Source organism: Phaseolus vulgaris, chromosome 9 (assembly GCF_000499845.2).
Source record: "Phaseolus vulgaris cultivar G19833 chromosome 9, P. vulgaris v2.0, whole genome shotgun sequence".
NCBI lineage: Eukaryota > Viridiplantae > Streptophyta > Magnoliopsida > Fabales > Fabaceae > Phaseolus > Phaseolus vulgaris.
Genome location: NC_023751.2, coordinates 30,302,417 through 30,366,826, shown reverse-complemented (window position 1 = coordinate 30,366,826; position 64,410 = coordinate 30,302,417). Strand labels below are relative to the sequence as shown.

Below are 64,410 nucleotides of genomic sequence, written 5' to 3'. Positions count from 1 at the left end.
CAAATAATACATTTGGGCGAGATTTAAACCACGAAACAAAACCTTGCTAAATCCATGTTTTTTTAGTGCCATTTCCTAGTTTCCACACTTTTCCATACCAGTTAGACTCTTCTAATCCCCACATCCAAGACACAAATCCCTCCAACACAAGCATTTCTATTTTTTTTCGCACTTTTTACATGGTTTAAAAATACTTTAAAGTTAAAGCTTAAGATAAGAGCTTTAAAATATAGAGAAAATATTTAAAATTGTTGTTATAAAGAAAAGAAAACTTAATCTCTAATTTAGTTCTTATAGAAAATATGGTTTAGCATGGTTTCATAGAAAAGGTTGTGTTGGGCATGTGTAGGGCAAGGTTGTACTTGCGGGTGTCCTTACCAATGTATACAAATTGCTGTTATTAATGATTCTGCCATGATTATTTAATAGCCACCACTTTGAGATGGGAGAGCATATACCATCATCAACATAATTTTCACCACCACATTGAATAAAGAGAAAGGGAAAAAGAGGGAGAGAGAGAAAGCACATATTCAAAGTAAGTTTTAGTATCAATCCACCTTGCAACTTTCTCCGAGTCCAAAAAAGTTGCATAATTGTCCTGAATTTGATTGCATTAAAAGAGAAAAAGATTCTAAAAAATGAGACATTCATCACATAGAATATAATATTTCCATGGAAGCAAGGAATATCTTAGCTTCAATTCTATGACTGTAAATTAAGGGAACACAACTCACGAGGGCAAAAAACAAAACATCTCCCTAAAAGAGTGGTAAAGGAGGGGGAACAATGGAGAATCCTCTTCTACTTCTACCTATTTTTAGTGAAGTGGGTATGAAGCCAAGGATTCCCCTTTACAATGTAAAAAAGAATTTATGCTTCTTTAGGTCAGGTTAGATTTTTGAAAAAATATATTATATATGTACAAATATAAAATAAATTATTCGGTTACCTTTGTCTAGTAAGTAAATTAAACTTTTGGAACGTGGATTTTCATATATTATATCCGGTTCCACTATAAAAAAAAGTCTAAAGTTTAATCCTTATGTAAGATACACTATGATATATACACACACAAATAACTATGTTAAGCTATTGACAAAATTATAGTAATTACCAATAACTATGATAATTAGATAATGATTATAATTAGACTAATTGCTATAATTGAAGATTCTATCCTACGATTATGTGGAGAGATCGATTCTCATGCCAACCATTTTTAAAGATCCATTTTACATAACTGCTGCTTTATTAGAAAAAAATTGGTTCAAAAGTAAAAATTATTGAACACATAGTTCTTACGTAAATTAGGATCCCTAAGTTCATCCTAGCCAAATTGGCTAAAAAATGGGAGAGGTTTTCAACCAATTTCATTGCCAACCTAGATTAGCATGAAACATACTAGTGTCCTCATATAAATTGTTGGAACTTAGAAAATGGTGAGTAAATTAGATTTTGGAGAGAGAAGTTGAAAGGACAAAAAAAGTAATGACATAAGAATTTTCAAGGATGTTAAAAAATTTCATTGATTCCGATTTACTTTTAATACAAGCTGGAAGATGGGAAAATAATAGTTGGGTGTGGGATCTTAAATGGAGGAGGGATTGGTTTGAGTGGGAAAGGTCAATGGTAGAAACTTTCAAGTTAGAGGTAACAAAAATTCTTCCAATAAAAAATAGGTTAGATAGGTGGGTGTGGAAAGGGGGAAACTCAGAAAATTATTCGTTTAGGTTTGTATATGACTTACTGCATAGTATTAATGTTGTTTATCAGGAGAAGTTCTCCAATGATATTTGGAAAGTACACATTGTCTCTAAAGCTAAAACTCTTATTTGGAAGATAGGTTTGATCAGAATCCAAACTAAGCTAAATTTGCAGAATAGGGGCATGGTAATGGGTACAAATCTTTGTACCCTTTGCCAACAACATGTAGAATTTATCCAACATTTGTTTTTTTAATGTAAAATTTCCTGACAAGTTTGGAATTTATGATTCAGGTGGATTGGACTCTCGAATATGTTACATAATACTGTTGTAGGGAATTTTTATCAATTTGTTGGTCCAGGTTTAAGTAAAAGGCAGAACTTAGTATGAAAGTCTATATGGACAATAATAATAATGTTAGAAATATAGTCACGCAAAAATAGAGTTGAGTTTAAGAACGGTATTTGTAACAGGGAGGAAATATTTAGCATAGCACAACTGAAATGGTGGGTATGGATCACCAATACGAATAAAAAAAAATCTGATTTTACTTATCCTTTGTGGTGCTTGAGTCCTTTAACATGTTTTCACATGTCTTAATTCTTTCGGTTTATTTTTCTATAAATAGGGAGTGATATGATGTATGAAATGTGGTTAGAGGTTTGTTCTCACCTAGGGCATCGACATGTAGTCTGCTAGCCATTTCTCTATCAAGTTAGCAGCTTCACCTAGTTTGGCACATTAGAGGATCATGACAAACTTTTGGCTCTATACAGTGCATAAAGGTGGAAGATTTATTTGTTGAAAATTCTATGTTTAATATGATAGTTACAACATAGGGATGTGTTCAAGTTATTGTTAATTGTTCATTCCATCTTGAGTTTTGCACAAATGTTGTAATTTTATGGATTGTAAATTTTCTTGTTCTTTTATAAGTGTATTTTTTGTACAGAACCTTGTATACAAATTGGGATAGCCCATGTACTCTTTTATTTATATATTCTTTTTTGTTGATTAAAAAAAATACTAGTGTCTTGATTAACATTAATTATACAACGATAATTATTCATGATCATAAGGAAACATAGTCAATATCGAGTTTAAGTATTAATCTCATCATTTCTGCCTATTGTTAAACTAATAATCACAACTTGACAAGAACTTAAACGAGTTAGTTAAGAGTGATTTTCTATCAAACAATAGTCATTTTAGTCAGGGGTAGTTGCATATTTGTTTTAGCTAGAAGTAGTTACATTCTAAAGAATACTCAATGGGGTTAGACAAGAGTGGTTATAAGCACAAAGAAGGGGTTAGTTAGGAATGACTACAATTCAAAAGAATACTCAAGGGGTTAATTAGCAGTGACTACGTTTGTACTTCAAAACAATAATTTGCTCAGTGAAACTCCATTTGTTGATTGAGAATTGGATGTTGTTTGTTTTGTAAGACAAACCAATACAAAAATATCTTGTGTATTTACCTTTCTTCTTATCTCTTTTATATTGAATGTTTGAAGAAATGTTCTTAAACAATTGAATATTTTAAACGTATAGTTGTGTTTTGACTTATTTTTATTGATGTATTCCTTATTAAAAAAACTGATGATGATATTTATCAAAAGTCATAAAAAGTTATTAAAGCATAATTCAACTTTTTCTTATTGTATTTTTTGTTTTTGTTTTCTACAATAACTATCAATTGGGTTTAGGATACAAAAATCAATTGGTATAATCTTGTAAACAAGATTAAGAACTAAATTAACCAATTATTTCGAAGCCTCTTTTGGGATTAATCCTTGGAAATCAAGAATAAGTGATTTAATCGTGTAGATAACACTACAATAAAATCATGAAATAGAAATCAATTTGTAGAAACCAAAATAATTAGTTGCAATAGTAACTAAATTAGAGACCATTTTAGAAACTAAAAAGAAATTTGGTTTCTAAATTAGTTTCTATTATTGTTAAATAGTTTCTAAATTGGTATCTAATTAGCAACCAAGGATTTTTCTACCAAATTTAGAAACTAAATAATTGGTAATTAAAACATTAGTTGCTAATTAGATACCAATTTAGAAATTATTTAACAATAATAAAAAATAATAGAAACTAATTTAGAAACCAATTTTTTTTTTTAGTTTCTAAAATGGTCTCTATTTTAATTTTTATTGTAATTAATTATTTTGGTCTCTAAAATTTGATTTCTATTTCAAGATTTTCTTGTAGTGTAACTTGTATCACCTTGGATGGTCTTATTAGAATTGAAGGTGGAGTCAAGTCAAACTTACTAGAAGAGCAAGCAAAGCTAGTTTTGACGAAGATGGTATTGAAAGATGTATTGATTGTCAAAAGCTTTCATTGCAGGAGTGTGAGTCTTTCACAAGATAATTCACAGTGTATATAACTTAATATATAGACTCTTTTCTAAAAAATTAAAATATTTTTCCCGAAAGGTCTTAATTCTAATTTAATTGATTAAACATTTAGATTAAGTGTTTATATAAACAATTAATTTTTTATTAATGTGTTTCCATATCAAGAATAGAATAATTAATTAACAGTTCTTCGTAATTGATTAAAATGTTGGATAAACTAAACATATGTTTATTTTAACTTTCTTTTAGATTAGTAAAAATAATAATCGACTATTTTAGTTCAGCTAATAAACTTGCTTGAGAATGATTAAGATAATTAATTAAATCCTTAAGCTAGTTGATTATTTCTTAATAATTTAATTAAGTAAGATATTGATTAATAGACTAATATATTCTTAAAAGTTTTCTAAAAAAATAAAAACAAAATACCTAATTAAATAATAATATAATTAATTAAAACAATATTTATACTTTACTGAAACATATTCTCTTTAATCCAATCAAAAGCCTAAAAAGTAAAAAAACCACCTCAGAAACCGAATTTCAAATAAAATTCTGATGGATTTTTGTGTGTAGACTGATCGAAATTCGTGTCCTAATAACTGAATTCTGTCTTTAGCACAGTGATCGTGTTATCTATATAATATTACTGCATAAAGTGTTTGTAAAATCAAAACATAAATATTGCTGTAAAAAATTCAACGGTTGCAGTGAGGAATCCAATTATAATTGTTTATTTTCATTTTGGTATCTTAAATTTAAGTGGATATTTACAAGTTCCAACTATTATTAAAAAAAGTACAAATATAGTATTTATAGATTTACAAACTACCCGTAATTTTCATTAATCTTCATCATTCTTAATTTTGTATTTGATTTCAACCATCGAAGATATTTTGATGTTTATTCTTTAAAAAATTCTAGCATTTCAGAATCGTGATATTAAGAGGTATTATTTTGATAAATTAAAATAATGTTAGTTTTAATAGAGATCTCTGATATTTATCTTTTGACTGAAATAAATAAATAAAATATATTTTTTTACTTAAGTTAATCAAACTTCAATATTAACTTTTTATTTAACCTCATAACATTATTATTATTTATTTTTTTATCGGAAATAAAAAATAAATAAATGGGAACCACCTCAGGGTGGTTCAACCCTTATACATGAAGAGCAAAACACCTTACCATACTCCTACACCTACCTGAATATCTAAGGAACAACCAAACTAACTATAGAAAAACATTAAATTATCATAACATAAAAATAGAATATTCATAATTTTTCAAGAAAATTATTTTGGTTTTGCACAATTATTCTTTTCAGTAAAAAAAAGCAATATTATTCTTTTATGAACATTTATTCAATTTTTTTTATTTTTAATGGCAAAATCATTTCTTCCTTATATGCCAGCAAAATTTCGCATTAACAATTGAAAATTTTCTTCCTGTTCAATTATAATTTTGATAGCAACATTTTTTCTCTCTATTACCTTATAAATCTTCAATATAGTTAAAGCCACAATAAAAAATATCAATAGATTTTGATCAATTTGAAAACTGTGATTGGTGAAAATTTCTAGATTTCGACTACAGCACACTTCTTATTTCATTTCCATGTTAAAACTCCTATATAATGTACACTTTACATATAAATTTGAATTTATATGTAATAATCGGTATCTAAATAGTAAATTTTTTGTAGTAACCTTTCAAAAAGATCAGAATCTTCCCCCTGCACCTCACTTTTTAAAATTCTATAAGCATACTGAATTGTAAACCTTGTATCATCACTTTATTTCCAAACCCACTTATCCTCCTTTTCATCATTTAAAGTCTTCCTCCCCAAAAGCATATCCAACTCTTGTTCCGGATGTTTTTCCCAATCAAACAAGCTTCTCATCCACCATATCTTCCAAGTCCACTCTAGATTGTTATTCCACTCCCCTCCTTGCCACAACTTGGTTGCCATGCATGAACATACTTGATATAGCCTCGAAATTTATATTTAAGAGCTTCGTTCCCCACCCATGTATCCTCCCACAAACTAATCTCTCTCCCATTTCCGACCTCCCTGGCAAAGTTGTCCTCAAAATTCCCTTTCCAACCCTCAACTTCCATACTTCCTTCAAATCCCTCCACCACAGGAAATCCGACATACATCTCCCTTGAGCACTTATATTTCTCCAGCCTCCGTATTTAGAATTCGCACTTCTTTCCACAAGCTAAATTCTCCAGTGCCCAAGCGTCAGATCCACTTCCCTAGAAGAGCCACATTGAACTTTCTAATCTCTATCAGACCAAGCCCTCCCGCTCCCTTTGGTTCACAAACTTTTTGCCACGAAGCCCAAGCTATCTTTCTACCTTTCGAGCCCCATCCTCGGAGAAAATCTCTTTAAAGCCTCTCTAACTCCTTTGCCATCATGGTTGTCATTTTGTAAAGCGACAAATAAAACAAAGGGAGAGAAGACAAATTTAATCAGATATAGGTGACCCACCATCGAAATATACTTGCCCTTCCATCTTCCTAGCCTATTTCTCACTCTCTCCAACACCCATTCCCAAAAACTTTATCTTTTATGACACCCCCTTACCACCATGCCCAAGTACTTAAAAGGTGTTTTCATTTTCTCACAATTCAAGATAGAAGCACAATGTTGTATCAGATTCTAACTGCACCCTACCCCATCTATGTAACTCTTCATGAAGTTTACCTTGAGACCTGAAATCAACTCGAAACCGTTAATCCTAGTCTTAATCACCAACACAACACGATATTCTATATTAAATCAACTATACATAAAAATTATCTCCTACATGTTCTTTACGTGGAAATTTACTTAATTGATTGACCACTTTCTTATCAGAAACCTATAATGCGAACATATATCATAACCAGAATGTGAAAATTATATAGTATAAAATAAAAAATAAGTTATTAATCATTTTAAAACATTATCAGTGAAGGACGAAACATAAATAAATAAACATGTAGTTGACTTTGATAATTTTGAGTTAAAAAGTTCATAATTGCCTTAATTATTTTATTTTGTTCTTTAATTAAATTAGTGATTATTTTAGAATTTAAAGTAGTTAGTAGCTAAACTTAATAACTAATGTTAGATATTAATATAGAAACTACTTTATAAATTTGTATTAATAATATAAACTATTTTAGATACCAATTACTTTTTAATTTATAAAATAAGATATCTAATTATACAATATAATGACTAATTATTTTTTATCTTTAAATTAATTAACATTTAATGATTTTCTTATAGTATTATGTAAAAATTAAGTTAGACAATATTAAGGAGATGAAAACTTATGCGCACTCGGCTACTTCACTAAGACTAGACCAAAAGTTAATAAAATAAGAAATAATTATATATCATTAAATGATTGGTTACTCCTTTATTGTACAACTTCCATACCTAACATCATGTTCATTGTTTGTTTATCTATTTGTTTCCAAGTTTCCAATTTGATCCTAGAGAAGTTTGCTTAATAGCAATTGAGAAAATCTTTTGTTGTCTCTTTGAACAACTAAGTGTGGTCTATATATGTTGATCATGTTGAGGAAAGATCTTAAAGATTGAAGAAAATATTTCATATTATGTTTAGAGGATGAAACACGTTTGCATTAATTGTTCCAAACTTTCATGTTAGAACGTGTAGGAATCATGCTATAGAGAGGATTCATCCCGAAGCTTGATACATGCTAAAAAAGTTTTAAAAAAGTTTTAAGAACATATTAATTAATTATCAGTTTACAAAATTGATTATCTAAAAATTGATTTTGATAACCTTCTTGTACATTTAATAAATTACTTTCAACATACATGTTTTAACTTGCACTTTTAATTGATTAAGTGAAGAAATAATTGAATAGATTGTTCTAATTATATTTTAAGAAAAAACATAACAATATAATTGATTATCCTTAATCATAATTGGATAAGTTATTTCTATAAATTGATTAGAATGTTCTATTGAAACATATAATTTGAATTTGATATTACTAAATATACTCTTTCAAGAAAATTTCAATTAAAAAAACTCTTTGATTACACATTTTAAAAGAAAAATTCCTATCAAGGAAAGGTGTGGTGAATATATTTTCTTATATTTTTTATTTAAATATTTGGCTATTCATTAAAGTAGGTGATATTCTTCCAAATTTTGTGCATTTTAAGCTATATAATGTGAAGTATATTTTGTGGAGTAGGTTTTTGCCTATAGGTGGTATGTCCTAAATTTTTTTCAAGATATTTTAATCCATATATTTTTGTGATTACATGTGAAGTGTCATTGTAGTCTAAATTAGCAAGATAGTGAATATAATTTGTCTAGGCTGGAGTAGATTGATAGATGTAGAATATGATTCAAATCATTCTAAAATTATTTGGGCAATCTCTCTTTCCCTTATTATTGATAATGACTTATGTTATCTGAGTTGTCCTCAGTGGTGGATCTTTTAATGACACAGGTTCTTTTTTGTTTAAAATTGTGCTATCTATAAAGTTTTGTTTTTTTTTATCAGTAATAACAAGTATATAAATGCGAACCACTTCAGGGGTGGATCAACCCTTATACAAGAGATACATAATCCAACATAATAGGAACCACCAAACCAACAAGTAAAGCACTGTCCATACTAATCAACCTAAAATACCTCAAACTACCAATCGCATACATTCTAGAGGTTCCAAACACCAACTAGAAAAAGGAACCGAAGCAGAGCAAGATTTTACCGACATCCAAGACCAAACCTTTGCTTGCATCAAAGAACAAACTTCAGACGCGTCAGCCACACCCCTATTGAAAATGATAGAATTTCTCCAGATTTCCCCTACAACCCTAACCCAAATTGTACTTCACACGTCATTAATCGAATCAGAGGACGTGTTCATCCTTAATTGAGCAAAGTTTGACATGGGATCATTGTGAGACACGAACGACACTCCCAACCATTTAAAGCATAATCCCTAGACTCGCCAAGCAAAACAGCAGTCGAAAAACAAGTGACGGTAAAACTCTTCCTCCTTCCCACACAAACAGCACAAGGAACTTTCAACCAACACCCCTCGTCTTTCCAAATTGACCATAGTAGCAATCTTATTCTCCATCACCCTCCAAGCAGTGAATAAGGCTGAAGGTACAACTTTACAACTCCATAACTTACTGAAAACCAGAGAGACATCCACCTCACAATCCCTCCTAACCAAAGAATAAACAGAGTTAACTGAAAACATCTGATGACCCCCTCCCTTCCACACCCACCTATCCGCCTCTCCCAAACCCAACCTCACCTATTTATAAAGTTTTTGTAATAATTTCATTTTGTTCTTCTATGGGTTCATCAAGAACTCATGTATAAATATATCATTTCTTCTCATCAAATTATGCCTTTGGTATTTCTTACAAGTTTTTCTGCAACTTTCTTGATCGAACACCCAACACTTATCTTTTTACTATTTCTTGACTATATTTTTCTTTGCAAGAAACTCATCTTTTGGTTTGATTATTTGAAGAAATACTTTTTATGGTTGTGAATACAAAAAGACAATTTTAAAGCACCAACTCAACCCGTCCCTCTTGGTAGTGTACAAGATACTTTTTACTACAAACTTCACATAAGTAAATAATTAACAAAGATAGTTAACTATATGTATTATGTCTGGTAGATGATCCAATTAACAAAGATAGTTAACTATATGTATTATCTCGATAATTTTGATAACATAATCCATGTTTTTATCATTAGTTTCACATAACTTTTATAACATAATCTATGTTTTTATCATGACAAATAACATTGAGTTTTGATATGTGAAAAAAAAAGTGGTGTGACTATTTGAATTTTTGGTTATGTATATGTTTAAAAATTCTTATAAAATCAAGATGTAAATTCACTTTTGAATTTGTAAGACTATATAAATAATATTCAAAAGGTGAAGAACAAACTCACATTTCCTATAATTGTATGTTAAATTTGATGTTGTCACTATAATAAGAATTATCACAGTAAAAGTTTATTTTATTTATACGTAACAAGTTGAGTTCAAGAGCAAACAATGTTAACAAAAAGACTACCAGCTTTTAAACTCTTGCACATGAATAGAAGATCAACATGAGACCATCAACCATCAATGATCTTATTCATGAAGTCTATAAATATAAACACAATCCATAACAATTAATGCATAACAATTAACACTCTTATGTAAAATTATATGTTATCAAAATTATGTTAAACTCTAACAGTGACTATAAAGAGTAGACTAATAAAATTAAATTATCGAGATCTACCATTAATGTTTTGTTTGGATTAGGGAGTGAGAATGAGGGAGTGAATTTGAAATGATTTGAAGAGAAAGTGTAAAAAAAGTTAAGATGTTTTGGATTAAGGTAAATAGAGTGAAAAGTGTAAGGAAAATTTATAAATTTTTGTGAATTATATGATGGGTCTGATTGAAATTGTATTTTTTTAATTGATAAAAATGTAATTTTACACATTTGTTCACTGTTATGGCATATGAGGATGATAGGTGACAAAGGGTAAGATGGTAAAAGGTAAATTTTCTTGTAGATCTTCACAAATCTACAAAAATTACTCCCTCACTTTCTTTGTCTTTCCATTCTCCCCTTATCACTACAAATCCCTTGATCCAAACATAAACTTTATTCGCCTTTCAATCCAAGTGAACAGAAATCAGATGCAAACAATGCATAAATTGATGCTTACATGTTCAAATCTTATTAAAAAATACAAATATTTATAGAGCATATTATTTATAATTTTTTATTAATCTTTATTGATAAATTTGATCTACATCTCCATCGATAAAAAGTTTGACATTTAATCATGTTAATATTAAGGACTATCATTTCAGTAAATCAAAATAATGTTAATGTTAGGATAACCATAAACAGATTGAAATCATGTTATCTGCTAATGGGATTTGAATATGGGGTTTTAAATATTCCTTATTTTTATCTTTATATTTAAAATATGTAACCATGCTAAAGTTATATGAATGAGTTTAAACTGATAACATAATACTAAAATGTTCAAACAATAATTAGTAGGTCGATTTGGATGAGTTTTAATTGTTAGTTACGTGAGCTGAGAACATCCCTTCCCGAAGAACACAATCCACTTAAGGTGGGAATATAATAAAAAAACTTGTTTAGAATTAAATGTTTATACATTAATTTTTTCATTATCAATTTGGAAAAAATATTAAATAAAAATTAATTAGAAAGATAATAAATAATTACTTATTATATTAACTAAATTAGATAATATTTTAAATTTTGAATAATTAAAAATTATTAGTATTAAGTTAATTTTTATTATTAATAAATACTTTCTAAAAGTATCTAATTAGTTAACAATTTTAAAATTTAAATAATTGGTAAAACCTTATAGTTAATTATATACCGATTTAAAAATTATTTATCAATAATAAAAAACTAATTTAGATGTCAATAATATTTTTAATTTCTATTTTAATATTTAATAGTAATTATGAACCCTGTAGACCATCTGCATGCGGGTGGTGAAGGGAGGACCCAATTGGTAGAAAAAAATCCGCAACTCCTTGGAATTTTCCTGCACTTGGAAGAAGAAGTAAAAAAAATGAAGAAATATAGTAATAATTTGATTATTCGCTGTGGTATTGTCTTTAAAATTAATTTTTATTTAATGATTTCTTTTATAGTATAATTTTTATAAGAGAAAAATAGAAAGAAAAAAAATAGCTTTTAAATAAATTCAATTTTTTTTTTATATTAGTGCGTGTTTAAACTATTTTTTTAATTTATACATAAATTTATTTAGTTTTCCACATTGTGTTTTCATTTAAAATTAGAAATCTTTACGAAGAAGGTATACACATACCTATAGCTTGTCTACAGAGTAATAGAAAGTGTGAAAATAAACATTAATAGAAAGCTAAAATTAGGGAGGTAGAAGATGATAGAAAGAGAGAATGGAGTATAAAGGGGAACAAAAACAGTAACATGAAGAAGAATCATCTTTCTGTTGTTAATGTTGAATTAATACAATAACACTCAAAGTTTTGCTAAAACCAGGCTCTAAGCACAAGACTCTCTGTTGTCAGATTCTCTGATTCCTTCTCTCATTCTTTCTTATTATTTTTAAGGAAGTTACATCCTTCTTCTTTATCTCTTACTTTTTCTTCTTTTCTTTCTCTCTCCTAACCCTGCTTTCTTCCATTGAACTCACTCCTAAAAAGAAGACGATCCCCCCTCGATCCTTCTTGTGTTCACAAACAACATACAATCCCTTTTCTCTCTCTCTCTCTCTCTCTCTCTCTCTCAGTCTCCCCCACTTGCCCTAGAAAGGAAGAGGCCAAACACCCTCTTTTCCTCTTGTTTGTTCCTACTTTCCTCCAGTTTTGTCATGAACATTTCCTCCTGAACAGTTTTTGTCATTCAATACACGTGAAAAGATGGCATCTCAAGCAGAATCTAGCATGGATTACAAGCCCTACAGCTACTCCACACTGCTGAAATCCTTTGCAGACCAAACTGATCAGACCTACAAGCTCGAAGACTTTCTTTCTCGCTTAGAGGAAGAACGTCTCAAGATTGATGCCTTCAAGCGTGAGCTTCCTCTCTGCATGCAACTCCTCACCAACGGTACACCTCTCTATCAATCACCATCTTTTACCACAGAAATATATCAAATCAAACACCATTGACACTTTCAAAATTCCCATGAACCAATAACATCACAGAATGTATTAAACCCTAAAGTTTCATCAGCACCCCATCATGAAAATATTATACATTCATTTGTTTTCTTCTCATCTTACAAATGATGCCTTTAATATTAAGGTCTTCTATTTTTTTCAACCGCCTCCTCTCTTTCTAGCACTTTTCCTCTTTTGCTTTTGCTTTCTCGAATAAAAGTGTGTGTGAAAGAAAGAGAGAGATTTTCTTCGTTATTCTTGTTACGGTACCCAAAGAAATTAACGATTTTAATACGGTTATTTTTTGGTCCAGTAATTAAAAGAATTGAAGCACACCATGAGAAAGAAATAGATAACTTCTCAATAGTAGTACTACCCTTAAATTTCCATGGTATTCATTGTTCTGTATTTATTAGCTGGTTGCATATACACAACCATTAGTTTATAATTTTATCCTCTGAATGCAAAAAAAAAAGTCTTAATTTCGTTCTTTCTTTTATTTCTTGTAGCTGTGGAGGCTTCAAGGCAGCAACTACAGGCCTTCCGATCAAACCAAGGCACAAGGCCAGTTCTGGAAGAATTCATACCCATAAAGCATCCAAACTCTCAAGAAAGCACTGAGAAGGCATCAAACCTATCAGACAAGGCGAATTGGATGACATCAGCCCAATTATGGAGCCAAGCAAGCGAAGGAACCAAACCAAAATCCACAATTACATCACCAAAAGAAAGTGCTGATACAGGGTTTAGCGTGAGCCCTAAGCTAGCCTTAGACAACAAACATAGGAATGGAGGAGCCTTTTTACCATTCTCAAGAGAGCGAAACTCATGCCAAGGAGTAGGGGGACTTCCTGAGTTAGCCCTTGCCTCTTCTGAGAATGAAATGGAGGTGAAGAACTGTGAAGATGCAGAGAAATGTTCCAAAAGGGACAATTCAGGCAAAGGAGGGAATTGTGAAGGAATTGTTGATCAGGGAAAAAGTGCTGCAACTGAGTCACAAACAACTCATACTACAACCACCACAACTAACACTACTGGCCAAACTCATAGGAAAGCAAGAAGGTGTTGGTCACCGGACTTGCACCGTCGATTTGTTAATGCTCTTCAAATGCTTGGTGGATCTCAAGGTATAATCAATTAATTAATTTTGAAATACTAAAAAATATTAAAAAGAACTATCAATATATATAACTTTATAATCATATACATAATATTAACCTCATTTATAAACTACGTATTCCTGGCTTGAATTATAATTTTAATCATTACTGCAATCGAATAATAATCATTGCAGCAATCACTAATAAGTGTTTTTTCTTTCTTTTTGTTTTGTGTTACTTTACAGTGGCCACTCCAAAACAGATCAGGGAGTTGATGAAGGTTGACGGTTTGACCAATGATGAAGTTAAAAGCCATCTCCAGGTACTTCTATCTCTGGATTGTACATACAGACAGAAATGAAATATCCACTTTGTTTGTGTGCTGTACTAATTATCACTGCTTCACTGACACTTGGTATATATCACTCTGCACAATACAATATTGTGCTCTTGGAAACCATGTTTTCTTTTGTTTTCTTCTTTTCATGGTTCCTTTGTCTGTTTTATTGCACTTTCTCATTTTCATCATGTTTTCATGATAAACTTTGTCCACAGAAATATAGGCTTCACACTAGAAGACCCAGCCCAAGCCTACATGCAGGAGCACCAACACCACAACTTGTAGTGCTGGGAGGAATTTGGGTGCCACCGGAATATGCCACTGCTACGGCACACTCTGGTGGCCCCAGCCTCTATGGCCCACATCCTACCTCACATATGCCACCGCCACACTACTGTGCAGGCACCCCTGTGTCACAAGAGTTCTACAACTTAGCTCCATCACTATCGTTGCCACCACCACAAGACCACACTCTCCATCACCATTTTCACATGTACAAGACTGCACCACAGACCCAAAGTTCTTCAGAATCAGATGTTCGGAGCGGTGGCGGACGATCTGAGAGCATTGAGGATGGGAAGTCGGAGAGTGGTAGCTGGAAAGGAGAGAATGGAGAGAGGAAAGGGTTGGCAGCACTAAGAGATCAAGAAGGGGAAGACAGCACTGGGAGTGAGATCACTCTTAGATTCTAGGGCTTATGTGGTCACTGTGTATTATTATTTTTTGAACTAGGGTTTTTTTATTTTGATCTTTTTAGTCTTAACAAGAGTGAAGCGAAGTAAGATGAAGGAAAATATATCCTCATTATTTGAACTTTTCAGAGATATTTATTTCTGTTTGTAAACAATGGATTGGGGAAAGTAAGTGCATGTTATGCGTATGTTTTATTTCGCTTTTGTGAATAGGCAATGTTAATGAGAAGATGAATTCTTCCATGGTTCTTGGCATTTTTTTCTTCTCTTTGTTACATTTTTGCCCTTCGTTTTTGTTGATAATTATGGTAATGGCCATAACACTCACTAACCGTTGGTCCCAGCTCTGTGGTCAATATTTGAATTAGAATAATTTTCCCAAATGATTTACAGGAATATTTCTCTATACTTTTTCTGGTAGGGTGGCATTGGGTTCCATTTGCGTTTCTGCAAAAACTCACTAAAAGTTTATGTAAAATGAAAAAAAAAAAAATATTCACGAAAATAATTAATAGAGAGGGTAACATTAGTTAGGCTTATACTCAAGACTTCATCAATCATATGTCATCATATTAAACATTGCATAAAAGAGAGAAAAAAAAAACTCATACAAAGAAATACAGAAAAAAATTAGAACTGTCTAATAAAAAACGACACATAAGTTTATATGGAAAAAAAACTATAAAAATACTAGATAACATACTATTACACTAAACATATTTAAGCTGGTTACTCAACCCTAAAAAAACAAGTTTATTAGCATAGTGGTTGTTATCTCTAAAAATATAAAAAAAAATTAAACTTGATATATTTACAAAAAGACTAACATTTATTCCAAGAAATGAGATAATTAGAAGAGCAAGTAAACCAAGTAGAATCACTCTCCAACCATAAACGTCTATAATCAGCCTTTCTAGCATGCTTAATGGCAATGATAACTCTCATAAACTCAATATAGAGGGAAGACTAGATCCCAAGGAAAGAAGAAAAACCACCAACAAACTCTCTCATACTCCCTTTACAGATCCAACACAAGCAACAAGGACGGAAGAACCTATAGCAGCACCATCCGTGTTGACTTTAATCCATCTAGCAAAAAGAAAACTCCATAAAACATGGGTAGGCTTCGAGACTTTTCCAAACCTAGAACTGATGCCAAAAAACTTCAAGATAACAAAGTCAAATATATCATTATACACAAATTTATTAGAAGAGTTACCTGACATTTTAATGTAGCTCCTAATAGAATTAATGGCAAAATGGGTGTAGTGACAATTTTATTATGACATTTATTAAAAATTGTCATAATTGTCCGTATGGTCCGACATCTTAATAATTGTCACAATTATCATTCAGAACGTGTCATTTTGAACTGTCCCAATTCTCCTTTGAAATATACACTATCATGTGTTCTCAATCCCTCCATACCATTCCTCATTCCCATTTATTTTTTTTTCTGAAAATTTCACTTTGACTCTTTGGAAACCCCAGATAACCTCTCACTCTCCCCATATCCTTTTCACTCTGGGGTTTATGTCATAGGTGGCTTGGGGTTCTGGTAGCGTTCCATATTGAGCCAAAGAGTAACTTTGATCAATTTAGGTTGAGCTGCGCTTCAGAAACGGTTAATAATGTCTGGAACACAATTTGGGTTGGGGTAGTGAGCGAATTATAGAAGCACAGGAATAACATAATTTTTAAAAGAGATGTGGGGGATGCCTTTGAAGTTTTTTCTTTGGTACAAGTAAAGGTCTAGTTGTGGGTTTCTATTAATTGTAGGTCTGTCTCGTTTTCCTTTTCTGACTGGTGTTTAGAACCTTTGGTTTGCATGAGGTTAATTAATTGAGTTTGGCTTGTTTAGTAAGTCTGAAGGTTTTAGGCTGGTATATGTATAAGGGTTGAACCACCCCTGAAGTGGTTCCTATTTATTTATTTTTTATTGTCGATAAAAAAAAAAAAACTCTCCATAAACCCTATTGTTTCAATCTCACTCACGACAACCTAACACTCTCTACAAACCCTATCATTGTCGTCATTGGTTTTGTCCGCCATTGCCACCGGCTTGAAGGACACCCTCCTCGCAACGATTTCAAACGTTCGTCGTCGCAACAAGTACGATTACAGTGATTCTGGGTTTGGTTTATGAATTGGATTTCCAAAATTGTTGGTGCATGCTGTTTGGTATGGTGTTTTGATTCTTCGTTTGGTTTCTAAGTTGAATTTCCAAATTTGCATTTCTATTGTTTATGAAAGCTTTACTGATTCTAATTTCATAATTTGTCTTGTTTTATAAAATTTAAAATTCCGTTGAATTTAAAATTTTTGGTGCGTGGTATGTTTGGTTTGGGTCTTTTTAGAGAATAATAATTTGTTGATTATCTAGTTGGGTTAAGCTCTTTGATATATTTTCGCTGGTGTGTCCTTTATATTTGGTGGCGCATCCTTTATATTTGCTTAGAACTTTCTATAGTATTTAATTTTATTACGTCAGTTAAAATTGTTGTATTATTTTTTACAATTTTATTATAATATTAATACTGACAGTTAAAAACGTTATATTATATTGTATATAATGGCATTTACATGCATCGTTTTGTGCTGAAATCCTTTTCAATGAAATAAATTGCAACAATTTTGACAGACATTAATTACATAAAAAAACCGCCACTTTATACAAAGCGTTAAATGGCGGGTGTTGCGGCAGGTCGCATAAGACCGTTATATTAAACTTTGTGGCAGCCAGTTTTATGGAAGTTTGGGGAACCACCACACGTGTATATTGTGACATTTATAAACGTCATTTTATACGAAAATAACTGTCACCACATGCACACTTTTTTGTAGTGGATTAATCTCTTGTAGAAACCTGAAATAATTCCTTCTCCTACAAATCGAAAACGAGATAGCAACAAGTCTAATCGGTTTACCAAAAGGGCTCCCACGAGACTTAATAAAAGATATAAGGTCCGAAGAAGAAGAAGAAAACTCATCCTAGCAAATTTTTTTTGAAGTCAAGTCCAAACATACACAATATCAAAGCATTCAAAAAAGAGATGAGAAATAGGCTCCTCGTGAGATTTACCTAAAGAGCACATGGAATATAAAATCACCCCTCTATATTGAACCTCAAGAATAATAGGTAACCCAATGTGAAGGAGTTTCCATAAAATCAAAGTTTTAGTGGTGGGATGGAAGATGACCAAATAATATTATCCCAAACATAGTTATTTTAGGAGAGGAGAGAAAAAGGTGAGTGGACTTTTGATTTAAAATGCCAAAATCCTCGGGTATCAAATTAGAAACATCCTTCTTCTAAGAAATAACAATATTCTTCAAATTCAAAAAATCGAGTATATTAGACAAAGGAATGGGAAGAGACCAAGAACTTTCATTAAACCTCAGAGACTTTAGAAGAAAGCTTAAGCCTAACAAAATAAGAAACACCTGTAAGCAAGGATAAACATCTAGGAGAGCACCAAAGGTCATTCTAGAAATAACATTATACCCTGTGTCCACAATCTAGGAATTATTTTCAATGACCACATCATATAAATCTTTGATACCTGGCAATATGGAAAAGGGTCTAAAATTAAGAATCTTCTTATATTTATTCTTCAAAAACCTGACTTTAACTACTAGATTATTCTATTTTGGGAGTTGTTACCTTGATAGTAGTTATGTTACTTTAACTCATGTTGTTAGATACTATCCCTAATGTGAATCGTGTATTTGCCTTAATCACTCAACAAGAACGACAATTTTCCATTAAGACTGTTTCTGTACCGAAGATCCTCGTTACAATTGAAACTGATGCATCAGATTTGAAGAGAAGTCACGAGTCTGGAAGTAACTAGACCAACAAATACTCCTTCAAGAAATATTCATGGTGCAAAAAAATAGGTCATATAGTTGATGTTTGTTATAGGAAACACAATTTCCTTATTGGTTTCAAGTTAAAAAATTCCAAGAACATTGCTCCAAGATCTATGAATATAATGTTAACTTAAGATAATGGGACCAATTGCATAGAGAATTCATCATAACATGACATCTAAAGAAGTGCACAATTTGATTTTATAGCATATCAATACCAAAATTTATAGGCCCTTATTGCCATAATAAGAACAACCCTACTATGCTCATGTGAACGCTTTGTGCCAATTCAACAAGCAATGATTATGTGTTTATTTCTCAATGCATCCTAGACACTAGTGTCATGGATCACATATGAAATTCTATCAATTCCTTTACCACCCAATTTTAACCCGATGTTTTATTTTTGCCAAGTTTTAAGTTTAACCTAATATGAGTTACGAAATTAACTCATGACCTTTCATAGGTATATATTACAGTGGATGGGATTCGAAACCAAGTTCCTTTAGTGACCAAAGAAACTTTAACCACTACACCAGACAAATTCTTTAGTATTATATTATGATTTTTATTATACTTATTATTAATAATAATATTATTAATATGAATATAATTTATATTATTATTATTAATATTATTATTATTAATATAATTATTATTAATAATAATAAGTATAAATTATATTAATAATAAGTATAATAAAAATCATAATATGACCAAAGAACTTGTCTAGTCTAGTGGTTAATGCTTCTTTGGTCACTGAAAGGACTTTTATCATAAATATCACCATTGTTCTTGAGCCCACTAGATATTCCGAGGCCAACAAATATGAATATTGGATGATAGCCATGAATCAAGAATTAGAAGCAATGGTGAGAAACAATACATGGATCATGGTTGACAAACGACATGACACAAACCTCATTGGTTGCAAGTGGGTATACAAAATCAAGCACAAATAAGATGGTAAAATCAAGTGTTGCAAAGAAAGGCTGGTTGTGAAGGGTTACATTCAAATAGAAGGTATTGAATTCGTAGATACATTTTTTCCTGTAGCAAAGATGACAACTCTAAGAGTTGTCTTGGCTTTAGCATCATCCATAAATTGGTTTTTACATCAATTAAAGGTAGATAATGCCTTTTACATGCCAATATGAAAGAAGAAATTGATATGACTTTACTGTAAGGTTTATCACCTTCCATGCCTAATCAAGTATGTTTATTAAAAAAATCTCTTTATGGGTTGAGAATAGTTCAATACTATCTCACATACTCTACAACATCATGGTTTTTCTCAAAGTCAAGTGGATCATACATTGAATACCAAGAAGAGTGAGACCTCTTTCACAACACTTCTTATATATGTTGATGATATGTTGTTAGCAGGTCATGACCTCTCTTAAATCAATAAGTTTAAACACTCTCTTCATACACAATTTCGTATTAAGGATCTTCATGAAGCCAAATTCTTTCTAGGTTTAGAAATTGCATATGGTCATCTAAAGGCATAATAGTTAACCAGCAAATATGCCTTGGGACTCTTATCTAACTTTGGTCTCCTCTGTTGTAAAATCACAACCACACTTATGGATACCTCGGTAAAACTAGGAGGTACTACCGGTGAACCACACTTTGATATTAGCTCGTACATAAGACTGATAGGAAGACTCCTTTATCTTACAACTACATGACCAGATATAGATTTTGCGGAGAATTAACTTAGTCAGTTCTTACCTGCTCCTACAAACCGCCATTTAATAGTTACTCACTGAGTCTTATGATCATTGGGTGTAACCTCTTATACTTATCATCAAATTCTTACAAAATCACCACATACAATGACTCTGATTGGGCAGACTATCTCGACTTTAGGAAATTAATTATTGGGTATTGCTTATACATTGGTTCCTCTCAAATCTCATGGTGATCCAAGAAACAAACTACTATAGAGTTGAGTATCAAGCACTTGCAACAACCATATGTGAAATGCAATGTATTTCTTACTTGCTACAAGATCTGCAATTTGCTAAGTTTTCTATGACAATCGTTCCACAGTTCATATTGTTTATAATCCAAACTTTCATAAACACACAAAATATCGAGTTAAATTGTTACATCACTCGAGAAAAGCTTAACCAATGAATTATTCATCTCCTTCTTGTCTCCACAACACAATAATTAGCTTACATTTGCACACAAAAATTTAACCCTTACGCCATTTAAATCCATGCTTTCCAAACTATTGATATTCATTCTCCAATTCGAGGGGCTAATACACACGTCAAATTAATGAAAGGATCAAATTAGTCATACTACTTATTTGTTTTTGTAGATTATTCTGTTTTGATAGTTGTTATCTTGATAATAACTCTGTTATTTATTTTCTATTTCTAAAGTCTAATATATGTATATAGATTTTGGGTTGGTTTTTCAATATTTTCATATATTTAAATTTGAATTATTATTTTATTAATAATGTGTTGTTATATTTGGTAATCACTTTGTTACCACGTGAATCTACATAAAGGTAGCAACTTGAGAATGGTAATAAATGAAACCAAGTATTCATTGATTGAATTCTTGAATTTTAGGATGCTAAAATACTTTTGTACTAGTTAAGTGTGCCATTTCCGTTTTTTAGTACTCTGTTCAGTCTTCTGAGTAGGATAAAGCGCTTACCACGAACGTTAAATTCCGATACAGATCTGGTTGAAGCTCATCTTCCTCCATTTATTATTTTTCTCAAAGAATGGGCCATAAAAGAACAACCGAAAGTAAACAACTATATTTTCTTTCCTCTTAGTTGAACTTTCTTACTTTATTTGCTTTTGCAATATGAAAGCACCATTAGTTTAATTTTTTCATAATAATAGTATAGTATGTATTTGTTTGTTTTTGAAAAAAAATATATTTTTATTTAAATTTACAATTTATAACAATTGTGATTTTTTTTTTATATTTAGACTAGTATTTCTCATATTTTCAATTTAGATGTAACAATACATTTAAAAAAGAAACATTTTTATACTTATTTCTAAAAAGATTTGACTTTTCATATTAAATATTGTACATCTTTAATTTAAATTTAAAGGAAAGCAAGTCATTGTGTAAATTTAAGAATCATACAAGTATTTTTATATTATATCTTTTGAATAAAACAACGTTGGAAACGTTATTTTTGAATCCTTTCTCATTTGGCATTATAGATGTTCTTAATGATCTTTGTCTATTTTTTTCCACCTAAAAAACATTACATGAATCCCATATTAATAAATATTTTATTTTACACTTATTTCCATATAACATTACTTGAATATCTACTTGTCTTTTATAGATGATACATGTTTTATGAAGCGGTTTTCTTTTAGGTATCGTTTGGATGAGGGGGATGTACTGCTCATGCAAATGGATGTGAGAGTGCATTTCCTTGTTTGCATCCATAGATGAATGAGGGAAGAGGGGCGCACAAAGGAGCAGATGAAAGTTTTTGGATGTTTTGCATAATTGAATAGAAATGACAATAAAAAAAAGAAAGTCACATGAACATTCATAAATTTACATTTTTATTCTTCATATATAATAAAAAATAATTTAAATTACTTAATTTTATTTGATTCTATTCCATGTAAATTGTAAATATCCAAAAAATATTTAATATATTCATAATAAAAATAAAAATATTAAATATATTTTTAATAAAAAATACTTATATACCTTAAAATATAAATATATTTATAATAAAAAAATATTAATATAATAAAAAAAGTAATTATCATTTATTTCTTCTTTTTTTATACAGGGTAAATTTATAATCTTATAATTTACACAATTAAAAATAATTCAAAATATTCTTACAACAATCTCATCACTCACATATTTCAATAAATTTTATTCACACATTCACCCTAACATATCCCAAATCCAAACACCCTCAACTTTTTTCACACTTTCTTCTCAAATCTTCACACTTCCAATCCAGAACCCTCAACTTTCCACTTTAATCCAAACAAAACATGTGTAACTGCTCACGTTCTTTTATGATTTCATCAAGCTCAAAACCTTATCCATTCCTTTTCTTTTATTATAATATCCCTTATCTTAAGCTCACAACCTTACACTTTTAACTTACAACCCATGATTTTCGCCATTTACCCTTAACATTCTCTTCACATTTGCTTATATATACTACTCATAGTAAATTACCATTACACTCTATGAAAATTCATATTTCTCATTTGCAAATTTGTGAACTTAATACTTCCATTGTTCTTTTTTCAAGAATTTTTCCATCCTTTTAAGCTATCAATGGTTTGTGTATTTGTGTGAGTTAGAAATAGTAGTAAAAATACTTGTAAACATTTTTTCGGTGAATTCTTTTCCAGTTTGCAATATAGAATTGGACATACTATAAATTAAGAGTAAGCTAATATAAAAATCTAAAGTTTTTACTATTCTTCTCCATTACTTACACAACCCATCCTTTTTTTTTAAATTGTTTTAGAAAAATATCTGCAAACCTTTTATAAAACCATTAGATAGCTACCATCACGCGTCTAATAGGACAATTTATGAAAATCTTCAAAAATGTGTTTTTAACTTTATTCAAAATCATCTCTTTATATAGCTAATTTCTCTTTCAAATTTTGTCATGATCATAGTTTTCATAATTTTTACCTAAATAATGAAGCTTGTTGAGTATGGTTTGCAACTTATTTAGCATACTTTCTACATTTTTTTTCTTCATAATGAACAATTTATTTCCTTGTGAGAAAACTAAGTTTGTTAAATTTTACTTAGTGTAACCCTCATATGTTATTGTTAGATTGTTTCTCATCTTCTTTGCTCCTTTATATGAGACAAAACTAAAGAAAAAAAAAACAATTTAAAAAACTATGAATAATCTAAACAATATATTTAAAATCACCACCAAAAATTTGTAAAACTAATCTAAACAATTACAGAAAATTCATTCATAAGTAATGAACACTATTTAGATTATTAGAACCAATTTGAATATCCAGTAGAAAACTAAATTAAAAATAAATCTAAATATCAAAAGAATATAGAATCATACATTTTTTTTTAATTTGTTGAGAGATAAATGAAAGCCACTTAGCACTTATGTAATTTGCTTAATTTATTTTTTAATGTCTCAATGAATTCAAATTTAAAGGAATTCTAAGAAATGAAGCTAATATTTAATTCCTAATTGTGTAATATTGAAATTTAATTTTAAATTATCAAAATTAAGATATTTTTATAGTTTATAGATGATTTCATCTTATAAAAATTTTATAAAATTGAGTTAAGTTTAAAATCGACTTACCTGTTAGAAATTGAATTAATCGTAAAACTTCTAAAAAAAAATTAAAGAACATAAAAAATTCAAGAGAAAAATTATGAAGAAGATACTTCAATTATAAGATAGAATAAGATGGAAAATATTTAAACAAACAACACAGATGAAAAAAATTGAATCAAAACAGCTTCAGTATGAATTTGTAATCTGTTTGTCCGTGCTCGAGTGCTCTAGATTTCAATTTTCTCAACAAATCAACAAAGTTCTTTAAGTGATTATTCTATAGTCTTTGCAACTCGCGATTTGCTTGGATTACATGAAATCAATTAAACAAATGAATTCTCGTGCTAATTCAGCACCAGCTGCCAAAGAAATCACCGAGGAAACCACTCTGAGCGCTTCCCACGGATTCAAAAAAACAAAGCAACTTCAATTTTCCATTAACAGGTGCCAATTCTCTTCTCAATTTTCAACAATTTGAATTTGTTCAAAATTTCAACTGTTGTATCTTAAAATTCTAATAATTCTAAAGCAACTGAAATGATTTTCTACTTCCAAATCACAAATTAGACACAATATGAATCAATTTCACTCGCATGCACGCCTTGTGTTTGACGAAATTTGTCAATTGTTTGCGCCACAGGGAAGAACGAATCTGCACCAAAGCCAGCGAGCTGCTTAATGATTCTCTCAGAGTCACAATTGCACCAAATTGTTGTGATGCTAGAACAAAAATTCCAGCAACTTGTTAAAATGATGAAATCAGCTTCAGCCTCTTCAATGCAGAGACCAGAATGATGAAATTCAAAATTTAAGCACCAGCCAGAATTAATATAGTTACTACATGCAAAGGTAAATTGCCCCTACCGTTCGATAAAAACCTTCAGTGAAATTTCAGAAATAACTACAATTCAATTATCGTTTCCAGCGTCAAATTGAGCAATTCAATTTTCAATTCAAATCTCACAGAATTATTCAATTAATTAAAATCATCTTATCAGCTTTTCACAATTTTAATTCAACAATTCGTTGTTAGCCGGTCCAGCCAAATCTCCAGTTCACAATGCAAAGGCAGTTGCGTGATTACTCCGACTGCACTGTGCCAGCTCCTAATTTATTGCCATGGTTTCACCATTTGGAAATCATTCACTCCTAACATTACAATTATGATCGACTCAACCAATGTAATATGTCATTCCTAAATATGTATTTTTTTTAAATCATTTTTTTAACTCAACAATACACATAATACTGCTCAAGACTCACAATCGATGTAATCTGTGTCAAATATTTACAAAAATATTACTGCGTTTTTGTTTATACCGGTTACCTAATATGTGGTTTTTTTTATCAGCAATAACAGATATATAAATGTGAATCACTTCAGGAGTGGATCAACCCTTATACAATAAATACATAATCCAACGTCTAACAGTACTCTCCGAACCAAACAGGTAAAAATACATTCCACTCTAAGAACCTAAAAACCTAAAAAACATCAAAAAACCAAAAGCATACATTCCAAAGGTTCCAAACACCAACTGGAAAAGGAAACTGAAGTAGTGCGAGATTTTGCAGAAATCTAAGACCAAACCTTTGCTTGCATCAGGGTACAAACTTCAGACTCGTCAGTCACACCCCTATTGAAAATAATAGAATTTCTGTGATTCCATATTTCTCCAACGACCCCACCCAAATTGTATTTCACACTTTGCACTAGTGAATGATTCTTCACCTTGTAGGACTTTGATAAACTTTTGTATACTTCACTCTACGAAGTTATCCATTTTATAAGAAAGTCAATTGTCCATTCTCTCTTTAGAGTTATCTACAAAACAAACTACCATTATTTTTGTAGCTTGGAGTGACGACTATAATATATGAGTTCTTAATCCCAATGCGAGTTTAAGAAGGGTTAGGTAGGAGTGGTTTCTATATTAGTTATGAAAAGAATTATTTGTTGTAATTAAGTTGAGTGGTGGAACCTCTTAAATTTTGATTTAAGGGAGAATTAGAATTGTTCTGGGCGACCAGATATAAATTTATTGTGTTGCCTTTTATCGTGAGATTATATAGTGATTTGTGAGAAAAAAAATCTTGACAACTATATCCAAATCTCATTAAAAAAATTATAATTTACAAACTAAATGCTACTCAAGGATCCATATTCATTGGAAAATAGCCATTCCCAATGGATATAAAATTGCAAATAAGAACTCAAAATAACTATGAATTCATCCGTGGATAAATATGGAAGGGAACATGAAAATTTCAATTATTAATTAAATCTTCACATTAACTACGAATCTATTCATCTGTAATTTTGGTGCTTCACAGAGAGAAATTTCCAACTACCATTAGCCGACAGATGTTGGTGATGACGAATTAATTTCGTCGGTGGTAATGTGTTGCTTCCGTTGATACTGTTGATAGATAATCTTTAACACCATTTGTGATTACGGCTAGTTTTCTTTGTTATGGAATAAAAAATAGTAATGATTCATGTTTCAATATTTCAAAATAGTTCTAAAAAATAGTATGGTACCATAGAACCAAATAGTGGTTGGTATTATAAAATAAAATACTTGTTGATATCCTTTTGTGTCTTCAAGCATACGTGTTGATTGACTCTAAGCCAAACATTGTAAGGTGTTTGCCTATGAAAATTTATAAGCAATAACCTCAACAGAAGCTATGTTAATAGTTTTCGCAGTAATTCTAACACATTCAAAATTAGTTCATAGTGATTCACGTATAGATTCAAAGAGGGGATAAGTATCATTTAATAACAACTCTGGATCATCAATTCCCTTGCATGTATGGAAGAAACTCTAAATTAAAACGAACTTAGATAAGGAATCTTATCCAAATATAGAGGAAACAATGAAGGTTGTTTGTAGAAGAGAGTTGTTAGTAGGTTGTGTGTGTCTAGCAGAAAAGAGGTGCTAGTAGCTTTTGTGTCTAGATATTTTGGAATTATTTTTAATAACTACTAGTAGGTTGTGCCTTGTGTGAACTAGTGAGGCTTTGTATTCTTAATAGTTGGTTTGAGTTTTCCCAAACGTAAGTTGAGTTAGAAAATGTTTGGGAAAAATAGAATAACTTACTATTGCAATTGGCTGGAATTGGAGTAATCCAGTCTTCTACAAAAGCATTTGGTGCAGCTTTGATGTTTAAAACCTCAATGGTGTGATTAGGAAGAAGGTAATGACCATGAAGAATTTCTTGAACAAAGGCATATTGAAGTTTGTCATCTTTTATAGCCTCAGTTATGATCGTAATGGGGAATTTAAGACTTAACTTGTCACCAGTATTCCATTATCCAGTGATAGAAAAAAACATTTTCTAAGGTTGATAGAGATAATAACGGTAATAAAAAAATTGGTTATTGTTTACTTCAGTCCCTTTTGTGGTTGATATAGTGTTACGATGTTGTATGGAGGGAAGGATTTATGGCAAAAATCATAAAAAGGGAAAAATAGTCTAGAAAGATAAAAATGAAAATTAACTCTCCCACTACAACAAAATCATCAACTAACAACCAATTTTAAAGACAAAAAATAATTAGTAGTTATAGTAACTAAATTAAAAACTAATTTAGAGACTAATTTTTTTTTAATTTTTAAATTAGTTTCTATTATTGTTAAAGAGTTTCTAAATTAGTGTCTAATTAGCTACCAATGTTTTAAGTACCAATTATCTATATTATAAATTTGTTAGCAAAAACTTGGTAGCTAATTAAATACTAATTTAGAAACTATTTAACAATAATAGAAACTAATTTAGAAATCAATATTTTTTTAGTCTCTAAAATGGTTTCTAATTTAGTCACTATAACAACTAATTATTTTAGGTCTCTAAAATTAGTTTCTATTTGATGATTTTCTTGTAGTGTCCGCCTTTCCTAATGTCTTATAATGATTCTAAAAATTATTGTAAGTGAATCTTTATAGGATAGTTATTTCCTCGACTAAAAGAAAGATATAATCGTAAGATTTTCTCTCAGATATGACAGCTAATGCTTCTAGATGTAATCTTTAAACTTTGTTCACTTTATTATTTTTTTTATGAACTTTGAAGATGTGGACCTAGAATGATATAGGAACCGAAATTTGAGAAATTTGAGAATTTGTAGTGAGTAATATTATTTCAATTGCTATTGAATTTCCTATATTCAAACACTTAAACTATTGAGTGAAGCATCTTACTACATCATTAAACTAAAAACTTTTATTAGTTTACACAAAATATTTTATAGGCTAAATTCATTTTAAATTAATTAATTGTATTCGTGTTATATTTATATATGCATTTATTAAACAGATAAAATAGTAATAAATTGTATATTTTTAAAATATTCAATAGTATTTGTTGACTCGAATTAATATTCCTAATTTTAATTAATAAAAATAATTACTTGAATTGTTTAAATATACTGAAACTTAGTGTTTTTTACTAAGAAGAACGTATAGAGTGAAACTGATATATAATATTTTTATTTTATCTTTTGCAATTATAATTTTCTTTTTTACTTTCACATACTTTTCTTTTGGTTTATTGTGAGTATGTTTTAAAAAAAAATAAAAAAATTACTTAAAATACATTCCAATATTTATATCTGTATTAATTACTTTATCTTTACAATTCTTAAATTTGTATTAAATTATTGTATATTATTTAAAATTTAATTATAATATATTTTATAATTATTAAAAAATAATAGACTAATTAACAGAATAAAATTTTATGTATTAATTTATTTAAAATTATTTTCTCAATGTATGTAAGTGAATGATTGTCTTCAACTGAAATATCTATGGTAGCAATTAGTTAATTGTCTCTAGAGAGCCAATAGTAACCTATTACACCACCATGATATTGGTTTATTTCATTTTCCCCATATAACAACTCATGACATTTAAAACAAATATGACGAATAAATGTTCTTGTATATTAATTAAATACTTCATTAATATTTATTATTTTGTATCTCTTTTATCCAATGGCATTTCTCTGTGCATGTGATAATATGAGCACTCAAGTATCCAAGAATGTTTTTCCTTAATTAAAATGGTGTTACAGTGATGGTACATGCATTACAAAGATAAGGGCTTTAAGTACAATAATTTAGGTGGTATATATTGAAGTGGAAGATAGGAATTAGGTGAGAAAGTAGAAGACGAAACTGTAAAATTAAAAGATAGAGGAAAATAAGAGATGGTGAGTGATGTTTGTTTAGAGCAGTCCCACATAAATGTACCCTTGTTTTGTTATTGGTCTCTTTTGTTAAAGTGAGAAAATGATGAAGAATGCATAAATAATAAGCCAACAAATTGAGTTAATCAATGTCAAGAAAGAAAAGGTTTGTACAAATCCATGTCCAAGAATGATTGCGAATATATGATACCGAAAGCCACTTTCCAGATACTGAGAGTGATTAAACAGGAATGTTGCCTTCTTCATTGCTCGCTGCAATCATAATGCAAAAATATAACCCATCATTGAATCCAGACAAAAAGTTTAAAGCATTTGTCTTCTACGTAACAAAGTACGTTAAGTTCCTATCACATTCCCTCTCTCACAAGATGCTCGTGGGACATAACTTGCCTTTAAAATCTCATATTCATGTCTCAGAGTGGAGGAACCCAAAAGTGACTTCAATTAGCATTACAACTTTGCAAAAGCGTAGGGTTTGTAGTGCGTTTACATGTCAAATACCAAGGATTAATGTTCATGGATTTTTCTAATGCTTTTCAATTTTTTCCATATATGGCTCAACCAATTTAATCAATCGTTTTTTTTTTTTTGGTTCCATCCTAACTTTTTCTCTCTCTTTGTACGTACTTCCATTACTTCAAATTGTTATCCGCGTCTAGGAGTAGGTTTTGATATTCGGTAGAACATCTCGAGTGGTAGAAGAACCAATTGAGTTCTTAATAATTCTCTTTAGAGGCCTAAGATTTGAGAATTTTTTTTCTCAACCGAACATAAATGAACTATTTCTAAACTTGAAATCTACCTCACTTTCTTTCTAATCAAAGAAAAAAAATCTTTAGAACACTACGAGAAAAATGGTTTTAACCGGGTTTATTTTTATATATATTCAAGGTTAAAATATCTATTAAGTCATTTACTCAAGGTTGTAATTTCCCTTGCTAAACAATCTCTGTGGAACATGTTCTCCAGAGTTTTTTTAAACCTCAGAAAAAGTCTTTCAAAAATCATGTTAAATACTATAGGTTTAAGAACCTCTGTAAAATACAATGTGCTTAAGAACTTTTATAAAATATCACGAGTTTCAAAATTTTCATAAAATGACTTGCCGTTTGAAATAACCTTCAACCTCATTTTTCACCATCTTTATCGATCATCCTGACTTCTCTCTTCCATCGTAGACACACTGCTCTTTGGCACAGACTCAATGGCCATCGACGACAGTGCTAGCAAGGAATCACAATTCAGCCACACTTATTTCTATTATATCTAAGGAGAAGAAACACTAAATAAGGCACTATCTTCTTCTTACTCCAATATTATTGTTTCTTCCATCACCTTACTGTATCAACTTGGGCCACAAGCCACTATTACCTAGCTCAGACTAGTGTTTCTCTCTATTTTATATATCCTAAATAATTGCATTTCAGTTGTGGGCTTCAAAGTCATGTGTGTTCTTAGCTAAAGAACGAAAGAGCATATTGTGAGAAGAAATTAATTTTATTACTTATTACTTTCATAGTGAATTAATTATTAGATACATTTTAAAATAAAGGTCTTAATTTAAAATATTTCAAAATTATGAGAATTAAATATTAACAATTATAACTAAAACTAAAATTGCACATAAAATATACGTACATCAAAAGGTAAAACAAAAGAAGTCAGGTTTTTTGAAGTAAGGGCCCATAACAAAAAAAACTATGAATTATATAAACCAACTACTATCAATCATAAGAAATATGCAAATACTATTAAATATTTATTATCCAAGGTTAATTGTTGACATACTTATTATTCAAGGTTATTTTGCTGAGTTTTTAAAATAAATTTTTGAAACTTTAGAAAACTTATTTGTAATGTAAAGTTACACTTTCAAAATTTTAGAGAATTTAGTTATAAAATATATTAAAACTATATAATTTTTAATTATTTATTTATAAATAGATTTAATTATATTTATTTATTGAAGTTTGAAAAATCTGGAATGTTTTTATTGAGGTTCTACAATAAATCTTTGGAATTAAAAACTTTCGTTATTTTATTGAGATTTTAGAATAAACCTTTGAAATTTAATAAATATTAAAAAGACTTCTGTTAATTTGCTGAGATTGTAAAATAAACCTTTGGAACTTACTAAAATTTAAAAAATAAACTTTGTTATTTTGCTGAGATTTTAGAATAAATCTTTGAAATTTAACGAAGGTTAAGAAAACCTCTGTTATTTTGCTGAGGTTTTAGAATAAATCTTTGAAATTTAACGAAAATTAAAAAAAAATTATTATTTTACTTAGGTTTTAAAATAAATTTTTGAAATTTAAGGAAGGTTAAAAATAATTCTATTATTTTTCTGATGTTTTAAAATAAATCTTTAAAATTCAACAAAAATTAAAAAAATCTCTGTTATTTTGCTAAAAATTTATAAAAATCTTACCAACAACTAAATTAAGTTAAAAAAAATTTCTATTAATTAAATCAATTCTTAATCTCATCTGTTAAAACACTTTTTTTTAAGTAGAATATGTTTAAGTGCTGAGATAGCCTGAACAACGCACATAGATCAAAGGAAGAACCTTTTGGATTCGTATATATATTTACTAAAAAAATATTTTTTAAACAACCATCAAAATCACTAAATTAATTTGTGATCAATTTAACGATCAATTTTTTCATTGGGTTGCAAAATTACAATTAAAAATTGTCGCTATTTTGCTTAGAAGATCTGGTCTTCGCAATTCTAGAACACCAATTTAAAATTAGTTGTAATTAAATTATTCAATATATTAAGATTCATCATAACCTTCATATTTATGCGACAGACGAAAATATTTATTTGTATAAATCTTAATATATTGTTTACAATATCATGCTTAATGTTAAAATATTTATTATTTATTTGAAGAATCGATGCTTTATAACTAGTCTTAGACTTTATTAATAAAAAAAAATTACCATAAAGTAAAAGTAAAAATGATGTTGCATAATATTTGATAAAAGATACATTCATTATATTCAGGAATAATTATAGTTGAATTATTTTGTACCACAGGTATATATATTATTTAGTTAATTTTATTTATTACAATTTTTTCTTCATACACGACGTATAATCAAAGTAAAAATATACATACTATTTAATTAGAAATGTATAGTTTATATAAAAGAAATGACTACTCATCTTACTAGAAATTAGAAATGAATTCGAAGAATAATGCAGTGAGAACTCGGTGAGATTCCACAGATAAATTTTTAATTGATCACCACGAAAAAGAGGAAGTCCACTAGAAAAAAGACTCTTTAAGGTTTAAGTCAGCAAGAGCACTAAAGATGATTATATGTGTGTCAAATATGAATATATTGTATATGATAGTTTGTACTTACTCAATAGTTGTATTTATAAGTTCTTTGGATAATAGTCATAAGGTTGATCTTAAAGTAGTCTTATGATTCATAAGTACCCGCTTAGTCATTATGATTTATTGAATTGATTGTTAATCCTTATGACGTGGACATTTATGGTATTAAAAGTTTGATTATGAAATATATATTGAGAAGCATACATTTGTAACTATTATGAAGTGGACTTTAAGCCTAACTAAACCTTATAAAATTGGTTCATGAGGTTAAGGTTTGCACCCACTTATATACAATGAAAGACTCTAATCTCTAGTCGATGTGGGATCTCTAACACACCCCTCATGCCGAGACTGCCAACTCATGCGTGAGACTATATATTATGGGTCTGATAACGGGTGGCACAATAGGTCCAACACAAACACTCGCTAGAATAAGCTCAAAATCGTTCTGATACCATATTACAAAGTGGACTTTAAGCCTAACTCAACCCCATAAAACCGGCTCATGAGGTTGAGGTTTGCACCCACTTATATACAATGAAAAGTTTTAATCTCTAATCGATATACGATCTCCAATAATAAGACTAGACTACTGAAAGGAAATAATAAAAACTTATATTTGAAATGTATTGTGTTTATGATTTTCTTGTTTATTTCCAATTGGAATTTTAGCTTGATACTGTTTCTTTCATGTTTAGCTTATAATCATAGTTGATAATGGCAAAGGGAATGTCGGTGAAAAGGAAAATGATTAAAGGTACTGAAGGCATTTTTATGATGATTTGTCAAATATTTGAACAGAACACAAGAAAAGTAGTCTCAAAAGTGGTTAATAACCTTGCAAATGCAGTGATCCTTTCTCCATTAAAAAGACAAAATAGAATTCAAACCCTAACATTTGGGATGTAAGACATGTCCAGTAATGTTACGCAAAGTAGTTAATGATATTAAATGTTGAAACCCTTATAAGTACAGGTTTGAAAGATGATGAATTAATCTTTGTCTGTAATGGTGAGGTCCATAGATCCCCATAATCATTTTCATCTTTATGGACACACATTCCCCTTTTCTGGGTAATGTTAATCCTTTTGCCAATCATTTCACTTTGTGGGGGCAAGTGTGAGTAAGGTCCACAATCTCTCAATGGAGACTAGACACCATCACTTCTCCAATTCATCAAGGTTGGTTTTTTAAGGCAAGATTACTTTACCTATATTTTATGTTGATTTTAATTTATTAATTAATGTTTATTTTAGGCTATAGTATAGAAAATTTTACATCAACTAAATATAAAAGTATTTTATCATGTATAAATGTGTAAAAACGTAACTAAATTTCAATAAATTTAAAATGTATTTTTTAATAATATATATTCATTAATAGGTTCATTCAGTCAAGAGTTATATTAGTTTGAGTAGCAACAATTTATGCGCCTTACAAAATATTAATAGAGTTTGAAATTTAAATATATAGTAATTGACAAAATAATTACTAAATATGGTGGTTGGAGAAGTGGATCTGGAGATTGGGGACGGATGAAGAGGGCCTCTGGAAGGAGATTCTCGATTCTAAATATGGTGGTTGGAGAAGTTTGAGAGATAACCGGAACCGCCGTAGGGGTTCGCTTTGGTGAAAGGATTTGAAGGAAGTTTGGGCTTCAGAGGGTTGGGGAGGGAATTTTGAGAACGCGGTTAAGTGCAAAGCTGGTGATGGAAGAGAAATTTCTTTTTGGGAGGATAACTGGTTGAATTGTGGCACACTGAAGAAGGTTTTTCTGAGGCTGTTTTCTTTAAGCTCTGTCAAAGACGCGAAGGTAGCACAACTTGGGGTGTGGAGTAATGGTGTTTGGGGTTGGCCTCTTCAATGGAGAAGGTCGTTCTTTGAGTGGGAGAAGTTGTTGGAGCGTCGTCTTTTTCAGACTTTACTTGGGGTAGGGCTGGCTTTGGGAGAGAAAGATAGGTGGCTTTGAGAGGTAGGAGAGTTTCAAGTTTATTCGGTAAGCTCTGCCTATGCCTTGTTACGAAGGGATCGTGAGGAGGACTTGTCTTCCGTGTATAGTAGGTTGTGGAGGTGTAAAGTTTTGCCTTATGCTCTTCTCACTGCTTGGAGGGTGTTGGAGGATAAGATTGTTACTACGGTCAATTTGGAAAGGCGTGGAATCGTGGTTGACAATCCGTTGTGCTGCTTGTGTGGGATGGAGGTGGAATCCCACTGCCATCTGTTTTTCGTTTGTAGATTTGCTTGGCTAGTCTGGTGCCTCTGTTTTGAGTGGCTAGGTGTGTCGTTTGTGATTCACTATGATCCAGTTTCAAACTTTTTTCAATTCGGGATGTGTAATGCTCCAGGTCAGGTAATTGAGTTTTGGGGAGCAATTTGGGTTGGAGTCGTGAGTGAAATTTGGAATCATAGGAACAATGTCATTTTTAATAGGGGAAAAGGCTGATGTGTCAGAAGTATTTGCTATGGTTCAAGTCAAGGTTTGGTCTTGGCTTTATTCTAAGTCTCGCTTTAGGATGTTCTCTTTCTCTAACTGGTGTTTGGATCTTGTGGTTTGTATGAGGCTGGTTGTTTGATGTTTTGTTCGTAGAGGTGGTTTTATGTCAGTTTTGAGGTTGTTCTTCTGGTAGGTTACTCTTGGGTGAGATGTTTTCTTGTATAAGGGTTGGAGCACCCCTTAATTGGCTCATATTTATTAATTCTTGTTGTCGTTAAAAAAAATTGGCAAAATAATATTTTTGGGGCATCTTCGTCATCTTTCTCTATAAGGTTTGGAACATAGTCATTTGTTCGGTCTTCGTCATTCTTTCATTTTTCATCTACTTGTTGATACCATTTGCTTGTTTTGACTCTATCTTGACCTACGGTGGACGTCAATTGTACTTGTATAGACAAAGTGACCTAGATAGTATCTAGTGGTTGTACAATTATTGATGTATCGGTCATTTGGTTGCTTCCTTGCTCCTCACTTCAAGTCTCCTTCTTTAATTGTTGGTGCTCAGTCGGGTTGACTTGGAAAATGTACTCCGACGATCAAGTAAGTACTCTATGTTAAGAGTGTATAGTGAAACGGATAAATAAAAAACATATTTTACTCCTTTGTAGAAGGTTTATTTATAGTGTTTAGTCATGGACCCGTTGTGATGGGCCGAATCTATCAAATATCAGGTGTTAGTTGATTTCTCGGAGTGTCACCTAGATTTGATGGGATATGACCCTGATTCGTAGGGAGTTTCCATAACTGTCATTAATTGAGTGCCTTAAATGTATTTTAACGCGGTCGGTCAGTCACCAAGATCGAGTGAGTGCTTTCGGTATCGATCGGTACAGTATTTAATATTATTATGCGTAACTAATTAATTGTTTTTTTTTGTCTTAGGAACAACGTATTGAGTTATGATGTTTGATTCTTTATTTACTTGTGAGTTACTCTGTCTTTTTATTTTATTTTCACATAATATTTACTTTTATCTAAATTTTCAGACCTTTAAATTTCTGTTTATTATATTATTCTTTTATTTTTATTTAAATTTCTTTTATACTGGTTTATGTTTAATATTTACTTATTAATACTACTTATCAGGTCACTATGTTAGTTGGATAAGTGTAAAAAATTGAAAATAAAGTTTTGACCGGCCTAAACCTTGTTGAGAAGAAAAGTTTGTAAAAGTTTTCTTTTGACTAAATCATTGCAATTAATTAGTTAGTTAAAATGAATTTAAATGGTTAATGTTGGAGATCCCACATCGACTAGAGATTAGAGCCTTTCATAGTATATAAGTGGGTGCAAACCTCAACCTCATGAGTCGGTTTTATGGGGTTGAGTTAGGCTTAAAGTCCACTTCTTAATAGTTAAAATAAATTTACTCGGTTAATGAATGAACAAATGATATAATTTCTTTAACGAACAAGTGATGTGATTTGAGTTTAAAATTAGAAAAATCATGGTGATTGAAATCGAAATTGGTTTCATCCATTTTTTCTTTACATGTTTTTTAATTTTGTAAACTTCTACGGCAAACATTTATTTCATAAACTTGTGACTCTTAAAATCATTTTGATTGGTTTTTGTGTCAAAGTGGGATAAAACAAATACATATACATTATATAATTATGTGATGGGTTAGTGAAAGTGGGAATTTCGGTCAATAGTTATAACAAAATTCAACATATTTTTTTACTTGATTTTGGTTATTTACTGAAGTTCAACATATTCTTTTACTTAGTTTTGGTTATGTAGTATTACAAATGGACTTTAAGTTTATACAATAAATTGTCCTCATCTTTAGGATAACATATTATGGGTGGTGCGATAGCGGGTGGCCTGATAAGCCCAACAAATACTCACTAGGATAAGTTCGAAATGACTCTGATACCATATTACAAAGTGGACTTTAAGTCTAACTCAACCCCATAAAACCGGCTCATGAGATTAAGGTTTGCACCCACTTATATACAATGAATTGTCCTCATCTCTGGTCGATGTGGGATCTCCAACATTTAGTAAAGTTAAACATATATTTTTTTTATAAACATCACATTTCGTTAAACTTTAAGTGTTTTGTTTGGCTTAAAAGAAAAAAAAAACATGTTATAATTTTATGTGAGTTAATATATGTAAGTTTCTTTATTTGTATATTTTGTTTGATAAATTTTTGCTTAGACAAAATAAGTATATTTGATAAATATATTTCATTTGAGAAACAATAAATTTTGAGCATTATTGGTATTTATCAAAGACTTATAAATATTTATTCATTATGTGCAAGAAATATTCATCTTTTCATTTCTCTCAAAAGAATCTTGTTTTGAATTGTCAACAACAAGATCTCTTGAAAAACATGTTTAAAATGTATCTACACAAACAACTTTTTTATGAAAATAATGTATGTTAGCATTGTGTAGCAACATATTGTGTCAAACCCTTTGCTTTATGCTAAAAAGGAAAAAAGCCACCTACCCTAGGCCTAATAAATTATGTCATGTAGTAGAGAAGTTGTGTAAAGAAACCACATCCATTTAATGTTGCATGAAGAACATGTAGTGTGTATACCTGCTTTAATGTGACCAAATAATACTTGAATAAAATGAACTTCCATTTTACTCACAATGGCTCCAAAACAGATTTGTAGTGACTCTTTTCTTCTCATATTTATATAAATAAATTCTATTTGAAGAAAAGAGGTTGACAACTACAATATATACAAACGAGTTATCATTATCTTTAGCAATCCTTTACGCTTTTAGTTTGTGAGAAAGATCATTATTGTGTTCGCAACCATCTAGAAGATTGTGCTCAAACTTGTATTCGTCTTAGGATATTAACTCTCTTTCAGTGAACAAAATTTGTGATCATTTACATCAAAACCTTTATGTAAATAAAGTGCTTTAGCTAGGAATGGTTGGATCCAAAGAATCTTTGCACTCAGTTAAGAGTGTCTACATTCTAAAGAATACTCGATCTTAGCCAAGAGGTATGTTCCAAAGAATACTTGGTCTTAGCCAAGAGTGATTGTATTTCAAACAATACTCGTGTTTAGCTAAGAGTGGTCCAAAGAATACTTGTGTATTAGCCAAGAGTGGTTGTGTTCATAGAATACTTGTAGTTTAGCCAGAAGTAATTGTGTTCAAATAATCCTTGCCTTGTACCTTGCATCATTAGTCTGCATTAGTGAAATCTTGATCACGTTAATCGAGTATTAGGTTTAATAGTGAAAACATAGTTTTTGGGTTTAAATGAACTTTTTAACTACTTTCCTTTCTAGCATGCTTCATAAAGAAGATGAGTTTTCCACAAAAGATTGGACAATCCTCTTACGAGATTTTCTTTGAAAGTTATGAAGTATATTTTAAGTTCAAATGCCTTAAGTTTTTGTGTCAATAAAGCCATCTTTCATCTTCTTTAAAGCGGGCAAGTAACATTTTGCTTACTTAGATCTATAATATCAATATCATATAAATTATTTTTTTGTTTGGCAAAGAAGATAGTCTAACAATCAAACGATAAGACTATGCACTTGTCCTTGCTCAAACCATATAACCATCATCACATAATTAACTAATGTTTGGCAGTTATACTTGAGACCTTGAACATATAAAATATTTTGAATTGAAATAAGTGAAGAGATTTCGATAGAACTAATACTTGTTATCTTACTACTATTGCCTTTGTCGAAGACTAATTTTCCTCTGTCATGTTTTTAGAGGTCTACGAATGTAGACTTTGCCCCCATAATATGTTGTGAGCATCCATTATCCAAGAACCAGTTTAGCCTTTGGCCTCTTCCTATACAACATGTCTGCACAAGAATTATGAGCTCTTTTGGTACCCAAAATTTCTTGGGTATGTTCCTATTAGTTTTAGGAAGTTGCTTCTTGTTTCTACATTTGACACTTTTATTGTAGAGTGCATCAATTGTCCCGTGATGCAGGTCAAGTGGGCAAAGTCATAATCAAATCGAGGTGCTTGGGTTGTTAAGCTCTCAAGTATATAAAAAGTTGTGTCTTGACTATCAGCTATATCTTTTGACCTGGTAGTAAACACTTGATCCAAAAATTGAATCATGACACTTGTGTTCTTACACTCTTAAGTAGAAAAAATTACACATTTACTATCAACTATAACTTTTGGTCTAATAATAAATGTTTAATCAACAACTTTTGAACACTCTTAACTTTTTCCCATTTCTTTTATTCTTATCGATAAAATTATATCCTAATCCAAATTTGTTAGATGCATGTTTGGAAGTAGAAAATTAAATATTTAAAGTCTTTGAGCTTTTACAAAACTTTTGAAAAAATGCTTGCAACATTACGTTTTCTTCTAGAGTTTTTATTTTCTCAACATTTGAATTCTGAGTATGTTCTAAAATAGAGATCTTTCCATCAGTTTATATCTCTTTTTTAGAATTTCATTTTCAACAAGTAAAGTTTTTAAGCTTTACTTTAATTTAAAATACTATAGAGATCAAATCCTAAACTTCAAATTATATATTTTAAAACACATAATTTTAAAAATAATACTTAGCGTCACAAAATTTCGTCACTAATAAAATTTTATGACATAATATTTAGGGACAATACGTACTCCTTACATAAATTTATAAAAAAAATCATCACAAAAATTAAATTTTTATTTATCACTTTGTGACAACTTCTTTGTTATCACAATTTTTTTTATAGTGTTAGATAAAAATGCTCTATACTGTAATACCTCTTAGATAATAGGCTATTTCTGAATGAAAAACAAAAAATAAAAACTTGGAGAAAAATGAGAGAAAAAAAAGAAGAAAAGGTTGAAAATAAGCTTAAAAGAAAGAAGAAAATTAGAAAAGAGACCATATTGGACTTTAAAAACGAACTCTATGATTTTTAAGATCCAAGAATTTAAAATAATTTATATTATTAATTTTGAAGTTTTATTTAAAATAATATTTTTTTCACTTTCTGAAGTTAAAAATTAATAGTAATTCTTTAAATTCAAGTGATATGATAATGCTTAAAATCACAAATAAAAATATGTTAAAGTGAAAAAATATGATTCTCTATATAATACACTTCTAACAAAATCACCTAGTACAATACAAATAATTAGTTTTTCAATAATGACTTCTAAAACTATATTAGTTTGATCTATTATTAAGAAACACAGGTAATTGTATTATTTAATAGAATAAATAAAAAATGCAATGTTATATAAAATTGTAAAATAAAGAGATTCTTTCATTGGTATACACGTTATATATTTTATTTTACTTTTTAGTTATCTTTTAATTTTTTTTTCTCTAAATATTACAAAGAACTACACATACATTTCAACTACATTAACATATTAAAAATAACTCATATTTTAATAGCACAATATACTAGAAACTATCTACTATTTTTACATTATTACTATTATTAAAAAAACATAAAGATACAAAATGTCTCTTTTTCATTTTTAAAAAGAATTGTCAGTTTTTTTAAATTTTTATATGAAGCATAGGAGGAAGTAACATGTTTTTGTTAAAAGAGAGACAATGTCCTTTATACAGTTTTTATACTATAAAATGTAAAAGGTAAAGAAAACGATTCCTGTAATAAAATAAATAATATGATATAAAGGAGAAAATATATGATATAATCGAAATATTAATAGTATATAGTTTTGTAAAATAAATAATAGTAGAGAGGTACAGGGACAAAGAGAGAAGAAGTGTTGGCCTTCGTTCCTGCTTTATAAAAGTTTTACCCTTCGCCACATTACACATGCTTCTCCACAACCTCTCTGCTCTCTTTTTCTGCCATTTTTAACACTGAACATAACACAATTCCGCCACATTTTCCGACTAAGAAACTCACACACAACTTCTCTTTCCCTTAAACAATCTCTTTAATTTTCTCTTTACTCTCATAACACCCCAAAGTTTGCTGGGAAATGCTCTGATACAAGCTTTGCACCAGAGGCAGAGACTCTATCTATGTATTTATGTATGTGTGTAAGGAATCTCACACCTTTCTTTGCATTATACACAGTACTTCAGATTTTGTTTATTACTCTCTCCAACCACCCAAATGCTCCTTTCTGCAATTTTTCATTAATGTATGTGGCGTTTCTTTTCCTGGTTCCCAAAAGATAAAAAAGCCTTCATTTTTTTTTTATCCTTTTAAATAATCAAAGTGGCACGCTTTCATCCCCAAAACCCCTTCTTAGATCTCCTTTCTCGGTTAAAGCTCCTTTCTTAGTAAACACCAATTTCTCAAACATTATATAATGCCTCATCAACTTCCTTCTTCACAATTTCTTTGCAATTTCATATAAATTGGTAAAGGTCCTGCATGGTGTTCACTCTTCACTGTTAAAATTTGACTTTTCAGGTTCGTTCTAACCGCTGTAGATCTACAATCTTAGTCCTGTTTCTAATTCTACTTCTGCTTCATGTTTCTCCAAAAAACCCTAAGAAACTAATTCTTGTTTGCCTTATAGTAAATAATAAACTATTTTGATGTATACACTACTTTGATGTTTTTATGTTTTTGATATTTTTATGTATAGACACTAGTTCTTAAGTCCAAACATACACAAAAGTTTCAGTTTTTTCATGGTTTATTTTCAACTTTGGTAAAGAGCTACCACAAACACAAGCACAAACAAATATTCCATTATACTTCCATTGTCTGTGTCTTTCAGAAAATTTAGCATGATATAAAACAAGCTTTTATTGTGTAAAAATTTACCATGATACTAAACTAGTAGTAGTAGTTTATCATAATTCATATAGTAAGAAAAACAAAATCTCTGTTAGTGCATGTAGTGTTTGAAGATTGAAGGTGCCTCTGGGTATATTAATGACAGAGTAGCTAAGTGCAGTTGATGCATGTGTATGATCTTAATTGAAAGTCTGTGGTAACAGTATTATACCTTTGTGTGCAGGGAGAATGGAAGGGGTAATGTGAAGGTTTTGTTGACATTTGGTATTTAATATACTGATCATATAGTTGGGTTGGAGCGCAGTCAGAGCAGAGAGGCATTAATACACACACATAGCGTAAAGCAAAAGGTTTGGTTCCATTAACTGCTTCTCTTGTTCTGTGAAAAGGTTCTTAATTTTTCAAATTTTTTTACACTTGGCTTTCTACTCTGCAAAAGTCTATACCCGAGTTATTATGTTTATGTATGAAGTTTTGTGGATGTGAAATGTTTGTTGGTGTGTGAATGTGTTGATTTGGGTCTCACTTTGTCATGATTGCGATATGGGTTACCTCCACTGCTATTTTCGACTATTTCCAGACTCATAAATACATCTCTGAAAAGAAAAAGCCACAAACACAATTCTGCAGAGAATAATTGAGGAATAGATCATATCACTTGACACACTAAATCATGGCCAGTTTAATTTTTTTGTTTTCAAGTTTTTAATTACACTTTTTCTTTTCTAAAATTCAGGTATTCTTTGTTACAAGCTCCTTATATTACTGATAATATAGTAGATTATTTTTTTAAAATGAAACTATCTAGAAATAGTTTTTTTTCTTAAGAAAAAAATAATGATAGTTTATTATAAGTTTATTACTTTAAAAGTTACAAGAGTATAATTTTTCATTTGAAAATATCTAATTGACTGAAAATATATAATTTTTGGATTAAAAACACTTTCGTTCATATATTATTATAATATAAAATTAAATTTTATTTTTAATCCAAACATTATAACTCCTTATTATAAGTAGTTGTGGTAAAGAAATTATTTTCTTTCTGAATGGAACCACCTTATTAGTATATTTCTTTACATAACAAATAAATATATTATTATAATATAAAATTAGATTTTGTTCTTAGTTCAAATATTAGAACTACTCATTATGAGTAGTTGAGTAGTTGTGGTAAAGAATTTTTTTTTCTGAAATAAAATCTTATTAATATATGTTTTTACATAATAAATTAATTTTTAGTTTGAATTATATTATAATACATTAACATTTAGTAATGAGTTACATAAAATATTTTAAGATCTTAATTTACAATAAAAATTATTTAACTAAAAATGGCAATAAAACATTCTAATAATTTTTCTTACTATACTATATGTATGAATAGTATCAATTGAAAGTTGACAAAAGTCATTTTTATATGAAGTTTAGGACTAAAAATATATTTAATCAATAGTTTTTTATCCTCGGAAACTTCAGTAATTACAATAGTATTAAACATTTATGGAATTGATTAACATCTAATAAAATAGACACTTCAAAAAAATTTAAATATTATTTGCAAATCTATTAGAGTAGTTTATAGTGGGAAATTTTATAGATAGTAGGAAATCCTAGATTTAAATATAATTTTGTTATTATATAGGTCCACAAAAAGTTAATGTGTAAATATTTTTTATTCATTTAGACACTAAAATAAAAAACAATATTAAATATTATAGTAAAACTTTCTTTTCCATAACCCTTAATTGTTAACAGTTTTTATTTTCAACTTATTACTCAAGTCTAGGCTAAATAAATTCATTATTAAATAATTAATTAATAGAAAATTTATAACTTAAATAAGATTAATTTAGTCTATAAAAACTACAATGTCCTTTTTATCCTTTATCTTGTAGTTTCTTTACAAATGTCAATATACAATTTAATATAAATTAATTAATTAAAGCTGCAAACAACATCAATATATTAATACGGTTTTGTATTATTCGAGAAAGAGATATTAATATAATAATAAATAAAATATTTAAAATAATTTTTTTATTAATTAATATAGTAAAAATGTATAAATTAATATTAGTACAATCAATAAATTTCCATACATACAGTTTAATTTAAAAAAATATATAAAATAATAGAGATTCTAGAAACATCTGTTCTCAAAAATAGTAAAAATAATTTTAATTAATCCTTCTAATACACTAACTCTTTAATTTAATTTAATTTAATTATAGTTTCTTATTTAATAGCTTGAAATTAAAATAAAAATAATTGGGTGGTATTAACGGTGAAGACTTTTCACAAAATCTCTTAAATTTTATTTTATTCTACTTTATTATTTAATAGCTTAAAATTAAAATTAAAAAAAATGTATATATTTTAAGTTGGGGAAAATCTCAACTCTTGCATAAAATATTCCTTTATCAAACAATCAACTATCAAGATTTTCTTGCATTATCTGAGTATTTTTAATTATATGTAAGTAAAATATAAAAACTATAAATTTAAAAGAGTTTTGTTGGTGGAAAATTATTTAACAATTACGACAATGTTTATTAAAACTCACATTATTACAATATTCACTAAAAAAGAAATTAATTTAAAGAATAAAATAATTAGTTACTATTTAACTAAATTAAAGATTATTTTATAAACTAAAACAACTATTGGTATAAAAAGTAATTTTTATTATTAGTAAAAAATTTAAAAAATAATTTTTAAATTGTTATCTAACTCCTTAACTATCAATTTTTTAACTACTTATTACTTTATATTATAAATTAGTCTCTATTATTAGTATTTAAAACCTAGATAGTTAAATTAGCTATCAATTAAAAATTATTTTATAAATTTATACTAATAATTAAAATTATTTTTTATATCAATAATTTTTTAATCTTTAAATTATTATCTAATTTAGTTAATATAGTGAATAATTATTTTTTATTTCTAAATTTAGTTGCAATTTAATACATCTTGAAATTTTAGAAGATTTACATAACAAGATTATATACTTGTATGAGTAATTTAATTGTAATTTATTTATCAATTTAAAAATTATTTTATAAATTTTTACTAATAATAGAAATTATTTTATACATTAATAATTTTTTAATTTTTAAATTAGTATCTAATTTAATTAATATAGTAACTAATTATTTTTTTATTTTTAAATTTAGTTGTTATTTAATATTTTTTTTTGGATAATAAGATTATATACTTTTATGAGTAATTTAATGTGCAATTTAAAAATTATTTAAGTGCTATCTTGAGAATAATTTGTTTTAGAATTTTAAATTACATGCGTCTGTTTTAATATTTCTGATGTCAAACATATTTCAATTTATCTATAAGAATCCTGAATAAGTATAAGATACTAATTTATAAGATAATAGATGTCTATACTATACTCTATATTAAACGTAGGATAATAAATATTGTTTAAATTATTATATGTGAATTCTTCTAAACTATGTTATACATTTTGCTTCTCTAGCTTGAAAGCTTTTAAAAATTAAGCAAATTTAATATAATCTTTTATTGGATTCCAAGTCTCTCGTAAATTTGGTATTTTCAATTAAATTCTTATTAAAAAAGTTTGTCTATTAAGTATTAAAAAAAAATATATTTCTAATTAACTTTTTCATTTAATTTTTTATGAAGGTGATGTGACTATGTATGTTATTGTTTACTTGTATCAATGTATTAATAAATTTAAAATTGTATGATTAATATAAAACAATATTTCAATTAAATTAAAAAATTAAAGTAACTTATCATTATTAAATATGGTTTTATATAAAACTTTATATTTCTTAATACGAAAAAAATTAAATAACAAAAATTTAATAAAACCTCAACTAAAAATATTTAAAATTTAATCAAATATTTGATTGTGGGTCATAATCTCAGGGTGACCTTAGGGTAGACATAGAGAGCTGAATTCTTTACTATAAAAACTTATCAATATTAATATGGTTTCATATAAAAATTTATATTTCTTAATACAAGAGGTAAATAAGATGACAGAATTTTAAACTCATTTAACAAAAGAAAGTTAAAAAACAAAAGTTTGATTAAAAATATAAAATTTTAAATATTCAATAAATAAATAAAAATTAATTAAATATTTGATAGTGGGTCTTAATCTTTGGGTGACCTTAGGGTAAAGATAGAGAGCTGAATCGGGTAAAGAATTCAGATAACCTGATACACGAATTGTCAATTGACTGTGACATTTTCACATCTGATTTTCCATTTACTTTAAAAAAGACAAAATTTTAGTACATTTCGTCCTCTGCAGAAGGACCTTTTTTTTTTTGTCTTTTCCTTACAAAAAATATTAAATAAATTTTTAATATCTTCAAGCTGCCAAATCATACCACTTCACCAGCTCCGACCCGTCATGCTCCATAATCTATAAAGAAATTAAAGAATAAAAACTAATTTTAAAATTTAAACTATTATTATTTTTTACGTCAAAATTAAAATTAATTTGTTTCAGTTTAACTGTTATTCTTTTAACTTGACCTTTAGAAGAAAAAAACTTCTATATTAACTTTTATCTCTCTTTTAATAAATATGCTATAATGTGATCTGAGGAGTAATTTTGTTATTTTTTTTCCATTTATATATTAATTTTAACATTCTCATATTTCACTTTACATGCAAATATTTTACTAAAATATATTAAAATTGATTATATGTCAACGGTGTTGGTTTAAAAGTAACATAATTATTTTAAGGACTAAATTATAATAAACGAATTGAAAAATGATTGTGATACCAATTTAATACAGAATAATTTTTACCAATTTTTTTAACCCTTTAAAAAATATAAGAAAAAATAGATGCACACAAAACCTAAAGTTTGGAGAAGAATTGGAGGTTCTTTTATATATTTTTTTCTCGCATCAATTCAATATCAATTTTATATCATGAAAAATAAATGTTACGCCTATATTTTTTCGTGTGACTTCTTATATATTTATTGTTTAATTTTTATATGTTTACTATATTAAACTTTCAAGAAATTATAAAAATACTATATAGAAATGCATATTAAAGGAAATATAAAAGAATGTGTAAAAAATATTGTATTGACAGAGTATGTTTTAATTAAAGTCTTTATTTTAAAAAAATTAACTCATAATACTATCAATATCAAAGATGAATTATAAGAAATCATTAAATGTATGTCATTGAGATAATTATCAAGTTAAATTAAATTGATTCCTGATTGAGTATTTTTCCTTAAAAAAATTATAGTTAAAAATAATCGGAATTAGCTTTTACACATATCACCTATATAGCACAGAAACTGATATTGATACTGAGTTAGTATAATCTTTAAAATGAAGAACACCATGACATAAATTTATATATTATATAATTATGAATTATATAAATTGACAATAAAGGTTTATGTGTATAAGTATGTTCCAAATTATTGTTTTGAGCAGAAAGATGTTTTTCATTATTGGTTCAAAAGAATTTACTTTTTATTTTTATAATTATAATAAAAATTTATACAATAAGTTTAAGATTTTAGAAAATTAATGTATTTTTTTAAAAAAAAAATTGTGTTAGAGTCATACTAAAATTGTTATAAATCCAACAAATAATTTTTGAATTGAACATTTCACGGATACGTGTTTCTACAAGTATCATACGGTATCCGAATATTTAATACTGACACACCATTTAAGAGAAGTGTATGAACTTTATAACATATCACTAATCTCTTTTGGTTTTGTAAACATAAATTTTTTAATATTTGTAGTTCCTATTTTCAAAATCCCTCAAGAATAAAGTTATTTAAATTTGAAAGTCTAAAGTGTTGATGAAAATTGTGAATAAATTTAGAGGGATGTTGTTGTGTCGGTTGGATGAAAGGGACGGGACACATGATTGTTCTTCATGTCTTTGTAAAGATCCCGAATAGTCGATAAGCGTTAGCGTCAATTATAGTTTTCTAGGCTCCACATTCGTTCGCATCCAAAAGACCGAAGCCAAAGGGAACAGGACCAAAATCTTTGTTTTTTCGGCCACGCATGATAAAGCTTGCAGTGTTTTAGCCTCAGTTCCTGACATTGTTATTTGGTGGCAGCCACCCATTGCTAGTGCCATTACCTTCTTCTCATTTTGTTTTAGTCTCTTGTCTTAGTACTGCTCACTGCTTTAGGCCATGTTCTGTCGCTGTAGTTCAACTTGCCAAGATCATAAAGCTTTTCTTCTCCTTTCTGCAAAAGGAGTTTATACATGCAACATTACAACCTGTCCTTCCAAGAACTTCGACTACTGTAAATTTCAAAACATCTACTTTGGGACCACCTTTTTATTTCAACTCAAATAATTACACACCCCCATTTTCTTTCTACCTTACACCTATCGCCTATGGACATGCAACCTACACTTCCACCCTAATGGGGCATATCAAAAATTTTCTTCTCACACTCACTAACTCTTCAACTTTCTATGCTTCATTTTCGAGAGTGCGAGTAGTTTAAAGATTAATTCATAGATAAGTAATATGGGACCTATATATTTTAATTCAGTTTTTCTTCATTCCACTCTACCAATTAAAAAAATAGTGAAGTTAAACTTTTGAAAGATTTGAAACTATTTGGGGAGAGAAAAAGACAAAAACTTAATTTGGTTATTTAGATTTACATGCATAACCTTTAAAAGTTTCAAAATCTAAGTTTAATAGGTATCTTTTTCTTAATTTATATAATATTAATAAATTTATTGTAAGTTTTACTTTGTCAAATTATTTACTTTTTATAATGACTATTTATTTTCTCTCGGTCAAAATCCTTTCCATTTTTTTCATTCATAAATATTTGAAAAATATGAAAATTAGGGGGATAGTATTGATTACTTTTTAAAAGATTATGAAAGCAGGTTGATTTTTCAAGGACATTACATAAAAGTTTTAATCTTATAATCCAATATACTAGTTTAAATATTTATGCTCATTATGAAAGACAAAATTTTATGTTATATTATTATAGATGATAATTATTTTTTAGTTTTAAAGACATATTTAGACTTCAATTTCATATTTTTAGTTAAGTTAAAATAAATGGGGTATATTTTTTTTTCTTAATTTTATATATGGTGACATGTTAACTTTAAAAAAATAAAAGTGAGAATTTATTGTAGTTAGGAAAGTATATATATAGATATAGGCTATTCCTGGTTTGCATGTATATAAGCACGTCACTTTATTTATGATCCACATCTTTTCAGAGAATATACAGCACCTAGGGGAAGAGGAAAACACTGTCTGGATTTGATGTTGTGCCATCCTCCCCTCCTCTTTTTCCCCTTCTTTTCAGCCTTTTCAGCCGTTACAAAGTTTCATTTCTTTCCCACTCTTGTACTTTCTATTCTCTTCCTTCAAGACCATTGCATAACCGATAAGCTGAGACATGGTTTGTTTGTGAGTGAAACTTGAGACTTGTTGTGCCATAAAAACCATTTGGTTCCTTTTTCCCAGCTGGAATCTGTCTTTTTCCCACTTGCCCCTCTCCTAACAGAAACATAAAACAAACTTGCTTCTGTGTCTTTTCCACAGAACTACTCTGCCAAGTGAAAAATGAAGGATCCAGAGGAGTACCAAGTGAAGTCTAGAAGGCCTCTTTCGAAACCCACAGAACGTAGAAGAAGGTGCAGGAGGAGGAGCCAGTGCAAGCCAGAGAATTTACAAGAAGCAGAACTTGATCCACAGCTTGCTTCCTCTGCCACTTGCAAGAGTCTTGTGTTTCATCAAAGGCCTGGCTTTGGCCAACTTGGGACTAAGTGTCTCATCAAAGCTAACCACTTCCTTGCAGATATATCAGTATCTGACTTGAGCCATTACAATGTAAGTCTAATCTTATATATATGATTTATGCATGGATGATTTAATTTTAAAAAGATTTTTTTTTGCCACCCTCATGAGAGTGGTTAAAAAAAAAGTACATTGTTTCTTCCAAAATAATCAAATAGGGGTGTGGAGAAAATATGAACACCTACTCATTGCAAGGGTTGGCCTAGAATTGTTTTGACTCACTTTGTTGCGTTTGATTTTTATTAAGGTTAAAATAACACCTGAAGTCACTTCACGAAAAACAAGCAAGGCTATCATAGCAGAGTTGGTGAGGGTTCACAGGCACACTGGCTTAGCCACGAGGCTCCCTGTGTATGATGGAGGAAGAAACCTTTACACATCTGGTTTGCTTCCTTTTACACACAAAGAATTCAATGTAACATTGAGTGAGGATGACGATGCCACCAGTGGTACCAGGTAATTTTCAAGTTCCCATGTTCTCTTCAAGAGTACTTTATTTTGTTCATAATCATAACTGGTCCATGACTGTTTCTGAATTTGCACCAACGTTTGGATTTTGTGGAATGTGAGTGTCTTATGGAGTTTTAATTATTTTGTAACAGGGCAAGAGAGTTTAAGGTGTTAATCAAGTTTGCAACTCATGTTAGCATGCATCAGCTACGTGACCTTTTAAGTGGAAAGCAAGTGGACAATCCACAGGAAGCTCTAACCGTCTTTGATATTGTGTTAAGGGAGCTTGCGGCTCAGAGGTGCGTTGTGGTTGTTCTTTGAAAGTTATATGTTGACTACTTTTGTACCATTCGTTGTGATAATTTTTCTTGTTTCTTATGGCTTCGTGTGCATGTTTAGTTATGTGTCAATTGGGAGGTTTCTTTATTCTCCGGATGTAAGAAAACCACAGCAGTTGGGTGGTGGCCTTGAATCGTGGAGGGGCTTCTACCAGAGTATAAGGCCTACTCAGATGGGATTGTCACTTAACATTGGTTATGCTTCCACCATTAATAACTAATAAGCTGCAATCCTTTGTTTTCCCTTGTCATTGGTGTTTATTCAGTTATGTTTGATTGCATTCAGATATGTCATCAATGGCTTTTATTGAACCACTACCTGTGATTGACTTTGTTGCTCAAATTTTGGGAAAAGATGTGCACTCAAAGCCATTATCGGATGCAGATCGTGTCAAGGTATGAATTTATTGTGTTTTGGAATCCCTGCAATCATTGGTCGAGGAAAACTATGAATGTTACCTTCCTGTAAACTCTGCAATCAATGTTCCACTAATACTATGAATGTTGTCTTATGGAAAACTATTCAATCATTGTTCCACTACACAATTCATCAAGAATGAATGACGTAACTGTGAATTGGTGATGTCTCTAGTTCTCAAATTGAGAGAAATATTTAAGTAGTATCTAACCAAAATATGTGTGGGCTGTCACTGGAAAACAGATAAAAAAGGCCTTAAGAGGTGTAAAAGTTGAAGTTACACACAGAGGAAATTTCCGAAGGAAGTATAGAATATCAGGACTGACTTCACAGCCTACAAGGGAGCTTATGTATGTCTTTTCTAACTTAGAAGGTTGAACTTTACATTTTACACATATCCTCCTTTGAAATGACTGTCTCTTTCCCCTCTGAACAGTTTCCCTCTTGATGAGCAAATGAACATGAAATCAGTAGTTGATTATTTTCAAGAAATGTATGGATTTACTATCAAATATTCTCATCTACCTTGCCTTCAAGTAGGAAGCCAAAGGAAGGTGAACTATTTGCCCATGGAGGTAATCTTTGCTTTGAATTTAATCAAATTAAATTATTCTATCTCTACCTTTTCCATAGAGAACTCATGTGAATCTTGTCCCAGGCATGCAAAATAGTTGAGGGCCAGAGATATACAAAAGGGCTAAATGAGAAACAGATAACTTCTCTGCTGAAGTTCTCATGCCAGAGACCCCGAGAACAAGAGGCAGACATTTTACAGGTCACATTATCATTGGTTCTTGATTTTACCTCCATCCTTCCCTTTTTGATACATTTTTACTTTAGAGTCAATTGAACATTATATAGTTTGAATAGGTCCTTCCCATATACGAAATTGCAATCATGGTAACTTCATACTTTATAGTCACGTGAGCTCTTCCTCTTCTAACATGGTTTGTTTAGTTTGCTTTATTTATCTTGAGCTTGTCTGTTTACTTGCAGACAATGCAACAAAACAATTACGACAATAATCCGTATGCAAAAGAGTTTGGCATCAGCATAGACAACAAGCTTGCATCCGTTGAGGCTCGGGTTCTTCCACCTCCTTGGGTAATTTTCCCATAATTAAATCTTTTACCTATTGTTTACTTTTGCCGTTGTGTTGATAATATATTTTGGCTCTTCCTTTTACTTATAGTTGAAATATCACGACACTGGAAGAGAGAAAGAATACTTGCCACAGGTTGGTCAGTGGAACATGATGAACAAGGTCAGCACTGACGCCAACATATAGTAGTTTTAATTCTTTTGGTGAAAGAAAAGAAAAGGAAAACTACTTGTTCCTGACTGATTGGAATCTGGTAATTTTAATGCAGAAAGTAATAAATGGAAGTACTGTAAGATATTGGACATGTATCAATTTCTCTCGAAGTGTACAGGAAGGTACAGCTCGTGGATTTTGCCAACAGTTAGTTCAGATGTGCCAAATCTCAGGCATGGTAAAGTTTCAAAAGTTGGCTAAGCCTTGTTAGCTGAACTTTTTGTAGGGACTATTTATTTGAACTGCACTCGATACTCTTTCAAATTATATATACTCATCTTTCATTATATATCATTGTCACTCTTAATCACATTCGTTGTCAAGGTGTAATGTAAACACATTCTTGTGTCACCTAATAGTTTTAGCTTTTGGGGGGTATCAGAATGTTTACGACCAATTGGTTTAAAGTTTGATCTTTTTCAGGAATTCAGTCAGGACCCTGTCATTCCTATATATTCTGCAAGACCAGATCAGGTAAAGAAAGCTTTGAATTATGTGCATTCTGCTGCTATGGATAAGCTCGGAGGGAAAGAGCTAGAGTTACTGATTGTCATTCTTCCAGACAATAATGGCTCTCTGTATGGTATGATTCTAGGCCACTCTTCCATTTGTATTACATCATAACCGTAACTAAGATGGTACTGGTTTATAATTATAGAAATGTTGAGGTAATAGTGCCTTGATGTTTCTTCATTTTGACATTTTTTTTCATTTCTTAATGCCTCATTGCTCTTGAATGTGTTTTTTCCCTGGTTGATTCCTTTATAAACATGGTTTTAAGAAAAAAAGAGATGCTTAGCATTTCTCCATCATCTATATTTCAGTTTATCTGTGGAGAAAATTATTTCATACTTGCATTAAAGAAACAAACTCTTCGCGCAGGTGATCTCAAAAGAATTTGTGAAACAGATCTGGGGTTGATTTCTCAATGTTGCCTTACAAAACATGTATTCAAGATCAATAGACAATATCTTGCAAATGTGGCACTAAAAATCAATGTCAAGGTCTGCTACTAAATCTTGGGTCATACTTTACGATCAAAAGTGACAGGGTGGCTACATGCTATGCGAAAATCTTTACTTTGATGTCTGAAGTCTTTTATTTGTAACTATTATTTTCATTTCATTTGCTTGATTAAATTATTTATTCTTGCAGATGGGAGGAAGAAACACAGTACTTTTGGATGCTTTAAGTTGGAGGATTCCACTGGTTAGTGATATTCCAACAATAATATTTGGAGCTGATGTAACTCATCCAGAATCAGGAGAGGATTCTTGTCCATCCATTGCTGCGGTAAGAATTTCCAAACTTCTATGTACAACTAAAGGATGCCCTATGTTTGATATGTACTTGATAGGACTGAGAATGTGGGCTTAGAAGTTTGCAATAAGCGCAAGTTTTGGAGAAGGAAAAAAGGGTGTGAAGAGAAATGCTGAGATGGAAAAAGATGTGACAGAATCGATTAATGAGTGAAGGGGTGGGGAGAATGCAGGGGAGAAAAATAGGAGAGAGGGGGGATAGAGAATGTTGTTTTCCTTCAAGGAGCTTGCTATGTGGCAGTAGGATCTTCACCCTACTGTATTTCTCATTGCTTTTTGAGTAATAGTAAATTATCTTACATGTCCTTTTATTCTCCTATTTATTTTTTTCTGGCCTCTAACTGAGTATGGTAACAGGTTGTTGCCTCCCAGGACTGGCCTGAAGTAACAAAGTATGCAGGGTTGGTTTGTGCTCAGCCTCATCGAGAAGAACTTATTCAAGATCTTTTCAGATCTTGGAAAGATCCACAGAGGGGTGTAACTTATGGTGGTATGATCAGGTACTTAATTGGCATCTCTTTTAAATTTGTCTCTTTGTGAATGTGTTTGCTTCAAATTCATATTGGGTCCCCTGTTGTATTTATCTGATTTTTCTTTAATGGTCTTACATTGTCTTTGGTTCACATTGCTCCAAAATATAAAAGGCTCACAACCTGTATATGGGTTATTAAAGCACGGACACATACATATATAACAATTTGAACGCATTATTTCTTTGTTGATCACCATCATTGAAAAGACACCATGTAACTTAGATGAATCTAAAGACAAATTTAAATAGAGAAGGGGAAACACAAAATGTAAATGTGAAATAGATGGTTCCTTTGTTTAAAGGAAAAATAAAAACTTACACACTAAGTTTCTTACTTTTGAACTTCTTAAAAGGATCACCGTGTCAACCTCATTAATGTTTTGTGGAAACTGTGTTAACTTAGACCATGTCTGAGGAGTCTCACAGCAGCAAAATTAAATTTCTTTAAATTTGGAACTCGATTATTGACCACTAGGAAATCTTAATAATATTTTAGCATTTATCATTTGATGTTATCCAACATTTTCATTCATATTAGTTCATGCTAATTTGTGAATCTGCAGGGAGCTTTTACTATCATTTAAGAAGGCAACAGGACAAAAACCATTGAGAATAATCTTTTACAGGTAGGTTGGATCTGTTCTGATATTATTATGGGGAGGTAGTTAAGAATGTGAACTATGCAGTTACTTTAACAACAATGTTGTCTAATATATTACCAGGGATGGGGTAAGTGAAGGACAGTTCTACCAGGTTTTGCTATATGAGCTTGATGCCATCCGCAAGGTACTTGGAGAAAACAATTCGGTATATAGTTATAACTTTTATTAGTATGCTATTCTCCAATATTTATATTCTCTGTGTATAGGCTTGTGCATCTTTGGAACCTAGTTACCAGCCACCAGTAACATTTGTAGTAGTTCAAAAGCGGCATCACACTAGACTCTTTGCAAACAATCACGATGACAGAAATAGTACTGATAAGAGTGGGAATATCTTACCTGGTTAGTTTTTTCTTTTTGATTCTACCAGCTGCTAAACTTTGGGTTTGTCAGTTGTCACTATTTTAACGATATCCGAATGCAAGTGTCTAAGGGGGATGAATTCAATTGAAAATTTAAAAGATTATTTTGGCCTAAGAAAATCTTATGGCAATGTAGATACTGTGGTAGATTTTAAGATCTTTCAGTCTTCTGTCCATTATCCAATTTCATCAACTATTTGATGTAGGTACTGTGGTAGATTCTAAGATCTGTCATCCTTCTGAATTTGACTTCTACTTATGCAGTCATGCAGGAATTCAGGTATGGTAATGGTATTGTTGCTGCCACATTGGTTAGGACATAAAACTGAAAATGAAAACCTGTATAAATTGCTGAATCAGCATCTTATTGTTGCAAACCATTAAAATATCTAGTATGCAGTAGCATCGATTTTACCTTGTTGATGAACTATTTACAGGGTACAAGTAGACCAGCACACTACCATGTCCTCTGGGACGAGAACAATTTCACTGCAGATGAGATTCAGTCTCTTACCAACAATTTATGCTACACGTAAATAATTTTTGTATTCATCATCTCAAATTTGTAATGCTATATTTTAAGATGACATAACCTTCCTTAACATTTTGGTTGCAGTTATGCAAGATGTACACGGTCTGTTTCTGTAGGTAATTATGCTAAACGCAGACACTATCTTTGAACAAACTTCTCAAAATATAAAGTTACCATTATCAGATATATAAAGTTTATGTTGTGTGTGCAGTGCCTCCAGCATACTATGCTCATCTAGCAGCCTACAGAGCTCGATTCTACATGGAACCTGATGTTGTAGAGATTACTAAACTGCGAGGCACAAGATCGAAAGAGGGGCCAGTTAGGCCACTGCCTGCTCTGAAAGAGAAGGTGAAAAATGTTATGTTTTACTGTTGAATAGAGCATGTGAGGAATGTAATGTTTTACTGTTGAATGAGACGCAATAAGAGGCTTCAGTGTAGAGAAACAGTAGCATATATAGTTGACGGAAACTAATTAGAGGTGACAAATTTTTTGTCGATGTTGATATTATAAGCAAGTTCTGCATGGAAAATTTTGAGTATATCTTTACAGTCCTAGTTTTCTATGCATAATGTCGTTTTAAGGTAAAGTAATATATCAAATGTTGGCATCGTTGGTTGACTCCGACAAGTTTCATTCAAGTATGTGTCAATGTTTCAAGCATGATGTGTGTTTCATATTTCATTCCTTTCTGTGTAATGATCAAAAGAATGTGAATCGCATATGGGTCCTCCTATAATGTATTATTTACTTCCAATTCGGTTCTTGAGTTGAAGGTGAAAATGTTTTAAATTGTTTATAAAGAGAATTATTAATATAAAAACCATAAACATGCACAAGTATTAAGTTTTAGTAGGTGCATATGACGAATAATGCAATTTTATGTGCTAAAATGTTGAAATTAAAGTAACAAGACTACTTATGCAATCTGACACATTTAGCAGAGAAACTAGATTTGAACTCACATATTTGGTGCATCTCATAATAATTTGTTTTTAGTTTAAATAAAAGGTTAATGTCTGATTCGAGCTTCGGGAAAATATATTGAAAAGTGGTAGAAACTAGACTTCATTCTTCTTTCTTGTGATAGTGATGCATGAAATTTGTAGTAGCACGATACAACATATGCTTTGCTGATAATATATCAAAACAAAATTCTACTGGATATCAGAAACTAAAAAGCGTATGAATGAACACGGTCTAGTAAATACATAATAATATACAATAAAGAATAAAGAGATAATAAGAAAATGAAGATGATTTTTATAAGCATTCTTAATGAACACATACAAAAACGAATAGTAGTGATTGCAAAGTTTCACGGAACACACACTTACACATAATAGGAAAATAGAAAGTCTAACTAAATAGAACACAATTTGAAAGCTCACACTTTGTTCTCATATTTCAAATCAATGTGCCACAACCTAGCAAGCAATACTGACCAATGAACACTTCTTTAAAAGAAAAAATGATAACTCATAAAATCAAACATCTTTTTTAGGTAATTTTTGTATCAATGTTCCCACACATATATAAGGCTAAAAATTCTTAGTTCATTGCTATCCCAAAAGGAAAACACTAAGATGCTTAATTATAAGCACAATACAAACCAAATTTTGGAACTTGAGAAAGCATGTTCAAAAGCCTATGTTTAAAACTTTCATAAGGTATAATTATCTTATTAATCTCTATATTTATGGTCAATATTCAATTTAGTACAGTGATTTTTTAAAAAGTCAAATTGGTCATTTTTGTTAACTTTCTCTCAACGACGTCCAATGCTGCTTATGTGACAGAGAGAATTGTTTATGTGCTGTGACTTAAAAGACATATGAGATTTGGTGTTGTGTTAGGTGGCAAGTGGAGGCCTTTGGCAAAAATAGTAAAATTTGGGGATTAAGGTTTCTCCCATTCCTTAACCTCTTTCAGTTTCTTAAAAAAAGATTAGCAAGTGCAATGGTTCATAACAATGTCCACATCTTTCAGTTTCTTCAACTCCCACTATTCCTTCTCTACTTGTATCGATTAGTCACAAATTTGGAAACCCATCTGCTTTCATTCACAACATGTTATTGAGAATTTTATTCTATTGTGCTTTGATTGCCAAAGTGAGAGGTTGCATAAGGTTCTTGAATTTGTTAGTACTGTAATTGAAGTGGAAGTTAAGAGATATTTGTCTATGGTCATGTAGAAATAGACCTAGATGTTCTGCGGGAGAAGATTACGGAATTGATTGATTTATGAAACATTGTTCCCTTCCTCTCAAACAAACTAACACGAACGTGATCTCTCTCTCTAACCATTAAGGAAGAAAAGTGTTCATTATCTTTGATTATCCCATCTGAGTCGGTCTCATTTTGTTTACTTTGGTTCGATCCAGTTTTATCTGATTGAAGAAAATTGAACAATTGAGGTGTGAACGTAACTAGATGGTTCTCAAAGTGATTCTCATCAGCAGTTGCTAAAAAAGGAGGTGATTTTCTTGTTTCCAATGATATTTGTTCTTTTGGAATTATGATTGAAAGAATGGGAGAAACCCTAAACCCCAAATTTTTCTAATCTTTGTCAAAACCCCCACTTGTCACCTCACACAATACCAAATCACATTTTTATTTTAATTCATAGTCCACATCAACAATTCTCTCTGTCACATAAACAACACTTGACGTCGTTGAGGAAAGTTAAAAGAAAGGAAAATTTAAGTACTTTTTAAAAAACAAAAGGACCAAATTGATTTTTTGTAAAACTACTGTACTAAATTGAATATTGACCCTAAATGTAAGGATTAATAAAGTTATTATACATTTTCATAACTAACAAAATAAGGCACATTTTAAGTGGCTCTTTGATAGCTGTCGTTTTGCTGTCAAATTAATATGATTCTAGCATAGACTTGTCTAACACTAGAGAGATGATAGTATAATTGCGGACAAATGTCCCCAAGTCGTCTCCCAACGAATCCAATAGTAAAATCAGTTGATCAGGGTTTAAAATCTATCTGCAGACAATAAAAGTTAGCAATAACAATAAAGATAAAAAGGGGGGTTGAGATAGTTGTGCAGAAAATATAAAAAAAAATTAAAATAACAAATAAAAAGCGGTTGATCCCAAGTTCTTCCACCATTGAATTCTTCACAGGTTCTCTAAAGATTAATCTTTTCTCAATCCTCCAACAGAGCTAAACCAGATTGAACATGCGCCGATCTGATTCAACTGAAACTCACCAGTAAAGCATGCGTCTACTAGTTTAATCAATACCCACTTTGTTCCATGCGTATACTCCATGGGAATGCTTACCTCCTCTCCCTTGAATCATGCGCCCAAGAAATTAATTAGAACAATGCGAACTAACTAAGAAACCAAAGTTTAAGATAAGGAAGACTCTCAATCATGCGTTCAAGTACAACCTCTCACAAAAACCAGTTTTCCAGGAGATTAGACAATAAAAACAACTGCTATAGAGAATTAAAAATCGAAACTTTTATTGAACAAAACCTCAGAACTCAATGGGGAATTACAAAAGAATCAACCAAAAAGGTTTAGCCTTCCATGCGGAGGCAAAACAAAAGAATTACTAAGAAGAAAATAAACTAAGAAAACCCTATGAAGCTCTCCCTTTTCTCCTTGATGCTTGTGTCCTTTTATAGGCTTTTCACCTCCAAGGATCTTGAGAGAATATTGTAGTTTATATTTTGTTAACCGTTTCCAAGTTTCTATCTTTCCATAATTCTTGTATTTTGCAGAAGATTTGCTTCCAATTCTGTTTCTGAGATATTGTAGATTTTATTTTCTCTTTCTTCTCCTCAGAATTTGTTTCCTGTTTTGGTTCAAGAAGCAACTTGGACTTTTGCATATTTGGCCCATTCACAAAGGTAGATGCTTCCTCTGGATAATTTACTCTAAAAACACAAAATTAACAATAATAATAGTTAAGGCCCAAATAAACCCAATTATAAGAATATTAATTAAAACAATGGATTTATTTATTATTATAGTCCAATAATCTATGAATAAGGCTAGTGAGTGTGAATAAATATATGCTCATCAAATACTCCACACTTATCCTTTTGCACTCCCGGGCAAAACACTCTAAGGTTTAAAAAGAAAAGAAAAACAGTGCAAATAACAAATAGCAAATTCTAAGAATGCATAATGACAAACATGATATAATTTCAAGAAATCAAGGAATTAAGAAAAATGTGAATGGAAATTCCTATATTTTAATATACAAGTAGGTAATTGAAATCGAAGGTTGAATCAAAATTGACAGAACTTCACTGGACACTCTCCAACTCTCAGTGTTTAGTAGGGTTTGTATTTACACTCAGCACCCATGCAGACAAAGACTACCATATGCTTAGCAAGACTCTAATATTCATAACAATCGAAAAAAACATGCAATCAAAGATCAAAAGGTCTTCATAAGGGATGTAATGAGGCTAAGGTAAAGGTAGGTAAAAGTGGGAAAATAGGCTTAAAAACCATAGAAAAACAAAGGAGCAATGAAGGATAGGTCTAAAAACAAGTGTAAGTATTATGACAATTCAACTCCTCTTTTTATTTCAAGATATCATTTTTTCATATAATAGAAAGTCAATCCAATGTATTAGAGGATCCATTATTATTTTCTTTATTTTGCTTTGCTTTTCTTTTTCTTGTTGTATTCCTTTTTTTTCTACCCTTTTTTTTTCTTTTTTTTCTTCTTTAAAACTGAAGAGGTAAATTATGAAAATGAGATACACCCCCACACTTATTCAAAAACCTATTCCTAAATAATTTCAAAGCTCCTTTATCTTCTAAGGTAGGGAAAAACATGGTTTTTCTTGTTTTGAGGCTTGTAATGAGGGTTAAAAATAAGAAAAAGGTTATAGGCTCAAGGGGCTAACAAATGGATTATCATAAAGGTAGGCTAATATGGCTAGTGGGTTAGTTTAAACAAAGAATGCCTCTATCATATCAGTTCATGCACGTAAATCACAATTGTAAAACAAAGAATCAAGCTAAGTTCTAGAGTATAAGCAAACATGAGTGAAAACACACTAAAAAGAGTATTAAATGATATATCAATTAAGGCTCAAAACTCACTAGGGACATTCTATCAAAAGATTCAACCCAAAATTTCTCATAACCAACTTATTTATCAATTTTTTAGAAAATCCAAACAAAAAATATCAAGAAACCAAGATTTTCAAGAATTATAAAACATGTCAGCCATTAGACAATCCTAAAAAGCTTATTTATTAACAAAAGCAAAAAGAAATTCAAACAATTAAAAGAAAAAACAAAAAACACAAAAATAAATCAACAAAAGATAAATCCTAAACTATCATTCTCCTCCCCCACACTTAAATCATACATTGTCCGCAATGTAAAATCAACAAATAAATGTGTATAATAAAAGTGAGAGAAGAAGTACTCCCTCATTCAGCTTGAGGGAAGTGGCAATTGCAACAAATCTCTTCAACCATCTCCTCTACAATATAATCCAAGGGCCTTTGTATAGTGTAGCACAAAGATGATGATTGCTGGAAGGTCTTGCCAAGGCATGCAGTACCTTGGTAAACTATGAAACAAACATGCTATGACGAATAAGCGTTGAATTAATAGATGAAAAAGGGGCGGGTCAGGAGGGCGTGTGAAATGGTACAGTTTCTTCCATGAATGGATGATGGTACTTTCTAAAGTATAGATGGAAGACAAAAATGTATTCATCATAGACGATCTGATATGGTTAGCTGTTTGGGGATCGTCTAAGGGTGGTGGTCTAAGGCTAGACAGTCTAGCTAGGGTAGACGGTCTAGTTGGGGTGGGAGATGGAATGAAATGTAAGTTAGGAGGTGGTGGTGGCTAGTAAAGGCTGCTTTCAAACGTTCCAATTATGATAGAAGATGTAGCCAGTGGAGATGATGGAATGAGTGATATGGGTTTCACCTTAAATAGTGGAGGTTGTACTCTTTGAAGCTTCAAGGATGGAAGAATAATATCATCTTCTTCTCCACTAGCAGCATCTACCTGAAAGATGGCCAATGTCAACTCTTCCTCATTTTGTATTACCTCCAAAACCCTATTAGAGTCATCTGCTAGTGCGCAATCTTTTTCAGTAGATTCAGCAAGTATAACAACATCAACAACTTCAGCATGTGTCATAAAGTCTAATGCCTCTTGATTAAGCAATGATTTTTCCTCCATCAGTGGAGGTTGGACATTAGTTGGTAATGGTTCAGAGATCCTTGACTTTGATACCAATTATTAGATTGAACACTTATCACTAGGCCAAAGGTTAATTTTGTTTAAATTTAATTAATGATCGAGGTAATTCAACATATGTTTGATCTTTAATAATTGTCACATATATTAAATGGAAAATTAACATTAACATGCAATTAACCTTAAAGGAAGTCTTTCATTTTTTGTTTTTTCTTTGAAAATTTAAAATCCTTAATAGTTCCTTCAAGGTTAATTACATATTAATGTTAATTTTTTTTCTTAAATAAATATATACAACAATTATTAAAGATAAAATATGTATTCAATTATATTAATCATTAAAGAGATTCAAACAAAACTAATAGAATTAAAACTATTATACTAAAACAATAGTTTCTTTTTATAGTAATAACAACGTAATAAAAACAAAATATGTTAATATTTGTTGTACCAAACCAACTATTTAATACACTACTGTTAATTCACTTATAATCTAATAATCATCACATACATTAAAGTGATTCCATAAATTACATGAGTAATTATGAAATGAGAAAAATAATTTAACACCGAGAAGAAAGATTTTCCACATAACTACTTTGTAAACTAAAAACTAATGTGTTTGAAAAACATATATAATTTAATTATAATTTTTAAAAATGTTAATATCTACAACTAAATGTTAACCTCTATCTAAAATTCAATTATATCTTTATCTCGGAATAGTTGAAAAAATCCTCACCAACTTAAGTCTTAAAGAAAGAGAGAAAGGGAATTGGTTCAGATGTAGACATGGCTCCACATTTCAATTGGCTTAGTGGAATAATCATCATATCCTTTTCATTGGATGTTGAATTTGGTTGAGCTCCTTAGCTTTCCTTAATTAAGATTTGAATAAAACTCACTTTTAAGTTGAATTTAATCACATATTTCTTCCTAATTCCCACCCTTTGGATATAATAGTTAATAAAAGGTCTTCCATCACTTTCAAATAATAAGTTCCTAGAAAAAGTGAAACTTATGGATTCTATGCATTTTTATTATAACCACACATATAATAAAATTAATTAATTCAATTTCTTTTTTTTTAAATGGTAAATAGTAAGTCCAGGACAATAAGTATTGCCATATTTTTTTAAGTAAAATAAGAAATAATTCACAATGATTATAAAAAAATTAATTCTATTAATTTTGTTTGAATTTTAAAATGATTGAGATAATTAACCATGTGGTTGATATTTAAGTAATTGTATACTAGAAAAATTCAATTGACTTTAAAAAGAAACTTTTAACATTTGTCTTTTTGTATTGTAAGTTTAAATTCGTAGTGATTCCTTTAAAGTTAATTGTATATTAATTAATGTTAATAGTTTTTTTAATAAACATATATCACAATTATTAAAAAACAATTATATTAGCTATTTATGAAGTTTAATAAAAATTAACAGAATTAAAAATGTTGTATTAAAGTTTTAATTTTTTTATTATACTAAAAATAAAATGCGTCAATACTTATTATATTAAAGAGACTATTTACCTTTTTAAAATACTAATAATATATAAATTTAGGTTAAATACTTTTTTTTATTCTTAATATTATAATTTTTTTTTCTTTCAATTGTTAATTTGATTCCAATTTTTTTTAAAACGAGACAATGTAACTTCTTCCAATTTTATGGTGACGATGTGTAGTGACACATGATACTTGTCGCATATATCACATGTCATTTTTGTTAATAAATAAATTTTGACTAATGATTTATTCGTTTTTCATATCTTATGTTATTGTTATAATGTTGTCATTATCACTTTAATAGAAAAGATTATATTGACTAATTTTTAAAATATATTTACAAGTGAAGTAGAAACTAGGTGTATGATAGAATTAATATCAACATATATAGTACACATGTCAAAATTAAAAGTGCATTTTGTATTAGTTTCTAAAAATTTGATAAATCAAAATCTAATTCTATTCGATTATTCTTTTCTTTTTTCTCTTCTTTGTTCTCTTCTACTAATAGAAGTTCTTAAACCCTTTCATTTGTACTAAATGACATAATACTTATATTACTTGGAGGATCAACAATTTTATGCACACAACTAACCAATTGACCAATTTAATTTTCTATTATTATCCAATAGTCTCTATACTATGTTTCATTTTATTCACATTCATTTGCCTCACAAAATCTTTCAAAGATGGTTCTCTAAAATTGATTAGTAATATCCATGTTAGTTTGCACAAATTGTTGATGTTGTGGCATTTAATATTATTGAAAGGGTGATTGAACTTGCTCACATTCATCATAATAGGATTGATGAAAATATGGTTCACAAGGTTGCAATGGTTGCTAAAAATATGGCTTTTCATAATTGTATTGTTAAACATGTTGAAATGAATAATAACTTCCATATAAAAAATATTAATTAAAAAGTTAAATCCATATACATATTCACAAAAAATGAAAATAAAATAAAAAAATCATATATGATCCTAATGATTTCTAAAAATTGAAAAGAACATAAAACACAACAAAGCACACATTTACATGAATT

General features: G+C 29.9%; 2 protein-coding genes across 5 annotated transcripts; both read left to right on the top strand.

Annotated features, from left to right (window-relative positions):
* Window positions 1–12,120: 12,120 nt before the first annotated feature.
* LOC137822528 (myb family transcription factor EFM-like) lies at window positions 12,121–15,185 on the top strand. Its single transcript, XM_068627422.1, has 4 exons — window positions 12,121–12,757; window positions 13,320–13,937; window positions 14,156–14,232; window positions 14,466–15,185. The coding sequence occupies exons 1-4, from the start codon at window positions 12,568–12,570 to the stop codon at window positions 14,940–14,942; spliced, it is 1,362 nt and encodes a 453-aa protein (XP_068483523.1). The 5' UTR covers window positions 12,121–12,567; the 3' UTR covers window positions 14,943–15,185.
* Window positions 15,186–40,850: 25,665 nt separating this feature from the next.
* Window positions 40,851–56,182, top strand: LOC137821810 (protein argonaute PNH1-like). 4 transcript variants are annotated; one of them, XM_068626568.1, is made up of 24 exons: window positions 40,851–41,153; window positions 42,097–42,223; window positions 49,456–49,743; window positions 49,958–50,166; window positions 50,313–50,459; window positions 50,560–50,693; window positions 50,785–50,894; window positions 51,160–51,266; window positions 51,353–51,491; window positions 51,575–51,691; window positions 51,913–52,020; window positions 52,109–52,180; window positions 52,287–52,409; window positions 52,655–52,814; window positions 53,114–53,235; window positions 53,387–53,524; window positions 53,908–54,050; window positions 54,646–54,708; window positions 54,805–54,868; window positions 54,951–55,086; window positions 55,313–55,386; window positions 55,544–55,638; window positions 55,723–55,754; window positions 55,850–56,182. In XM_068626568.1, the coding sequence occupies exons 3-24, from the start codon at window positions 49,477–49,479 to the stop codon at window positions 56,014–56,016; spliced, it is 2,727 nt and encodes a 908-aa protein (XP_068482669.1). In that variant the 5' UTR covers window positions 40,851–41,153; window positions 42,097–42,223; window positions 49,456–49,476; the 3' UTR covers window positions 56,017–56,182. The 4 variants fall into 4 exon arrangements, with proteins under 4 accessions (XP_068482669.1, XP_068482670.1, XP_068482671.1 ...); XM_068626569.1 differs by having other exon boundaries at window positions 40,871–41,161; XM_068626570.1 differs by having other exon boundaries at window positions 40,932–41,540.
* Window positions 56,183–64,410: the final 8,228 nt, after the last annotated feature.

What these genes read in the sequence shown, in the direction of transcription:
- LOC137821810 (XM_068626568.1), top strand. Translation starts at nt 49,477, where the DNA reads ATGAAGGATCCAGAGGAGTACCAAGTGAAGTCTAGAAGGCCTCTTTCG. An exon ending in GATGCCACCAGTGGTACCAG is followed by an intron (nt 50,167 to 50,312) that starts GTAATTTTCAAG and finishes ATTTTGTAACAG; the next exon opens with GGCAAGAGAGTTTAAGGTGT. An exon ending in AGTGGAACATGATGAACAAG is followed by an intron (nt 52,181 to 52,286) that starts GTCAGCACTGAC and finishes ATTTTAATGCAG; the next exon opens with AAAGTAATAAATGGAAGTAC.
- LOC137822528 (XM_068627422.1), top strand. Translation starts at nt 12,568, where the DNA reads ATGGCATCTCAAGCAGAATCTAGCATGGATTACAAGCCCTACAGCTAC. An exon ending in CATGCAACTCCTCACCAACG is followed by an intron (nt 12,758 to 13,319) that starts GTACACCTCTCT and finishes TATTTCTTGTAG; the next exon opens with CTGTGGAGGCTTCAAGGCAG. An exon ending in AATGCTTGGTGGATCTCAAG is followed by an intron (nt 13,938 to 14,155) that starts GTATAATCAATT and finishes GTTACTTTACAG; the next exon opens with TGGCCACTCCAAAACAGATC.